The sequence below is a fragment of the Miscanthus floridulus genome, chromosome 1, assembly GCF_019320115.1.
Source record: "Miscanthus floridulus cultivar M001 chromosome 1, ASM1932011v1, whole genome shotgun sequence".
Classification (NCBI taxonomy): Eukaryota; Viridiplantae; Streptophyta; class Magnoliopsida; order Poales; family Poaceae; genus Miscanthus; species Miscanthus floridulus.
This window is the reverse complement of record NC_089580.1, coordinates 25,402,950-25,475,038: the sequence shown is the minus strand read 5'-3', so window position 1 is coordinate 25,475,038 and position 72,089 is coordinate 25,402,950. Positions and strand designations below refer to the sequence as shown.

Genomic DNA, 72,089 nt, shown 5'->3' with positions numbered 1-72,089 from the left:
ATCTTGTATGACATTTCAAATGCCACTATCTTGCCAATGACTATGGCCAGGGTCATGGTGCTCAAGTCCTCCATGTTGTGAAGGATGGTGATGATGCTTGCATATTTCTTTTGTGGTAGCATAGAGATGATCTTCCTCATGATGTCCGCATCATCTAGCTTTGTTAATCCCATTGAATGGAGCTCATTGATAATTAGATTCAAACAAGATTACATATCACGAACAAGCTCATCATCATTTATTTTAAAGGAATCATAATTTTGTTTAGCTAGACAATGTTTTTGCTCACGAACACTAATTGTGCCATCATGGAGCTCTTGGAGTTTTAACCGAATTTCATGTGCCATATTTAAAGTAAACACTTGGTTAAACACATCCATGCTAAAAGATTCAAACAAGCAATTTTTAGCTCTAGCATTGAAATGAATTTCTTTTTTTTCACTCTTTATGAGTTTATTGGGATTTTTAATGGGTTTCATCCCATCACGAGTGACCCTCCAAACACACAAATCTATCGCCTCAAGGTGACAAGCCATTCTAACTTTATAGTAGGGAAGTTAGTGCTGTTAAAGTGCGGAGGCCTAGAGGTATCCTCCCAACCACTCTAAATAGCATCGGCTCAACGGCGATGAAGCCAAAAGTCCAAATTGAGCCAACCGGCTCTGATACCACTTGTAAGGTACCGTGATGCCTAAGAGAGGGGGGGGTGAATTAGGCAAATTAAAACTCTAACTCTAACTAAGGCCTCTAATTTCACCTAGTCAAAATCTATCCAAGAAAGTAATCTAAATGTGCAACTATAGTTTTACTAGTGTGTTGCTATCTCTACCACAAAAAGGAGTTATGCAACCTAGGTTCCAAACCTATCAACTAGCCTATCACTAAGTAGGAAAGTAAAGCAAAAACCAAGATTGCAATGTAAATGCGGAAGCTAAAGAGTAAGGTAGAGATATGCAAACTCCCATCAATGACTCTGATATTTTTACTGAGGTATCGAGAAGCGTGCAAGCTTCCCCCTAGTCCTCGTTGGAGCCCCTCGCAAGGGCCAAGCTCCTAGTCGGGTAACTCTGTGGATAGCCTCGGGCCTTCCCCGCATGCAAGTGGGTCTCCGGTGTGCCTTCTGGCAAGCCTCTCCCGGACCGCTCCCCGCCGTCTTCACTATCAAGCTTCTGGCCGAACCACCACATGCCTTGTTCCCTTCTGTACACGGTGGCGGCCACACCACAAATGTGGTTGGTGTGATCTGGCAAGACTACAAGCCCCTCTGATGTACAACAATGGTGTGCGCAAGCATGGAGTGGTAAGAAGTGTGCAAACCTCATTAACACTAGGCCTAAACCTAGAGCAAGCGCATAAGCAGTGGTCTAACTAACCTAAGCACTTCACAAAGCACCTACGCTAATCACTGAATGTATCACTAAGCACCATGTAAGTGGAGATCACTAAAGTGGTGTATCAACACCCTTGGTATGTTTCCTCAGTTCTCTACCATCTCAAATGGCCGGTTGGGGGTCTATTTATATGCCCCACTGAGAAAGTAGCCGTTAGGGGTGAAACCCACCTTTCTGCTACTGACTAGATGCTGCTAACGTCCTGACCAGATGCGTCCAGTCACCCTAATCATTAGAGTGTGCGTTGATCGGACTCTGGGTCGAGTCTGGTCTCACTCAATCGGATGCGTCCGATCACGCTGGTGTTGCTCTGGAACCTCTCTGAATTCGATCGGACGCTGTACTTTGTGCGTCCAGTCGTCCAGTGCTACTGCGTTTGGTCAAGCTAAAAACAATACCGTGATGAAGAACAGTGTCATCGGTGCATCCGGTCATAGCTTCACTCAATGTCCGGTCATAGCTGCTGACGCCTGCTATTGCTGAGCAACTGATCAGACGCGTCTGGTCCTTATAAGGGCCACGTCCGGTCACATCTATCGAGCTCGTTTCTTCATGATCTTGCATCTGGCTTGGTTCCCATCTTTGTGCTTGGACTATGCTTGATATCTTAGGTCTTCTCTTGTGCTTCTAGGGTCTTGCTTATGATGTTGATCATAGGATCATCATGTCGCCTTCATCCAAGTCACGTCTTGCACCCTATTGAACTACAAAACAATTACTTACAAATTCATTAGTCAAATTTTGTTGTGTTGGTTATCAAACACCAAAATCCAAAGTAAATAGGCCTAGGGTCCATTTTCCTTACAATATGAACTAGAATAATGCCCCATGCATTGCTCCAGGAATCGTTGGTGAAATTATACTTCTTATATTTACTAATAATATTGAATAAATATCATAATACATGTTAATGATATCATAATACATGTTAGTGGCTATTTTTAGCATTCTGATGTGGACAATGTGGACAACTAAATATATGTTAGTAAAAGATATGGCTTGCTAATATGAATAGCTTGAATGAAGACATAATGGAATGTGTTAGATGGATGGTTATGTGGACACTTTGCATGGCGAGATAGTTGCATGTGCTAGTGGGATGTTCTAGTGGATGTTGATGTGGACACTTTGCATGGCAAGATAAATTGCTAGTGGGGTTTGAAAATATAAGATATATAGATATAGATATAGATATAGATATAGATATATAGATTGTTTCTTATGAATATTGCTTTTGTATATGTAGTAAAGTGTTTATCATTAGCACTTCTTATATATAAGCATTTAGTTCATATGTATATAAGGGCCCCTAAATTTAGGTTTTGCCCACATGGCCGGCCTTGAACATGCATATATTGCCATTGCAACATCCCAGATAGACTTTTACAACATTTAGATGAAACACTTGAAACATAAGTCTAAAATGCCTGAAACACTTGAAACACGGTGTCACCGATGGCCATGGCCTACCGGGGGGGGCTGCGATAGCCTGTAAGCTTTGGAGAACGAGGACAATGACCATAGCCGCAAGCATTATCACGTGTCCTCATACCACCACCACTGGTACGCAAAGCCAGAGGTGGCACCCACTACCAGGGACTAGAAGGGGACATGGGGACTGGGTAGCAGTGGCTCGATGACAAGATGGAGCACCGCCGCATCTGCATCAAGGACTGGCAATAGAAGCTACCATGAGCAGCTGGGTGCCATCAGGCCTAGGCTTGAGGCAGGCGATGGTGCTAGGGTGGGGAAGAAATGGGCCTTGGAGGGTGAGAAATCTGATAAGGAAGAGGATGGCATAGATTTGACTGAAGGGATAAGCGAAGTGGAGTTTTAGAGAGAGAGAGTGGATGAGTGGAGATGTCGTGTCTGGATGGGATAGGCGCCAGTGGCCAAGCATTATTGTTTATTTGTTCCTATAAAACAAACCGTTCCACTGGTTGCTCAAAGGAAGGTGATAAGCCCAATCCATATGGTTCTCATAGGAACTTGACAAAGCACATTCCATAGTTTTCCAATGTTCTTTTTTTTTCTAAAAATAAATCCTCACAATCAAAATCTACAGGACCATTCCTTTGTTCTAATGACCCGTTTAGAAAATTATCATAAGGATCAAATTCTTTTGAATGAGAATCCAAAAATCCAATCTAAAAGCTCTAGTTTGGTTTTGGTGAATTGATGAAACCCTAAATGCTAACCTATTGCTCTAGTGATCATGAGATAGGTGGCACTTTCCAAGTGGTGGAGCAAATGGTGAAGATCATGATGATGGTGTGATGACCATGGTGATAATCAAGTGCTTGGGCTTGAAAAAGAAGAAAGAAAAAAATAAAATGGGCTTAAGACAAAGGTGATATCTGTAGGGCCATTTTGTTTTGGTGATTAAGACACCTAGTGGCTGTGATCACATTTAGGATAGATAGCTATACTATTAAGATGAGTGAAACCTATATTGAAATGTGGTTATCAAAGTGCCACTAGATGTTTTCGAACTCATTGCATATGCATTTAGATTATAGTGAGTGCTAACACCCTTGAAAATGTGTGTGAAAATATGCTAAGACATGTGTACAAGGTGAAACACTTGGTGGTTAGCACATTTGATCAAGGGTGACGAAGTTGGTGAAGAGAAGGTGCTATTTTTCACTGACCAGACTCTGGTCACATGGTGACCGGACTCGGCGCTGGGTGCGTTCGATCAATTATAGTGAAGCTAGCATGCTTGGGCTGTATCTAGGTCATGACCGAACTCTGGAGGAGTAGAGGACCAGATGCGCAGGGCCTGCGTCTGGTCACCTATGATGTATGATGACATAGGGGCAATTGAACTTGGCGTGCAGCGATAGAAGGATCAGACGCTGGCCAGCGTCAGATCAAAGTGGAGCGGACACATCTAGTCACAGAAATGCGGCTCCAGATGCTCTCTGGAAGTGATCGGATGCCATGTTGTTGGCGCGTCTAGTCAGGTCGTCGGTGCATTAGATCGGTGGCTTGGTCACGTAGGCGAGCGCGCGAGCGAACATGATGGCACAGCGTTAGATGGACCATGGCTGCGTTCGGTCTTGACTTAAGCACTGACGGGGAGCTATTTGACCATTGGTATCGTGCGAACGATGTTGAACTAGGGGGACACTTGGATGGAGATCCACGACCGGATGCTGGGGGGCTAGTGTCCGGTCAGCGTGACCTGCATGTCCGGTCATCCCAAGTTGGGCTGCCTATTGAGCCCAACAGCTCTATTTTGAGGGGGCCTCTATTTAATCCCTATGGCCGGCTCTTGCTCACTCTCTTGGCTATTTCTATTGAGAATACATCCTAGTGAGCATAGCCATCTCTCTCTCACTCATCCTACTTGATTGATTCATCATTTGGTGAGAATTGAGAGCATCCAAGTGCATTGCTTTGAGTGATTGCATCTAGAGGGACTTGATGATTGTGTTTCATTGCGGATTTTGCTAGTTACTGTTGGTGGTTGCTGCCACCTAGATAGCTTGGTGTAGTGAGGATCGTCGAGCAGAGGAAGGTGATTGCCTCTAGCTCTGATAGTGGTGATTGTGAGGGGTTCTTGACCTTTCTCCGGTAGAAAGCCAAAAGGTACTCTAGTGGATTGCTTGTGGCTTGTAGATCCTCATCTTGTGTTGGTTGTGCAGCACCTGATTGCAGGTTAGGCATATGATGCCTATTAGCGCGTGAACCTCCAGGTGAGTGAATCACCACAACGGGGACTAGCTTGCCGGCAAGCAAGTGAACCTCGGTGAGAAAATCATTGTGTCATCTTGTGACCAGGATTTCATTAGTATTCATTGTGATTGGTTGATTATCTCTTGCCATGGTGATATAAACTTTTCATCATTGTTGTCATCTCAAAGACTTACCCTCATGAAGTTGATAAATTTTGGTAAGGGCTAGTCCATATGATTAACCAATATCTATACTTAACATATTTGGTTTAATAGTCAAACTAGACACCATGTCTAATTTGATCAAGGTAGGCTAATTAACCTAAGCACCACGCTTAAATTAAAAATCCTATAGAAGCATGATCATTACATCTAAACTTCAAACTAAGCACTATGCTTAATTTAAAAGATGTATAACCAACACTCCTAAACCAAAAACATGCCTGTACAGAGAGAGGAAGCATGAAAGGATAAACCAGAATCATCCAACAGAGGTGAAAACATTTAATGTTGAACAAGAGAACCTTAAGTTTTTATTTTTTATTTCTCTTTTGTTTTTTATGCAAGGTAATGGAAAGGTGGTGAGAGTGCAAGATACACGTTACCTTGTGGGGGTCCTCCCCAAGCTAGCTCAAAGCCTCAGGATCGAGGTTGTACCCCCATGTTTTCTGAGTTTTCCTGCATGGTTAGGATATGGTAGATCACGAGTGGACTTACCATCCCTCGTGATTACCGCTTGCCCCGAGATATTTTCAAAATCATATGTAGGAATTGTAGCGGCTATTTGAGCTAGTTGGATTTCAAATATTTTATTAAGGCTTAATTGATTTGTGAAAGAAGAGGTTAAGCCTTCTAAGTTTGAATTAATGTTTTCCAAAATTTTATTCTTAGAGGCAAGATTCTTAATTAGGTTTTCATTTATTTAAGCTTGCTCTAACACAAAATTTGTTAGGGAAGGTTGATTTGCAAAATTTGAATAAGCATGGTTACGTTCCTGATATTGTGGGTGCAACTAATTCCACCCTGGATCTCCTTGTGGATAGAACCCATTATAGTTGTTGTACTACACATTTTCATGGGATTTGAGGCAGCCATTCCTTGAGTGTCTGAAGTTTTCACACACCTTGCATGGTATATGCAAGTAGAGCGATTGGATGGTACCATAGGTTGCTCCTTTTGTGGTAGCGTGCTCGTCTAAGCGTTTTATTAGGAGATCCAATTTTATGGCCAGCATATCCACCTCCTCCATGGTATGTATGCCATTTTGTTGGGTTTGGAGTTTGTCTTCACTCTACCCCTGGTTGGAGACCATCTTCTCAATGTGAGCCATAGCTCCGCTGACTGTGAGTGAGAAGAAGGCACCTCCAGCAATAGCATCTATGTGGGCTCTGGATGTGGAAGTTAGCCCATTGTGGAAGTTTTGAAGGATCAACCAATCTTTCATCCCATGGTGTGGGCAGGCAAGGATGTATTCTTGTAGCCTCTCCCATGCTTCTGGGATGGATTCTAATGATGCCTGCTAGAAGTTAGAAATTCTTCTACAAAGGGCATTGGTTTTGTTCGTCGAGAAGAACTTTGCAAGGAAGGCCATGGAGCACTTAGCCCACGTGTTAACAACTTCCTAGTTCTTGTAGAACCACTATTTTGCGCTCCCCAGGAGGGAGAACAACAACAAGCGGAGTCTAATTATCTCTGGTGCAGCATCCTACATGACGACGGTGTCGCATAGCTCCAGGAAGTGTTGGAGATGTGTGTTGGCATCCTCGCTAGGCAATCCATAGAATGGATTTGCCTACACCATCATGATTAGGCCGGTCTTCAACTCAAAGTTTACGTCGCCCATGTTGACAGTGGGCCCAACGGTCATGTTGGCAACAGTAGGGATGGAGTACTCATGCAGCGTCTTATCGGCCATGGGTGTTTTGTACTGATGGTGCGGGGGTGATGGGTTTAGTTGTCGGCGAAGTATTGGAAGGAGGATTGACACAATGTCAGGCCTTTTTTAGGAATGACTCTGGATTCTCGATGAAGGTCGTCGGCAAGTCAAAACCGTATTACACTATCCTATTTTCATCCATAATAGGAGAAAACAAGCAAAGTTATCCTGTTATGAGCAATGGCTACTTCACATGCATATTATCATGAACATGTCCTAATAGATTCTTTTAACCAATGCCTTCCCTAGTAATGATGCCAGAAATGATTGTTGGCATTTCTTAACGTTACCACTAGGATTGGTGTTTCCTAGCAGTGGCACCAGAAATGCCATGACAATATTTCTGAACACATGCAGAAATATTTCGCAAGCGCACGGATATATCGTTATAGCATTTCACCCAGAAGTATTCGAGTATCGTTCATTTATATTTTCCCAAAGGAAGGTATGGTATAAAAGTCTCTAATAAGGATATGGAAAAGATAACATGACTGCATAGTAGACCAAAGTCCATAACAAGGGTAATCTAAGATAGATATTGGATAGTGTGACACACACACTCAAGCCAATCTCAAGGATAAAGATAAAAGAAATAATAAAGAATAAAAGAATAAACCTAAACTGGAGTAGACTTATCTTGTATAGCTATGCTAAGATGAGCAGATGATCATACAAATACATGGATTTCTAAGGTTAGAGATCCTAAGTTAAGATATCTTTGGTCACTATAAACTTACTTCGGGCACCGGCTTATACTTGGTCTGCCAAGTACCTCCGGCTTCCAACTCTACGCCGAACCCAAACATGGGGGATTATAATGGACGAACAAGGCTATCACCACCTGCCACCTACCCCTCAATTGTAGGGAACAAGGCAAACAAAGGTAATGTATAGCTTAGACACTATGCCTACGCTATCAGTTACTACTCTAGCGTTGGCCAGGAACATCCATCTTTATCAGGAGTCCTGTACTAGAGCATCTACCATGGGGACGGATGGTGAACCCGCAAGAATATAATGACCAAGACTAACTTAAAGAAGAACTCATCACCTAAACATAGGTCTTGGTCTAAACATGTATGTATGAAAGATTAAGCATAAAGTTCTATATACTAAATGAATAACATAAGAACTTTGCTCTAATTATATAACATAGCTATGTTGATAAAATGAGAACAAGAACATAAGGGAACTCTTCATGTTATTCATACCTATTGGCAGTCACTACCATCAAATTCGACCACCAAATAAAGTCCAAAATAGGAGAAATAAACAAACTTATGACACATAGCATGTACTATTAACATATTTCCACATGTATTGGCTACTTAGTATCTTACAGGACATACACATGAACTACAAGGGAAAATGTTAGAAAGGTGCAACATAGGAAAGCGTAAAGCAGAAAAGCACAAAGGAGCCAAGTAAAAGCCCAACCAAAAGCCAATTCTAGGCTGCGCACCGACATGGACTTGGTCCAGGCCCACCCAGGAACCGACCACGTGAAGGTGATCGCGAGGCGGGCCCACCAGGTGTGGGCGCACCACCACCGCCACCTCTCAGGCCCATGCTCCTTCGGCGGTTGCATGCCACCATGCATAGGCAGTTTCCGGTGGTTTCCTTATTTTGCAGCGCCAAATCGACCACCTCACTAGTATAAAGAGAGGGGTAGTGCTCTTTCTCATGACACACATCATTTGGAGCCTCTACCTCACTACCCTACTCTTGCAATGTTTTAGCTTTTAGTAGTAGTTTTGTGAGCTAGCAAAGCTATCAAGGAGGGCTTGGCTCGTTGGAAGAAGAGTGATATCTTGGTATGAATACTATAAAGAGTTCTTCCATAGTCATGCTTTCTTACTTACAATATAGCAATGCATATGAACTGGACTATAGTTCTCATGTTATAATCATGATATATGAACTAGCATAAAGTTTGTATGTTATGATCTTGACATGTAGAACTTTATGCTTAATCATTCATATAACTTATATGAGTAGAATTAGAGCTAAGTTGAGGTGGCGGTTCATCATTCCTTCGAGTGTGCCCAAGTTCTTTACCCGTTGATCCGTATGGTCGGGGCCTGTGGGAATTTGGGCAGTTTTTGTGTACGCAAGCATGGTGCTTGGGTATGGAGAAATAGGTGAATACATTTCCTACTCTCTGGTTGAGGGGTAGGCGGCAGGTGGTGACAACCCTGTCCGTCCCTTGTAATCCCCATGTTTAGGTAGGGTGTAGGAGTCTAAATTGTCACACAAGGTTGCTGGCATAATAGTACTCGGTGGCCTCCCGACCTATCTTACGCTCAGTTCTAGCTCTAACCATGTAATTTGTATGATCATCACTTGTTCTTTGCACGGCTATATTAGAACATATCGGCTCCACTTAGGAACATTCTTTTATTCTTTGTTTTCCTTTTATCCTTGAGGTTGGCTCATATGTGTGTCCACTATCCTTAAATTACCATTTTTACCCCTGTTATGAACTATGGTCCACTATGCAAGTATGTAATCTTGTTCATGCTCATGCTAGAATCTTATACCTTGCCCTCCTTTGGGAAAATATAAATAATGATACCCTAAATACTTCTTGGTGAAATGCTACAATGAAAGATCTGTGCGCTTGCGGATGTTTTCTATAATCGTTAAGAACTATCATAGTTGGTGTTTCTTGGCAGCATCGCTAAGGTTAACTCAATCTTAGTGATGGTGTTAAGAAATACTAATAGGCATTTCTGGCACCGTTGCCAAGGATGGACTTAAAACCTCCACACTTGGTGATTGTGCTAAGAAATACCAACAAGCATTTCTGGCGCCGTTGCCAAGGATAGACTTAAAATCTCCGCACTTGGTGATTGCGCTAAGAAATGCCAACAATACCGAGATTGCCCCTAGAGGTTCAAGCTCTCCAATGAAGCTTGTCTTGCTCCAAATACTACTAAAAATAGTAAAAGAATACAAGTGGAGGGAGAGAGGCTCTTGAGTTGTGTGTGAGGTGGGAGAGGCCTCCCTCATCTATTTATAGCACTAGAATGGTCGGTTTGGGTGTAGATAAATTAGGAAACCACCTTGCACTATCTTTGCATGTCGCCATGCAACTGCCAGAGAAGAGAGAGGCCAAGTGGGCTTAGGGGCGGTGCAAGCGTACCAGGGGTGCGATCGCACCCCTGCTGTCCTGCCTCGCCACCACCTTACGCATATGGGCTCCTGGCTGGTCCTAGGTCTTTGCTACGGTGGTGCTTGGCCAGGTCTTGGGCCTTCTTCTATTTTCTTTGAGCGGGTCTGCGTTATGCTTTCTCTGATGGCGCATTTTGAATATAATTTCACCATATTCTTGGACATGTTCTGCAAAACATTGATCTTCTAATACAAGTGGAACTATGTCAATAGTAAAGGTATATGTGTGTAAAAACATGTAGTTTCCTCCTTTTTGGATCATAGTTGGCGGTTACATTTTGTTGGTAAGAACCACCAACAAAATCCCCTAAGCTTACCTTTGCTCGTCCTCGAGTAAAAGCTAAGACGTTGGTTTTTGATCAGGAGTTGCTACTTTGCCGATTACATTTCAAAAGTGTCATTCCTATAACAAAGTTTTCTTCCTTGATGTGAATGAATTGGCATTCTATCCACCCTTTATTATCTAGTTACCTGTGGGGCTTTTTGGCCTTCTCCAAGTCTTAGGTGGTTGCAAGATAGAACGGTTCACAAAAATGCTTATCATTCCTTCTTTGATCGACTTTCTTTCTAGAGGTTTTGAAAGTTTTGCAAAAATAAAGTTGAGTTCCTCAAATGATTCACTCGGTCGCTCAAAAGTGTATGAATCTCACCAAAGGATTTTTATGTTTGCCTTTCTTTTCATCCTACCAACTAAATGGCTTATGTGGATCTTTGGGTAGGTATAAAAGAAGGCATACTTGCATCACATAATATTGCTAAGTCAAAAACCAGACCTCAAGGAGATGCAAGTCATACACTTTGATCAAGACGTGCAAGTGTGTGGAATTTTTATAATCTTCCTAATGCTAAAATATTTTTTTGTACTCCTTTGATCATGACTCTCTCTCTTTTTGGATGGATGCCTTTTATTTGAAAGTATATGCTATCTTATTTCTCTTTTTTTCTTTTCTCTTTTTTTTCTTCATGCACTTTGGCATGCATTCTTTCTCATGCATTTTAGCATGATATTCTTTTTTTTAATTTTTTTTTCTCTTTTTTAGCATAGCCCATACTTTCTTTTGGCATATGAAAAACTTTAGAGAGAGAGAGAGACTTATGATAAATGAATGGAGTAATTATTTGGTGGGTGGAAAAACATGTTTTTGCGTAACTCTCAGTGTAAGAGTCATCAATTTTATTTGTGGGTGTACGTGTGTCTTGACCATGGGTGCATGACAAGAATCTCAACAAGGGTCACAACAATTTGACAAAGCTCAACATGATAATAAGAAACATATGACTAAGGTTTTGTATTTATATAACATGTCATATGGCTTTGGTAGGAAATATAAATCACCGAGGAACTTTTGATTTTTAGCATTTTGAAAATAAAACTCTGGATATCAAGTCTTTCTCAGAGCAAAGTCATAGCAACCATATCTTATCTCACAACTTAGACTAGATTAAGCTTTTGCAACCCACAAGTTTCAAGTTTTTAGGATGAGACATTTTAGCCAATAAACTCATATCTTAGGGGAAGCTAAGTTATAAACTAGGCACAATCAAAACATAAGACAAAGCAACTATTCATCATTTCAACAAAAATGAACTAAACATTTTTACTACACATATGTGGAGTGGAATAAATATTATTGTTATTTTTGTCATATTTTTTAAAATGCTAGATCATAAGATAACTAAAAGAAATATGGGATACAAGTCACCTCTATTGGGGTCCTCCCCCAAGCTAGCTTCTGACTTACGGTCCGAGGTTCAACAAAGAATGCTGCTAGCTAGTGGATGTTGTGGCCTAATTTGTGATTTGTGGCCTCCTTTGATCATGCTAGGAGGCTCCCCCAAAGCTTGTCTTATAGAAATTACAAGACAGCCATACTCGAGGTTGAAAATTTTATTATTATTCTCATTTATTATTATTATTATTATTATTATTATTATTATTATTATTATTATTATTATTATTATTATAACCATTGTTAAATCAAGTTTCACCAAACAAACTTTTCATCTCTATTGTCATCTCAAAGACTTACCCTCATGAAATTGATAAATTTCTGCAGGGGTTAGTCCATATGATCAACCAATATCTATACTTAACAGATTCAGTTCAATAATCAAGCTAGACACCATGTCTAATTTGATCAAGGTAGGCTAATTAACCTAAGCACCACACTTAAATTAATGTATTGTAAGTTTGATCATGATATTGATTATTGATGCTAACATTCATATAGATAGTAGAAGATACGAAGCCTCACCCCATTGTGATTTCAATTTTAAGTAAGCTCAGCAATGTGATCCCAACATGGAGAATCATTCCAAATGAAGATATCATAGATAGGGCAATTAAAAGTGAGGAGTGACGTGAAGAGGTATGGTAAAAGATAGGATGACCACCCAATCCTAAGAGCTAATATGTTTCATGGAAAACATTTTTTGTGCTACATGTTAATGCCATTATTTATTATTAGGTAAGAAATAATCATTCTTGCTACAAAGGAAAGCCTAGGCTAAAGACTGGTTATGAAATTTTCATGGCAAGCTTGGATATTGAAAGCAATCTTGATAAGGTATAAGGAAAGTTATCATTGTGTTTGTTCTTACAATACTCTTATAATTCTTTTACTCAAGAGCCTAAATTATCAGTGTGTGAGGTGTGAGAGGCCTCCCTCATCACAACTCAAGAGCCTCTCTCCCTCCACTTGTATTCTTTTACTATTTTTAGTAGTATTTGGAGCAAGGCAAGCTTCATTGGAGACCTTGAACCTCTAGGGGCAATCTCAGTATGAATAACATGAAGAGTTCCCTTATGTTCTTGTTTTCATTTTATCAATATAGCTATGCTTATGAATTAGAGCTAAGTTCTTATGCTATTCATTTTGCATATAGAACTTTATGCTTAATCTTTCATACATACATGTTTAGACCAAGACCTAAATTGAGGTAGTAGGTTCTACTTTAAGATTAGTTTTGGTCATTATATTCTTGTGGGTGTCTATGTTAGAAGTTACCTTTGTTTGCCTCGTATCCTGATAAAGACAGAAGTTCTTGGCCACCGCTAGAGTAGTAACCAATAACGTAGACGTGGTGTCTATGTTAGAAGTTACCTTTGTTTGCCTCGTATCCTTCAGTTGAGGGGTAGGCGACAGGTGGTGACAGCCCTGTCCTTCTTTCGTAATCCCCCACATTCAGATACGGCGTAGAGCCATAGGCTGGCCTCGCCTAGCAGACCAGGTGTGATCCGATGCCCGAAGTAAGTCTATAGTGACCAAAGCTATCTTAACTTAGAATCTCTAACCTTAGAAACTCATATATTTGTATGATCATCTAATTACCATAGCTATATAAGTTAAGACTGCTCCAGTCTAGGTTTATTCTTTTATTCTTTATTCTTTCTTTTATCTTTATCCTTGAGATTCGCTTGAGTGTGTGTGTCACACTATCTAATATTTATCTCGGCTTACCCCTATTATGAACTTTAGTCTATTATACAGTTATGTTATTTTGTCCATGTCCCTACTAGAGACTTTTACACCATGCCTTCCTTTGGGAAAATATAAATGAATGATACCCCAATACTTCTAGGTGAAATGCTACAACGATATAACCATGCGCTTACAGAATATTTCTATATGCGTTTAGAAATATCGTCAAGGCATTTCTGGTGCCATTGCTAGGAAACACAAATCCTAGTGGTGACGCTAAGAAACACCAACAAGCATGGGTGTAGATAAATTAGGAAACCGTCTTGCACCATCTTTTCATGCGTGCGGGCGCACTAGGGGTGCGGCCACACCCCTGCTGGCCTGCCTCGCCACCGCCTTGCACATGTGGGCTCCTGGCTGGTCCTAGGTCTTTTCTACGATGGTGCTTAGCCTAGTGGGGTCAGTTGGATGGGCCTTCTTGTATTTCCTTTGAGCGGATCTGCGTTACGCTTTCTCTAATGGTGCATTTTGACTATAATTTCACCATATTCTTGTACATGTCCTACAAAACATTGATCTTCCAATACAAGTGGAACTATGTCAATAGTAAAGGTATATGTGTGTAAAAACATGTAGTTTCCTCCTTTTTGGATCATAGTTGGCGGTTAGATTTTGTCGGTAAGAACCGCCAACAGCATTCAAGGCCTCCACATCATCCAAGGGCAAGGCAAAGCAAGAATCATCAAGTGAAGATGAAGATTTAAGCTATGATGAGATGGATGATGAGAAGATGGCTCTCTTTGTCAAGAGATTTGGCAAGTTCATGGTAAAGAAGGGCTACCGTGCTAGAAAGAAGAAGTCATCATCCAATAACAAGGAAGAATCAAGAAGGTGCTTCAAGTGTGAAAGCAAGGATCATCTTGTTGCTTAATGCCCATACAATAGTGACAATGATGATGATGACAAGAAGAGCAAGAAGAAGGACAAGAAGGAAATGAATTAGAAGAAGGACAAGATGACCTTCAAGAAGAAGAAGGGTGGTTCATATGTGGTCACTTGGGATAGTGATGTTTCCTCAGGTGATGATGATGATAGTGATGATGACAAGACCACCAAGAAGAAGGCTCTTGTAAGCATTACCATAAATGAGAAGCCTTCTCTCTTTGACACTCTATCGACTTGCTTCGTGGCTAAGGCCACTAAGGTACAAACTTATGATGATGGATGTGATGAGGAACATGATAATCAAAGTGAAAGTGATGATGATGATGAACCCACTAAAGATGAACTATTTGACATGTTAGATGATGCTAAGAAACATTTTAACATTAAGAGAAGGGAATGCAAAGACTTGCATAAGGAACTAAAAGCCCTTAAGCAAGCCTTTGATGAGCTCAATGCATCTCATGAGAGGCTAGAGGAAGCCCATGAGAAGCTTGAAAAAGCTCATTTCTCTCTACTTAATGAGCAAAATGAGAAAGAACATGTTGTAACATGTGATGTAGGCTTAACTTGTGATATAATTGATGAATCATTCTATAAGCCTATCATTGTTGCTCCCGCTAACCCTTCTTGTAGCTCATCTAGCACATCCACTTCTTCTTCACCTATGAGTGATGGTTTCATTTATGATGCCTCACTTATGGTTGAGAATGAGACCCTCAAGAAGGAGGTAAATGAGCTCACTTGCGCCTTAGGCAAAGCCTATGGTGGTGAGGACCGCTTGCTTATGTTCTTGGGTAGCCATAGAGATTCTCTCTACAAAGAGGGATTGGGCTACACCCCTAAGAAAGGCAAGGCGGCCTTTGCTCCTCACAAAACTAGTTTTATGAAGAACAATGATCGGTTTTGCACTAGTTGTAAGCAAGTTGGTCATAAAGAGCATGATTGCTATAACAAGAAACCACATGCCAATGTATCCTCAATTAGATTTGATTCTTATTATTTGCTTACCAAGGGTGCCAATGGGGTGAAGGCTAAGTTTGTTGGTACATCCATGTTGGACCCAAAGAAGAAAGCCATTTGGGTACCAAAGAGCTTTGTTACTAACCTTCGAGGACCCAAGCAAGTTTAGGTACCTAAAAAGAATTGATCTTCTTTTGTAGGTCAATTGCAAAGTTGAAGGAAGGCATTGGGTTGTTGATAGTGGGTGCACTCAACACATGACCGGTGATGCAAGAATGTTCAACTCAATCAACACCAATGATAGCAATGGTTATGATAGTATCACATTTGGTGACAATGACAAAGGCAAGGTCAAAGGGCTTGGTAAGATTGTAATATCCAATGACATGAGCATTTCCAATGTATTGCTAGTAGAGAGCTTGAACTTCAATTTGCTATCCGTAGCTCAATTATGTGATCTTGGATTCAAATACATATTTGGAGTAGATGATGTAGAGATCATAAGTGTAGATGGCTCTAACTTGATCTTCAAAGGCTTTAGATATGAGAATCTATACTTGGTTTACTTCAATGCTAGTGAAGCTCAATTGTCAACATGCTTGTTCACTAAGTCTAGTATGGGTTGGTTATGGCATAGAAGGCTTGGTCGTATTAGAATGAAACAATTGAATAGATTATTTAAGTGTGACTTGGTTAGGGGCTTGAAAGATGTTATGTTTAAGAAGGATAAGCTTTGTAGCTCTTGTCAAGCCAACAAACATGTTGAAAACACCCATCCTAAGAAGAGCATAATGAGCACTAGCAAGGCATTTGAGTTATTGCACATAGACTTGTTTGGACCAACACAATACATTAGCATCGGTGAAAACAAATATGGCTTTGTGATAGTGGATGATGTGGCAAAACCACCTAAATTATATGGCTCACGTGCACCTGTCATTATCCTAAAGACCTCTGACTGCTGCACATGAGAGCCAGATAACTCTGGTAGTTTGTCGGGTGTCCTCGGGGAACCCTGAATCATCCACATTTTACAACTCATACATGATCAACATGGAGTTACCACAACATTACAGCATTTGGTACAAAAAATAACTTATATCAGAGTGCGGAATAATAACATTAGTTTACAAAACATATTCAAATTAGACTTAACTTAAGTTCCAAAATGTGAGTAGAATTGTGGAAGCAACTTAGGTGAAGCATCTAAGGTAGAAGAGATGTCTAGATCATGTCGAGTCCACTGACATGACCTCAACTAGCAGCACGAGTCAGAACCAGCAACAAGGGTTAACAAACCCTGAGTACTTGAGGGTACTCAACAAGTCTTACCTGACTAAAAGAAAAGACTCCATGGGTATGCAGGCTTAAAGGAAAGATTGAAGCAAGAAGTAACTTTTGCAAAAAAGCTTACTACAAGTGGATCCTTACTTTCAACATTTTAGCTATGTATTAAGTCTTTATCGGTATCTAGTTTGTACCTATTCTAAATCAATCACTTCTTTAATCAGCTCATCTTATCTTCATCTCTTATCCACAAGTAACCATGTTTCATTGATTAACTATGATGCAGATCCAGGAATTGAGTCTCCTTCTCTGAGAAGCAACGACAATTCGAATCGATTAGGCTCAGCTGTTGTTTCCTTACTACACGACATATGCAAGTCCTAGACCTACATATATCATCCCTCACTCTGATCCTCCAAAACATGATTCGGTCTATGCTACCCGAGAGCACAATACTCCACCTCCCTGTGCCACTCCTGGTGGATTCATAGGATGGGTACACGCTACTCTCACCATCTCCCATTCCTAGTGCACGGTTGTCTTTTCACAAAATGGAATAGCCGAGGCATCAGGCTTACCGAGTATGTGGCCCATACTACAAAGTCTCGACTCACACATGTCTACAATGGTACAGTCCTCAATCAACATAGGTGGAGGCACTACATGGAGACTCCATTCTTGATGCAAGCCACCCGCCTGGTTTTGATTTATAAATCATCATGATCATGGTATTCTCACGACCCAAGAACAGAGCCAAGAAAAACAAAGGTAAAACCTATTTCTCACAAATGATCAAACGATCATTCGACTTCTATTGAGTTCTAAGTATTACTAAGCATCAGATATATTGACCTATTCATACTAATATGGTAGAAATAAGGATACCTGAATATCAAGGTAATCATGCAGCAACGGTATTCGACCAACTCCTAATTACTTAATGCACATCTCACAAGACTTAAAGTGTAATAAAGATTTGTAAATATTAGAGAAGGGTGGTATGCACTGGGGCTTGCCTGTGTTCTAGAGATGGTTAGATTCCACAAAAAGGTCCAGTAGTTAGAGTTGGCACCAACACCGCTGGTGGATGAACCTCCTCCGAGACTTAATCAACTCGAACCTCCTCACTCTCGTATTCACTACACGTATTGAAATGATGCTTTATTAACATGATGGACTACATGCCATGATGCATGATGAGAGGCATACAAGTGCATGAATGAAACTTAACAAACTTAAGAAAGTTGGGTACAACTTTCCTTCACCAAAGAACTAGGGTCATTAGCATCAAAGCATTTTTAGTTAATTAACTATTAAGTTAATTAGTTATCTATTATGAAAGTAATTAACTTAGCATGGACCAACAAGTGATTAACATCTTTCCTAACTCATAACCATTATAAAGGACTTATAAAACTAAACATTTAATTAAGGCATTTTAATTATTATAAAGGCAAGGTGATTAAGGAAATAATTAAGATGCCAAGGAACAACAGGGGTTTGAGTGTTCCAAGGTCTACAAACAATGTTCAAATACACCAAAGTCATCTTAAGTAATCATATAAAACATTTTGGTATTTATTATTAAATAAATAAATAAAGAAAAGGCATATTTACACACTTAAATTAATTGACCAACTGAGAATTATCAAAATAGTACCAAACTTTTTGTGAAGGCAGATATTAGCGCATAACATTTACACAAAAAAGTTTCATGATCACATGAATAATATTTTATTTATAAAAATCATGCAAGGTCCATTTTATAATTAAAAGAGGTAATTTTTAAGCATGCCAAAATTAATGAAAATGACCAATTCATATTTTTTCGTAGTATAGCATAACATAACAAGGCTAGACATAAAATTTCATAATTTTATCAGGCACCACTAATTAGTTATGAATTTAACAAGAAACTGCACTTTTAATCATTTCTGAAAAAAGATAAAAACATTTTCTGTGCTAAATCATTTTGTCACCCACCCCTGCCTTACCCACCGCGATAGACACGCGGGACCGGGTCATCGGCATAGTGTGCCCAGGCGTGACCGCGGGTACACCACCGTTGACCGACGGGTACCCAACGCCGATGAGGTTTCTAGGGACAGCGACTACTCCGACAAGATCCCAAGCAACCCCCGCACCCGACCATGCTATCGGTTGAACGAAAAGAGCACCCCGGTGAGCATGACACCGGCCATGGCGGATGATGGTGCTCCGATGAGACAAAACGATCGACGATGAGGTTAGCAGCGATGAGGAGGTTACCAGTAGCTTCCCCATGCTCATGTGAACACATCTAGCAAGCTAGTTGAGCGGGTTAAGGCCGACAACGAGCTCGCCTGCAGCCATGGTGGTACAGCAAGGCAGAGCATGGCGGTGCGACATGTTTCGGCTACTCCAATGTGGTGGGGGTTTGGTTAAAAGCTTAGGTAGCATGAGTGGCTCACCATGATTACATCGTGCTACTAGGTGGTGCAGAGATGGAGCGGAGGTGGTTGCCGTCGAGGATGGCGGTCATGGCGGCAGAAATTGATGGCGAGGTCAGTGTTCCATGTAACGCCCTCAGTGTTACACCCTAAACAAACTACTAAATCATGTCATAAGCATCATGTTTATGTAGTAATGCTTGTGATAGAAGGTGTTGACAAATTTCTTGTAGCCTAAAATGACCAATAAAAATGTTAAATGGAAATTTATTTGATAAGTCATGTTATGTCAAGTAGGGTGGAAAACAAATTTTTATTGAGTAGAAGTATTATAGAACATGTGTGACACCTAAATAAGGTTTGAAGTACAAACTATGTAGATGATAATGCAACTCTTGCTGTAGAAAAATAATATGACTAGCTAGTATTTCTAATGGCTTGGAAATTGAACTTGAAGTCAAATTCAGCTCAAGACTTGGAAGAAATTTTAAGTTTGAAAACAGTGTGGCAATGCCATGTTGGTGAATTAATTTTGGAAAATCTAGCTAAAGGTCAATGATGTGTTTTTGCTCCTTATGGTAGATAGATGTCCCCTCGTTAGCATGGTCAAGGTAGTTTAGCTTCAACAGTGTTAGGTTAGTTTTTAGGTGTGCTTTCAAATTTGTGCATGTCGTATGCCTGGCACATGCGCACAGTTCCCTCATGCGGCCGCTCAGTGTCATGCGGCTTGCTGCATTCCACGTGCCATGGTGCCAAGCCCGGTCGGCCTGTTTGGCCATGAGTTGGCCATGGCCGGCCCTAGAGGACCGCTGTCATCGCCTTGCAGCTGCTGGCTGTCGTGCTATTGCCACACCTCGCTGCCGCACTACTGCCCCCACTACGCCATGCTGGAGGGCTACCACTACACTACACCAGTGCAACCGCTGCATGGTCACGTGGCGTGGTGTTGTCGTGATGCTGTTGTCGGGTGCCCCCGCTGTCACCATGGGTATGCACCATCTTGACTGTTGATCCACGCATGAGGTTGGGCCAAGGCTGGGGCCATTGTTGCCATGGCTTCGTGGTAATCACCCTACCCTATGATTCACCTACCGCAAGTCTATGTCGCCACTCATCGCGTCTGGGTCAACCGACCCTAACTTTAGGATGACGGTGACGCCTCCTTGCTTCGCCCTGTCCCGCTAGCCGATGCAGGTGAGCCCCGCTCGGGTTTTGACGCTCCATTCAAATGCGTCGTGCCAAGCCCCATGAACCGCCAACTATGCACACGTGTTCATGCTACCACCATCGAATGGAGCCACCCCATTTTAATCCGCTTACCCTTGCTCGGGTGCCCTCTCCACGGCATGACCACGGCTTGAGCTCTGCCTTTCCGCCCTCCAATTCACCTACCTTAGGGCTTCACAGTTTGATTCCTCACACCAGTAAGTGGCATAAGAAGGCAACTAGGCGCCCCATCTTCCCCATGCCTAGCCAAGCGCTACCGATCGCCAATTTAGCGTTTTGCTCATCGTCGGTCAAAACGCTGCCGTGCCGAGAGGTTTAGGGGTAAGGCTCATAGGGTTAATAGCAGTTCAATTGCTCATAACCTCGAACTTGCCTTGATTCCCTCCATCCAATGCTCATGCTATTTTGGCTAGGGTGCTAGACGATGGTGGGGTGACACATGGGTGTCCATCCCAGAGCACCGCTACCCCGGTGGCTCGCACGTGGCCAGACTATCGCAACGCTCCCCTGCTTCAACCGTTAGTAGGGCGTACACCATGGTGAGCTAATTATGCTTCTTCACCATCTCTACCTTTCCAAGAGGGCATCGGCTCACCGGAACAGTCGTGCCGTTGCCACGGATAGCCGCTCGCCGCTGCAGCTCATGATAGTGCGTCTCCCAGTCACTAATTGCCACCCATCCTTGCGCATTTAGCAGTAGATGGTGGTTGGCTCCTTACTTCCGTCGTAGCAAGCCTAGTTTGATCGGTGGAACCACCTTATGCCATCGGCCACCATGCCGGCTTATGCGGGGTTTTCAAGGACCTCCCCATGGTAAAGGTGAAAACATCCAAGGGTTTGGTTGCAAGATTATAGACGGTAGGAATAGTGCGCATAGTAGTCATATTATTATCTAAAAGCATGGGGGCTTTTTTGCAAAGCCACCGTCATGCATGGGCCTCTCGGCCATGGGCCTTGTTGGGCCATCACAACCCACGCAAGGCCACGCCCGCGCTGGGCCGCTGAGCTACCGGGTCAGAGTGGGTTGCTGCCGGCCCTTTTCTTTTTCTAATGCATTTTAAATTTAGTTTCTAAGGTAAATTTGTAAATTTAGTTTAAAATTGTATAGTTAACCAAAAATTGTGAAACTAATCTTGTTTAGTTTTTAAAATCATGATCTATCTGCTAATATATTTTGTTCACATAGTTTTATAATATTTTTAGGAGTTATCTAATTAAATTGAGATGCTTAATATTGTAAGGTACAAAATTAGGAAATTTTGTGATAAATTGATAATAGTGTTGGCTCTAAAACTTTCACAGCAAATTCTTCACATTATTAGGTGCTCATTGTAATTTTTGTAGCTCGATAATAATTAGTTTGCTAAGGTAGCTAAATGAGCCCTTGTTTAAAAATATATATTTAATCCATAAAATGCCGAAACACCTTTGGGATTGTAGGACTAAAACATTTTTCTAGAGACAAAGGCTTACTTGACAACATAGATAAGTAGACTAGTATGTTAGTCATTAAAGCTAGCTCGTTAGCTTGCGGAGCGTAATCATATTTTAGAGTTGCAGTTGCCGTTGATTATTTACGTCTCTACGTTGCATCCACATATATCATAATAGGAACAATGATGGATCATGGAGTCGACCGAAGTAGCAGAAAAGATGGTGCCTTGATGATCTTCTCACTATGATGGAATGCTAACTTTTGGTTATATCTTACCCAGGCAAGCCCTGGTGCATAACCCCTATTATTCTATACTTTATTTTATACTTGTGCATTAAGTTTTAAGGAGTTAAATGAAACCACTTGCATATATATATCCTTATCCTATGAGTCCTACTAGAATGTCAGGATTGTGTAGATTGCTATGCTATAGGATCCGGTAGAAGTCGAGTGATTACCTATCACTCGCGAGAGAAAGGAAAGATATTATTGTTGTTATTATATTACTATCACATGGAATATATATGGAGGATAATTGAAGACCGAGCGTAATGGTACTTTGGATCTAGACTTGGTTAGGCATTCGAGCGAGGCTCGGATTGCACTTGTTTCACTTGTATCGATTGAGGACCGTCCGTTGCTATGGATGGTAGTCAGGTCACAAACTTATTATCCTGAACACATACTTTCTTATAGGAGCAGGAAGGCTCATTACGCTCTTGTTGTGGGTTTTGGCTCTTTCTGGACTGATTGATTGGAGGAGGGGAAATGTGGAGGTCTAAGCACTATATTGAGATTGGATCTCAAGTGTGGGGCCTTAGAGTCCAAGTTTGGATGGGGACATAGACCGATTGATAATAGTGGAATGGGTTGGTCTTGTTTATGCCTAGGGTACAAACGGGGCGTGTGTTTCAAGGTACCCAGCTGGGATACATTGGTTCATGAATCACTGTTTCTGTGAGACGGTACGACTTGGCTATGGTCTAGCATCGTAGTAAGAACTAGAACTTGAAAGGTGATAAAATGGTTCTGATTGCTTACCACCTGCTTGAAAGTAGCATAGGTGCTTACATAGAATGGTTAGTTAATGAACTAATGATGACTGCTAATAAAATTGAATATAAGGACACACGTTTAGTAATGCTTCCACATATGCAATAACCCACAAGCCAAATAAGCCTTGCATATCCTTGGAGTCTTTTATTTTCCTCATGTCGGGTAAGTCTTGCTGAGTATAATCGAGTACTCAGGGTTTTATTTCCCCTATTGTAGGTGATCGGAGGATACTTAGAACAGACTCTTGTGTGTGGAAACCTCCTAGTGGGCTCAGAGAGGATTTTTTCATGCTACGACCGTAGTGTTTATTTATAACCCTCACTAAAGGTTTTTATAAGAAAAGATGTAAAATCTACTAGCAACTCTTGTATAAAAATGTCCACTATGTAAATTCTCCACCATGTCATTAAATTAATCTTTGCTTCCACTATAACTCTGATAACATTGTTATATTTCGCTATTATAATCAATTGAGGTAATATGCTACTACTGTAATAAAGTGATGTAAGAAATGACTTAAGAATTTTGTAAGCTTTATTCTCTCATTTATGATCCTGATGGAAAAATGTAGATTTTCGAGTTCTTCCTTGGGGTGTGCTCGATGGAACTGTGTAGTTTAGTGTCCTCTCTTGAGTACTTAGTGTCTAATAGAAGACAAGTACTCCTAGGAGGCATTAGATTAGGTGGTTCTGCCATATTCCAGTGCATCCTACATGGTAGAGGTAAAAGCAAAGGGCTGTTGAGCATCAGTGCAGCACAACGAAGGTATAACAAGTGTTGAGATGAAGAGAGGAGCTCCAAGATAATCTGGCCACAGTGAGGTGCCCATGGCGGCCATAGTGAGCTGCCGCAGTGAGAACGGTGCACGCGGCTAACTCTGACGATGCAAGGTAGGGAAAGCAAGCTCAGGTGGTGTGCAAGAGCGATGCGAAGCCGTGGCTAGGAAGAATTTGGTGAAAGGCAATCAGACACGACGAATTGCATCGGCGGCCGAGGGGCATGGCGGTAGAGCTGAGAGAGGGAAGGAGAGGGAGGCAGATTGGCTCAGGCTAAAATGGTGAGGCAAAGCGCGAGTGAAACATCCAGACACGCCAACAGCTGCTTTAGCTGCCACTGCGAAGCAGCTGCATGCCACGCGCGCGTGAAGCAGCAAGCGAGGGCGGCGACGAGGAGGCAGGTAGGTAGGCTACTGCCGGTGATGTCACTATTCCCCATCTAACAGAGCATCTTCTCCCTCTGTTTTCTCCCAATTTTACAAAGCAACTTGATGAAAAGCCTTAAACAAAGTTGTTCATGGATCAGAGATGTCCAACTTTGGTTAAAGCACCCACATCAAATGATCAATAGATTTGAACATTTTGAATTTTGAATAAGGGTGCAGTGAAACTAAAAAACTGAGTTTAGTTTTAGGTTTTCAAACAATTTTGATTAGGCTTCTTTGACATTTAATTAAAGAACAACCATCTAACAAACATCTCAACTAATTATACCATAACATAGCTCAAGCATAGCATCAAGCGGTGGAACAAAGTTTGGACCAATTTTATTTATGAAAATTGATTTAGTAATTTACTAAAGTTTCAACTTAAACACTGAATTCTAGGGACTTACGTAGAAATTGTTGTATGAAATTCAGCACCAAATCCAATAGAAATTGTTGTATGAAATTCAGCACCAAATCCAAACTTTGAGCTCAAATTAAACTTGTTTGATTTAGAAATATCATTAATTCTTGATTCCATAACATAAAGCACACTTTGAACTATAAAGTTTATATTTACCAAATTTTATTTGTTTAAGCAAATTCTCATATATAAAATCACAAAGATCCCTAATTACTAATATTGATATCATTTCATGCAACATGGGAAACATATTATAAGAAACATATGAAACACCACAATGCAATATATGAAACATCACATATGCAACAATTGAAAGCTATTAATGCAACATGAAATGCATTTATGGCATGACACTTGATGCTTATGCTTGATGATGCTCATGATCAGAATTTTAGTTAGGTTCCTCGAGGACACCCGATAGATTATTAGGATTATTTGGCTCCCATGTGCAGTAGTAAGAGGTTTTTAGAACAATGACATGTGCATGTGGGTCATATAATTTGGGTGGTTCTACCACAGATGACTACACTAGATACACTTGGGCATTCATTCTAGTGGACAAGAGTGATGTGTTTGCAACTTTCAAATCATTTGTCAAAGGACAATGAGTTTGAAACAACCATCAAGAGAGTTAGAAGTGACAATGGTAGTGAGTTCAAGAACACTAGAATTAATGAGTTGTGTGATGAATTTAGAATTAGACATCAATTCTCAGTTAAGTATACTCCACAATCAAATGGCCTTGTTGAGAGGAAGAATAGGACTTTGATTGATATGGCAAGATCAATGTTGAGTGAGTACAATGTAAGTCAATCCTTTTGGGCCAAAGCTATCAACATGGCTTGCTATTGTAGCAACCGACTATATTGTCACCCACTGAAGGAGAAGACACCTTATGAGCTCTTGAATGGTAGAAAGCCCAACATTGTATATTTTTGGATCTTTGGTTGCAAATGCTATATCTTGAAGAAGGGCACTAGATTGAGCAAGTTTGACAAGAAGTGTGATGAAGGATTCTTGCTTGGATACTCAACCACTAGCAAAGCATATAGAGTTTGAAATTTGACAAGTGGTACTCTTGAGGAAGTTTATGATGGGGAATTTGATAAAACCAATGGTTCCCAAGAAGAGAATAAGAACTTGGAAGATGTTAGAGGCATTCAACTTTTAAATGCCATGAAGAACATGGATGTTGGTGACTTGAGGCCTAGGAAAGTGATTGATGAAGAAGATTATCAAGTATAAGTGCTCTCTAACTCAAATGTGCAAGTTGACACAAATCAAGTAGGTTCAAGTGGCTCTCATGACAATGTGCAAGATGAAGTGGCTAGTTCATCATCTCAACCCAATGAGCAAGCAAGTGCAAGTAATTAAGTTCCAATACTCCAACCAACTCATATGCAAGAGATCATCCATTGGATACTATAATTGAAGATATTTCTAGAGGTGTATAAACTAGATCAAGATTGGCTTCATTTTGTGAGCATTTCTCATTTGTATCATCCATAGAACCAAAGAAGATAGAAGAAGCATTGATGGATGTTGATTGGGTGAATAAAATGCATGAAGAATTGAACAACTTCATGAGAAATCAAGTATGTGACTTAGTTAAGAGGCCAAAGGGACACAATGTGATTAGAACCAAATAGGTCTTTAGAAACAAGCAATATCAAGATGGGATAGTAATAAGGAACAAAACAAGATTGGTAGCACAAGATTACACTCAAGTAGAAGGTCTTGACTTTGGAGAAACATATGTCCTAGTTGCTAGATTGGAAGCAATTAGAATCTTATTAGCCTATGCTTGTGCCCACAACATCAAGCTCTATCAAATGGATGTCAAGAGTGCATTTCTCAATGGCTACATCAGTGAAGAAGTATATGTAGAGCAACCTCCTAGTTTTGAAGATGACAAGAAGCCCAACCATGTATACAAGTTAAAGAAGGCATTGTATGGTTTGAAACAAGCACCTAGAGCATGGTATGAGAGATCGAGGGACTTTCTACTCCCTAAAGGGTTCATTATGGGAAAGGTTGACACCACTATTTTCACCAAGAAGATTAGCAAGGACTTGTTTGTGTTATAAATCTATGTTGATGACATCATATTTGGATCAACCAATCAAGACTTTTGTGAAGAGTTTAAAAAGATGATGGCTAAAGAGTTTGAGATGTCCATGATTGGAGAGTTGAGTTACTTTCTTGGTCTTCAAATCAAGCAAATGAAGAATGGTACATTTGTGAGTCAAGGCAAGTACATCAAAGACATGCTTAAGAAGTTTGGAATGGATGATGCCAAGGCAATTAGTACACCAATGGAAACAAATGATAATTTAGATAGTGATGCAAGTGGCAACATGATGGATCAAAAGTTGTATCGGTCTATGATTGGAAGCCTACTCTATGTGACCGCATCAACGATGGATGTCATGTTTAGTGTGTGCATGTGTGCAAGATTTCAAACCTCACCAAGAGAAAGTCATTTGAAGGCAACAAAGAGAATTTTGAGGTACTTGAAGCATACACAAAATATTGGTTTGGGGTATCCTAAAGGAGCAAAGTCTAAGCTTGTTGGATATTCAAACTCCGACTATGTGGGATACAAAGTTGAAAGGAAAAGCACTTCAGGCACTTGTCAATTGTTGGGAAGATCACTTATTTTATGGTCATCAAAAAAGCAAAATAGTGTTGCATTATCAACCGCCGAAGCTGAATACATATCCATCGGTACTTGTTGTGCACAAATACTTTGGATGAAGGCCACCTTGAATGACTTTGGAATCAAGTTCAAGAAAGTGCCATTGCTATGTGACAATGAGAGTGCAATCATGCTAACCAACAATCCGGTTTAACATGCAAGAACAAAGCACATTGATGTCTGCCACCATTTCATAAGAGATCATTAATAAAAAGGGGACATTTGCATTGAGAGTGTGGGCACCGAAGATCAACTAGCTGACATATTCACTAAGCCACTTGATGAGAAGAGGTTTTGTAAGCTAAGAAATGAGTTGAACATATTGGATTTCTCAAATATGTGTTGATGCACCCCTCACTTATATGACATGCCTCTCCTTTGAGCAATCCAAGGTAAAAGTTGATTGGCATGCATACATACTTTGCTAAGGACTTGCTTAGTGCATCTAGTCATTCCTCACATGTAATAGGCTCATTCATGAAAATCAAATGAATTTGATGCTTATATGGTACCACTATTGCTTCTATGCTTGACTTGATCTAGTGGTAGTATATGACATGTTTGTGGGCTTGTGAACCTAGTGTTTGATCTAGAAAATGAGTTATAAATGTTCAACTCAACATGGTCAAGATAACCCTTGAAATGAGGTGTGAAGAAGCTTATCCTTGGATCAAACTAAGTTAAATATCTTTGGCAAGTGTTCTAGATTGGACCAAATTTAGAAAAATAATCCTCACCACATTGATTGACATTGATAATCTTAACCTATCTAAAATAGAACCTTTGTGGTCATTGATGACAAAGGGGGAGAGAAATAATGATAAAAGTGATAGTGGGAGAAATTTGATAAAGGGGGAGAAATATGAAAGGAAAGAGATAAATTAAAATTTGAGCACACAAGTAGGGGGAGCAAGCTCATAAACTTGTATGATGCATTTGAATGTGCATTACATATGTATGCTTGCATGGCATAAGTTTAAAATTAAATATCCATGCTTGTGTGGTGTATGCTTGCTTGTGTTTTCAAGTGGTTCTAGAGCCTTGCTTATAATGTTGATCTCATGAGGTATCTAGTTTTTTGTCTTTGCAAGTGCTATCTAACTAATAATGGTGCTAAGGATGGTATTATTGGTGCACTCCAATTGGTATCACGCTTCAAAGGTCCATCTCTTACACCTTAGCATCATTTGGTAGACATTACTCTCCCACAACTCCATTCCATACATATGTGTAAGCTTCGATCCAAACTCTTAGCACATATGTAGGGGGAGCTAATGCTACCAATTCGGGTTTATGAAACTTGTCCATATCCTTTACACATGGTAAAAAGCTTGGGCAAGCAACATGGATTCAAAATTAATTTTAATTCATATCTTTGTGAAAGGGTTGTCATCAATTACCAAAAAATAGGAGATTGAAAGCTCTAGTTTGGTTTTGGTGAATTTATGAAACCCTAAATGCTAACCTATTGCTCTAGTGATCATGAGATAGGTAGCACTTTTCAAGTGGTGGAGCAAATGGTGAAGATCATGATGATGGTGTGATGGCCATGGTGATGATCAAGTGCTCGGGCTTGGAAAAGAAGAAAGAGAAAAACAAAATGGGCTCAAGGCAAAGGTGATATCCATAGGGCCATTTTGTTTTGGTGATCAAGACACCTAGTGGGTGTGATCACATTTAGGATAAATAGCTATACTATTAAGAGGGGTGAAACTTGTATTGAAATGCGGTTATCAAAGTGCCACTAGATATTCTAACTCATTACATATGGATTTAGATTATAGTGAGTGCTAACACCCTTGAAAATATGTGTAAAAATATGCTAACACACGTGCACAAGGTGAAACAATTGGTGGTCGGTGCGTCAGATCGGTCAGGTCTTCGGTGCGTCAGATCGGTGGCTTGGTTGTGTGGGCGAGCGCGCGAGCGAACACGATGGCATAGCTTCAGGTCGACCGTGACTGCGTCTGGTCTTGACTTAAGTGCTGGCGGGGAGCTATTTGACCATTGGAATTGTGCGAATGATGTTAAACTAGGGGGACACATGGATAGAGATCCACGATCGGATGCTGGGGGGGCCTACGTCCGGTCAGCATGACCTGCGCGTCCTATCACCCTGAGTTGGGCTGCCTGTTGAGCCCAATGGCTATTTCAAGGGGGGCTCTATTTAAGCCCCATGGATGGCTCTTGCTCATTCTCTTGGTTATTTCTATTGAGAATACATCCTAGTGAGCATAGCCATCTCTGTCTCACTCATCCTATTTGATTGATTCATCATTTGGTGAGAATTGAGAGCATCCAAGTGCATTGCTTTGAGTGATTCCATCTAGAGGCACTTGGTGATTGTGTTTCGCTGTGGATTTTGCTTGTTACTCTTGGTGGTTGCCACCACCTAGATGGCTTGGTGCAGCGAGGATCGTCGAGCGAAGGAAGTTGATGGTCTCTACTCCGATCATGGTGATTGTGAGGGGTTTTTGACCTTTTTCTGAAGGAGAGCCAAAAGGTACTGTTGATGCAAAAGTGGATCTGCAAACACAAAGGGCTAATACCCGAATCGATATCCAAAGCGTGCCAGTCGATTTGACCTGCTAATCGACAAGGATGAAGGTACGAACACTTTGGTCCTGACAACAGCGATGCGCCCGGAAGTCACGGCCAAGAGGTGCTCACGCGGAACTCAAGAATCGCCGAAGGTCGCACTGAAACGATGCAGCTCGCCGAATCAATGAGAACTCGTAAAAAAGGAAAAATATGCAAATTGACGAAGTCGCCGAAAAGTAAGTAGATGCGAATAGGAGTAAAAATTAGTTTTTGATATTGATTGATATTATTTCTATTACATTGCCCCTTACTCCATATTTATACCCTGATCTAAAGAGACACAACCAAACACAACTAGGACACCAATCTCATATCTAAGGAACACGTGACTCTTACATGAATTATACCCTAACAAATATAGAAAAGGAAATCAACTCCTATCTATTTCCCTGTCCGCCTCAATTACGATGGAAACCTCACCGTCCTCTTTCCCATCGGCATACTCCCTATTTCATCGGCAGTAGTCTTCAAGTCTTCCTTCATCGGCATACTCCCTGTTTCATCGGCAGTAGTCTTCAACCTCATCGGCAACGCCCGAGTCCAAATCAACCTTTCCATCGACCATCACCAGCTATCGGCAACCATCTTTTCAAACTGGCTTTCATCAGCTATCAAAGTATTCAATAACTTTCCCCTTGCCGATTAGTCCACTCCGATTATTTTGACACGTGCAAAAAACGGTGTCAACACATGCCCCCCAATTTCGGAGTATAAAACCATTAATGCTCCGAAATTTACTCCAGATAACGCTTGCCTTTGCCCGATTACCGTAACTCATTCTCCAAGCCAAAACTTGATTTGTTATCAAATCCAATCAAATCTAATCTTGATTCACGCACTTCAGTAAATATCGCACAATCGCCAACCACTCTTGCCTTGATTATGGTTAAGATACCAAAACAATAACCCATCGGCAAGATCTTAACATGATAATGCTGCCATTTTCAGAATTAAAATATCATGTATCGATATCCCTTCCAAGTCATGATTACTTGTTATCAACTCATCTGTACAATCCCCTGATTATCGCGCGAACAGTTACCATATCCCTCTGAACCGCCTTGACCTATATGCGCGCGACATAGAGATAAGTCCAAAATACCCTTATTCTGGGCGGCTTATAAATAGATTTCTCCGGAACCCTCATTTCCTATCTTCAGCCTCCAATCCTTGGCATTCTCTCTCTCCGGCGGCGACTCCGACGAACAACCGCGCGACCTCAACCAACAAGAACCCTTCTCCGGCGCTAACTTCAAGTTTCCGGCTCGTACCTCCACCTTCCTCAAGACAATGGCCATCAACTTCGACGTCCCCGCGGTTCGCTCCACTTCCATTACCTTTTACTTTGATCTTTTTGCAAATTCATTCAGTTGGTGATTTCTCCTTTCTTCTGTCTTCTGGATTCCATAACCTTAGGAACTGCGCAACAAATTAATTATCCCAACCAATCAGCCGCACGTCCAATGCCTTGGACCAATGGGCAACCCAGATCCAACCGATCTGATCAATGCAGAGGTTAACAGAATCCCCTTTAGAGCCCAAAATTTCTCCCTGAATTTGTGGAAAGACACATTCCGATCTTGGCCCAAAACCACCAAAGGGTGGAAAGATTGGTACTTGAGGGTTAATAGATCGATGCAAGTATACTGGGCAGAACGAAGGTTAGACCAATGCATCAGGCTCTCTATTGCCGATATGCAGAAAAATGAATCAATGATAATTGCAGCTGCTTATTTCTGGTCAGACACGACCAATACTTTTATGTTTGGACATGGCCCAGCTACTCCTACTCTTGCCGATGTCCACATGCTCACTGGCTTGGACATCTCAACTGCCGATGAAGGCTCCATCTATGGTAGAAAGTCTGAATATAGGGTAAATACCCGCAACATCGGCGGTTGGACAGGATATATTCAAGAATACCAGAAAACTGGGACACTTAGCCAGAGGGAACATGCCACATTCCTGAATATGTGGTTAGAAAAATTTATCTTCTGTGGTCGATCAGTAGGACCAACCAACGCCTTCCTCCCTGCAGCTGAACTTTTGGCTAATGGCGTAAGGTTTCCTCTTGGCCGATACCTTCTGAGCTCCACTTATCATCTTCTTCATCAAGTGTCTCAGAAACTTTTGCTTGGCGAACCCATCGGCAACCTAGGAGGCCCGTGGTGGTTTATCAACATGTGGCTGAATGCCCATATGCACAAACGTTTGCAATGGGACTTTTTCGCTCAACAATTCCCACGAGAAATTGCTGAAGACTATGTGCTCGGGGATGATGAATCGGCAACACGCTCACCCCTCAATTTTGGTGAAGCCATAATTGTCCTCCCTGGAACAGAAGCCAACGAAGACCAAATCGGCAGATTCTTTCAAAGCTTCTACAATGGTCTTTCTCGTGATCATAGGGCCTGGGTGCCTTATATCGACGAAGAAAACAGATTCCCCCTTCTTTTCAACTTTGCCGATGACACTCTGAATCAAGATAATGAGCTCATGATGGCTATCATCACTCCCAGGGCAATTCCAGTAAACACATTCGGCAGCGGGAAAAACACCAACATTACATATGAATTTTACAACCCATCGGCAGTATCCCGCCAATTGGCTTTTGGGCAACTGCCAATCAAACTCTGCTTTGCCGATGTGATCAAACCCAGGGAAACAATCACCTGCGGAACAGACTGGAACAAGGTAGTACAACTCTCCCCCGATGCCGATACTACAGATGTTGATATATCCACCTGGACACCAATATCTTTCATCACCGAGTCATATAAGCAATGGTGGCGAGAGTGGAAAGAACAACTGTTCGCAACTTCTGTTCACACATATCGGCACATGATCGACCCTGAATATGCCATCCCTGACGACGCGGTAAGTTTCCTTTAACTCCCTTCTGCTTTTCCTTTCATATATCAGTAACTGACTCTCTTGTAATAGGTTAACAACCCAGCACCATCGGTGAGTAAAAGTGGGAAACCCTTCAATCTCTGGCCTGTTTCCCCAACATCGCCGATCGGCTACAACGCTCCCACCTTAGCTGCTTTGACCCACCAGAAGATTCGTACCAAGACCATCACTTCTAAGTCCAAATTGGCTACATCCAGGGCTACTCCATCGGCCGCTGCTACAACCTTGGTCAAAGCATTTAAGGTAACAACCTTGATTATTTTCACTTATGCCGATCACACACTGTATTAACCTTAATCATCAGGGGGTAAGAGCTGCTACTGGATCGTCATCGGCAATTCCGCCAATATCAAGCACCACTCCTTCAGAGGTAGCTTCTTGACTTTACATTTTATCTGTTAAATATCATATCTTACACTTGTTTTGCAGCAACAATTGGGTACATCGGCAAACGTACCAGATGTCCAAGCTTCACAACCAACAAGCGTCGATGCCCCCCAGCCAATCATTGCCGATGCTCAAGCAAAGCGCAAAGCTTCAACAGATACTGAAGCACAGCCAAAACGACAAAGATCTATGCCGATCCCTACATCTGCCCCAATGTCATCGGTCATCATACCTCAAGAGCCCACCACCGATGAAGTCACAGAGGATATCCCATCGGCAAGCTCAGCCGATCCCCCACACGACATACTCCAGGTTGCTTCCTCCAGTCAAGCACAGGAAATTGCCTTGAAACAGGTAAACCAATCAGCCCGTCTGATTTTACAATACTCATACTTACCCCTAACTGATCTCCTTTTCTCTCTCTCAGGAACAAGATTCCCCGAACAGCTTATTTTCCTTTGCCATTGACATTTCTGACGACGATGGAGAGGAGACAAGTTCTTCTCTTGCACTGGGAACAATATCGGCAGAGACTAAATCCAAGTTGGAAACCCTCCTGAACTTGCTACAGCAAGGAACCGCCCAACTGGTAGATGATTCGGACCCCGCAAAGGCAATTTTCAAAACAATTCGTGGCCAGGTCCCTGCCGATGTTGAAGAAATACTCTTCCCAGCAGCTCACTTAGAAAGCCGCCAACTGCAATATCAACGGGCTGCTCAGCGCATTGCCGATAGAGCAGCTCAAGCTCAACTTAAAGAAGAGATGCTACAACTGAAACAAATCGCTGATGAGAAGCACAAGGGCATCGTCAACTTGCAGACTTCGGGTGCTGCACTTAAGCAGAAAATCTTGGATCTATCAGCAAGGAAGGTAGCTCTATTGGCTGAATTGAAAGAAATCGACGCAGCCTTAACTCATGCTCAACAAGAAGAAAGCCAGCTACCCAATGCCGTCAAAGCCCTTCAGCAAGAAAGAGATATCCAAGCTCGCAAAGCTTTAGCCATGAAGAAAAAACTCAAGCCTGTGGAGGGTGCTGCCGATGACGATATCAAAGAAATGGAGGAAGCCGACCAGATTCGCCTGCGTGCGATATTAGCTATCCAATCCTTGTTGAACGTGTAATCTTATTTATTGTATCGGCACTTTATGAGACATTGACACCCTTGCATAATTCTTAGCCGATAGTACTGTTATTGGCACTTATACTTTTATGCATCTGTCCAGATACTAGGGTAATATTTCTTTAAATATTTTCCATTTAACGCTCTGGGAAACACAACCCCTTCGAGGGTTTCTAAAATATATGCATTACCAGGAATAGACTGATTTATCCGATATGGACCTTCCCAATTAGGAGACCACTTTCCAAACTTTGAACTTTTAGTCCCAATCGGTAAAATCAACTTCCAGACCAGATCTCCATCGGCAAACTCTTTTACTTTTACCTTCTTGTCATACCATCTAGCTACTCTTTTCTTATTTTCTTCGATACTAACTAAAGCCCTTAACCGATGACCCGCCACATCTTCCAACTCATCCTTCATAAGAGTATTATAATCATCGGCTGTCAGCTGATTTTGAGAACGTATTTGTCTAGAGCCAACCTTAATTTCCCAAGGCAATACTGCATCGTGTCCATATACTAACTGATAAGGCGTTACTTTGGTTGCACCATGACATGACATCCGATATGACCACAAGGCTTCATTTAATACTGTATGCCACCTCCTAGGATTTTCTTCAATTTTGCGCTTAATGAGTTTGATGATCCCTTTGTTAGAAGCCTCAGCTTGACCATTAGCTTGAGCATAATATGGAGAAGAATTTAAAATTTTAATTCCCATACCTACAGCAAACTCATCAAATTCTCCTGATGTAAACATAGTACCCTGATCGGTAGTGATAGTCTGAGGAATACCAAATCGGTAAACAATATGCTCTTTCACAAAATCAATCATATTGACCGATGTCACCTTTTTTAAAGGAATTGCCTCAACCCACTTTGTGAAATAATCGGTAGCAACCAGAATAAATTTATGTCCCTTACTCGATGGCGGATAAATCTGACCAATGAGATCAATAGCCCATCCTCGGAACGGCCATGGTTTGATTATAGGATTCATAGCCGATGCAGGCGCTCTTTGAATATTACCAAACTTTTGACACTCCTGGCATCCCTTAAAATATTTAAAACAATCTTCAAGAATAGTCGGCCAATAGTACCCATTCCTTCTGATCATCCATTTCATCTTGAAAGCCGATTGATGTGCCCCACATACTCCTTCATGAATTTCGCCCATCAAGCTTTTCGATTCATCATTGCTAACACATCTGAGTAAAACTCCATCTATAGTTCGATAATATAATTCATCGTCGAGGAGCACATATTTGGTAGCTTGGAACCTTATACGTCTCTCAACCTTTCTATATGGATCCTTTAAATAATCGACAATCTCCTTCCTCCAGTCATCGGTATCAACTGCCGATGTTAGCACTTCCTGAATAGGCTGATACCCTGAAGCATGCTGAGCTAGTCGATTAGCTTCCTCATTATGCAATCGAGAGATATGTTCAAGACGAAAATCTCTAAATCCTTTCAATAATTGCAAACACCTTTCATAACACGAAATCAAAGCTTCACTTCGGCATTCATAAATTCCAGCCAATTGATTTATAACTAGCATAGAATCACCAAAGATTTCAACAACATCGGCACGTATCTCCTTCAGCAATTCTAACCCCTTTATCAAGGCTTGGTATTCAGCTTGATTGTTTGTCGCTGTAGCAACAATCGGCAATGAAAACTCATACTTCTTTTCTTGAGGTGAAATTAACACAATGCCGATACCTGCTCCTTCACCACATGTGGACCCATCGAAGAAAAGTGTCCAGGGAGCAATCCCCAGAGAATCCACCGTATTACAATGCTGAGTGACAAAATCAGCCATCACTTGCCCTTTAACTGCCTTAGTTGATTTGTAGCGTAGTTCAAATTCTGATAATGCTAAAATCCATTTGCCGATTCTACCACTTAATATCGGCATCGACAGCATATACTTGACCACATCGTCTTTGCATATGACCGTACATTCGGCAGATAACAAATAATGCCTTAATTTGACACAAGAAAAGTATAAGCACAGACACAATTTCTCGATAGCCGAATACCTCGTCTCAGCATCCACTAATCTTCTGCTCAAATAATAAATAACACGTTCTTTCCCTTCAAATTCTTGAATAAGAGCTGAACCGATAACCGTATCATCAGCTGACAAATATAACCTGAAAGGCTTCCCATGTTGAGGTGGAACTAGCACTGGAGGATTTGATAAATATTTCTTAATTTCATCAAGGGCTAATTGCTGTTCAACTCCCCATACAAACTCCTGATCAGCTTTCAATTTAAGTAGTGGGCTGAAAGCCTTGATCTTACCCGACAGATTAGATATGAATCTTCTAATGAAATTAATCTTACCGATCAAAGATTGCAATTCAGTCTTATTGGCAGGAGCAATTACCTTGTTAATTGCATCAATAGACTTCCTACTGATTTCAATGCCCCGCTGATGCACCATAAAACCCAAGAATTGTCCTGCCGATACACCGAATGCACATTTATTAGGATTCATCTTCAATCCATGCTTCCTTGTGCACTCCAGTATTTTTCGCAGATCGGCTAAATGTGCTGTGATATCTCCAGACTTAATCACTACATCATCAATGTAGATCTCCACTAATGTGCCGATGTACTCATGAAAAATAAAGTTCATAGCCCTTTGATAAGTAGCACCGGCATTTTTCAAACCAAACGTCATGACTATCCACTCGAACAACCCCACATGCCCTGGACATCTGAAAGCAGTCTTGGGAATATCTTCCTCGGCCATGAATATTTGATTGTAACCTGCATTACCATCCATGAAGCTGATAATTTGGTGTCCAGCCGCAGCATCAATCAACAAATCAGCAATCGGCATTGGATAGCCATCCATCGGTGTGGCTTTGTTGAGATTCCTGAAATCAATACAGACACGAAGTTTTCCATTTTTCTTATAAACAGGAACCACATTAGAGATCCACTCTGCGTATCGACATTGCCGAATAAACTTTGCTTCAATTAATTTAGTTATTTCGGCCTTAATGTCAGGAAGCACATTAGGGTTGCACCGGCGCACTGGCTGCTGATGTGGCCGAAATTCAGATTTGATAGGTAACCGATGTTCAACTATCGATCGGTCTAATCCAGGCATCTCAGTATAATCCCAAGCAAAACAATCTTTATATTCTTTTAACAAATCTGTTATTCGCTGCTTACACTTGGAATCTAACTTAGCACTAATAAAGTAGGTCTTGACCTATCACCATCACCGATATCTACTTCTACTAAATCATCTGCCGATGTGAACCCTTGACCTAATTTTCCATCATCGGCAAACCTATCCATTAAAACTCCTCTTCAGAACCGACTGCTTGGATCGGTGGAATTTCATAATCAGCAACTCTAAGGAACTCTTTTTCCCAAGCTTCTCCTGATATGCATTTAGTTCACTCATAAGTATCTGATTCTGCCGATGCGATGATATAAGAAGAATCACCAGGGACGACCTCAATCTTATCCCCAATCCATTGTACGAGGCATTGATGCATTGTAGAAGGAACACAACAATTAGCATGAATCCAATCCCTCCCTAGAAGCAGATTATATGCACCCTTGCCGTTGATAACAAAGAACGTTGTTGGCAAGGTTTTGCTGCCGATGGTCAATTCAACGCACACTGCCCCTTTAGCCGGTGACACATTGCCTTCAAAATCTTTCAACATCATATCGGTTTTGGTCAAGTCTTGATCTCCCTTACCAAGTTTCCGATACATCACGTAAGGCATAATATTAATCGCAGCCCCTCCATCAATAAGTACCTTAGACACAGGCTGCCCATCAACTCTGCCCTTCACAAATAAAGCCTTAAGATGCTGTCTCTCGTCATCGGTAGGTTTCTCAAAAACAGCCATCATTGGATCTAGTGTTAGCTGAGCTACTTGATCAGAGAGAACAACTTCTTCCTCATTATCAGATAGTGCCAGAAACTCCATCGGCAACATGAATACCATATTAACATCTGTCGATGGACCCTTATTTTTGTGTTTTACCTGCCACTGCTGATGACCAGGCCTTTCATTGGAGGATTTTTCCTCTTGGTATAAATCCTCCTGACGCTCACATTGCATCCTCCTTCTCTGCGTCTTTGTCAGACCCCCTGGGCACCACCGAGGAAACTTGGTTTTCCAAACCGGCTGATAACAAGTCCTAGTTGGTTCTACACGATGTATATTAGGGTCCCTGTAGAATATTTCCTCATCGGGAACTCTTGCGTTTGCCATCTCCTCAAGCTCCTCTTGATTCCTTGGAAAATATCCAGCGCGTTTACCAAGCCTCTCATGTACACTAAGTCTGCCCCCCAGCCGATCATGCACTGATGTTCTGCCTCTGATCGGCTCGTTGATAGACAAACCCTGACTACCACGTTGAAACCTCCCTTCTGAACGATTGACTCCGTAATAACCATTACACTCAGGGCAATTTTCAACAGTTGGCAATTTAATACCTTCTTCCCAGCAATGGATAAAAAACGGACATCTCCAATGATCTTTATGTCGATTCCATTCTTCCTGACGTTTCATTTCTTGCTGTTGTCGGTATCGGTCATTACGTTGACGCCAACCCTCCTGTTGCCTTCGATGAGTAATCACAATGCCAGGTCAAGGAGGATTTTTGGAACCACTGCTTTCTCCTAGCAAACCCTTACTTTTTGCATCATCGGTAGTTATCCGATGTTGGGGGTCCACTGACGCGTTTTTCTCAGCAGCCTCTGACGTCAATACCTTGGTCTTTCCTTTGGCATCCAACATATTTGCTGGAAAAGGGTGTTGATCAATTTTCATCGGCTTCTGGGTCTTGGAAGTACCAAACTTAATTCTCCCAGATTCAATAGCCGATTGTAACTGTTGCCTGAATACCTTGCACTCATTTGTACTGTGTGAAGTTGCATTGTGCCATTTGCAGTACAAAATCTTCTTCAACTCTTCTGCCGATGGGATCACATGATTAGGTGACAGCTTAATTTGGCCCTCTTGAAGCAGAAGATCAAATATTTTATCGGCCTTGGTGATATCAAAGGTAAACTTTTCTAGCTCTTTTTGACCAAAGGGACATGATATCGGCTTTTTATTCTTAACCCACTCAGCTAAGCCGATAACTGGTTCTTCATCAGAGTCAGAATCTCCTACTTCTTCAACAAATGATACCTTTTTACTCCAGTTCTTTTTAGGTTCAAAAACCCTAGTATCTTGATCAGAGATCCTTTGCACAAGATGACTGAGGCTTTCAAACTCCTGAGAAGCATATCTATCTTTAAGATGTGGCAATAACCCTTGGAAAGCCAGATCGGCAAGCTGCCGATCATCCAGCACCAGGCTGTAGCACTTATTTTTTACATCTCGTAGCCTTTGTACAAAGCTCTCTACCGATTCATCATTACGCTGTCTCAATTTTACTAAATCGGTAAGCTTCTTTTCATGGATTCTAGCAAAGAAATACTTATGGAATTGTTTTTCTAGATCAACCCAAGTAATAATAGAATTTGGTGGTAATGAAATGAACCATGTAAATGCTGATCCAGGCAAAGATGATGAAAATAATCGAACTCTTAATTCATCTCTGTTAGCTGCCTCTCCGCATTGAATAATGAAGCGATTGACATGTTCCATTGTTGATGTATCATCTTGCCCAGAGAATTTAGTGAAATCCGGTACCTTGTACCGATTTGGGAGAGGAATTAAATCGTATGCAGGAGGGTATGGAGTCCGATAAGAATAAGTATTGACCTTGGGCTTTATCCCAAACTGATCCTTCATGATTTCTGCTATCTTATCGGCCCAAAAAGCATCAGCCTCCTGCTGATGAACTGGTTGAATTTCTACAGGAGGTGCCTGCTGACATCCCTCCACATATCTTTGTAGCCCACGATCTCCAGCAATCGGCATATTTGCCGTTACTTGTGGCCCATTAGCCTGTTGGAAAGGATTCATCGGCTGGGCTGCCGATGCTTGATTCTGGAAACCAGCTTGCATATGACCTTGTTGAATCCCTGCAACCTGCTGATTTCGCTGAACTGTATGTTGAACAGGTAACTGTCCTGACCAATCATTATTAGAACTCATCGGTACAAAACTTACCGATGGCTGGTAATGTGCTGATATTGTTGGATAATTATAACTGGTTTGAGGCATGAACTGAACCCCAGTTTGACTCATAGCAGGGGCTTTCTGCTGCATCGGCAGTAAGCTCGCCGATGGACTTGAATTGAATGTTTGAACCATAGGCATCTGGAAACCTCCTGGAGTTGGTTGCACAGAAGTAGTTGCGGCATATTGAGGCACTTGAGCCATCGGCGAAACGTCCGATGGTATAGGCGCTCTTCCTACTGCATCAATCACTGGAGGTAATCTAGGATTGAAAGCAGATGACTCTGGAGGCATGCCATATCCCCACCAATTAGTAGGAATCTGGCTATTCTGAGATACAGGGCCTGACATAGCTGATGCCGACAGATCTGTATTAAGCTGAACTCGCCCTTCTGGTAGTATCTGATCTGATTGTATCGGTGTAGATTGAATATTAGGTGAGCCTACCAATACTGGAGGGGAAGTAACTTCTGTACCCACAACGGCCGAAGGAGCCAATGGAGTTTTGACAGATGCCGGCTCTGGTTGATGATAGGCAAGCCCAACGTAATGTGGTGCCGCTTGTCCTTCTTTGAGAGTTCGAACCACAGCATTATGAACAGTATTGGACAGCACATTGGAATGATTAATCAAAGCATGATTTACTGCAGAATTAACCATCTCTTGAAGTTTACCAGGATTGGAGTCAAAGGTAACCTGCCGAGGCAACGGCAAATCTTGCTTCTGGATGACTTGTCCACTCTTGTTCAAGCTAAACGATCTCAGACAAAGCTGCTTGTATTCTTCTACAGCCTTTTCCATAGCCTGCCTCTGTTCTTCCTTGAGATCTTCTTCTGATACTGCGATAATGTTCCCTGAATCGATCTTGGAATTGAACATATTGATTGATCTGTCCCATCGGGCGTGCCAAAAGATGTGTTGATGCAAAAGTGGATCTGCAAACACAAAGGGCTAATACCCGAATCGATATCCAAAGCGTGCCAGTCGATTTGACCTGCTAATCGACAAGGATGAAGGTACGAACACTTTGGTCCCGACAACAGCGATGCGCCCGGAAGTCACGGCCAAGAGGTGCTCACGCGGAACTCAAGAATCGCCGAAGGTCGCACTGAAACGATGCAGCTCGCCGAATCAATGAGAACTCGTAAAAAAGGAAAAATATGCAAATTGATGAAGTCGCCGAAAAGTAAGTAGATGCGAATAGGAGTAAAAATTAGTTTTTGATATTGATTGATATTATTTCTATTACATTGCCCCTTACTCCATATTTATACCCTGATCTAAAGAGACACAACCAAACACAACTAGGACACCAATCCCATATCTAAGGAACACGTGACTCTTACATGAATTATACCCTAACAAATATAGAAAAGGAAATCAACTCCTATCTATTTCCCTGTCCGCCTCAATTACGATGGAAACCTCACCGTCCTCTTTCCCATCGGCATACTCCCTATTTCATCGGCAATAGTCTTCAAGTCTTCCTTCATCGGCATACTCCCTGTTTCATCGGCAGTAGTCTTCAACCTCATCGGCAACGCCCGAGTCCAAATCAACCTTTCCATCGACCATCACCAGCTATCGGCAACCATCTTTTCAAACTGGCTTTCATCAGCTATCAAAGTATTCAATAACTTTCCCCTTGCCAATTAGTCCACTCCGATTATTTTGACACGTGCAAAAAACGGTGTCAACAGGTACTCTAGTGGATTGCTTGTGGCCTATGGATCCTCATCTTGTGTTGGTTGTGCAGTACCCAATTATGGGTTAGGCGTGTGATGCCTATTAGTGCATGAACCTCCAAGTGAGTGAATCACCACAACGGAGGCTAGCTTGCCGGCAAGCAAGTGAACCTCGATGAAAAAATCATTGTGTCATCTTATCATCAGGATTTTATTGGTATTCATTGTCATTGGTTGATCGTCTCTTGCCACGGTGGTATAAACATCACATCCCCTCTCTTGTATTTACTTTCTTAGTGTAGCTAAGCTATTTAGTGTAATTAGTTTTGAGAGCTAGCTTCTGTCTTGTCAAGTGGTTAGTGAGGCTCTTTAGTTAGTCTTTGAGAGCTCACTAACTTAGTGGTAGTGACTTAGCCTTTGTGTGTTTAGAGACTATAGTAACTAGAATTGTTGTAGGTGGCTTGCATTTTTAGTAGGCTAGCGCAAGAATTATTTCACCTCATATTTGTCTAACCACTTTGCTTAGTGTTATTGTAGAAAATTTTATAGGCTATTCACCCCCCTCTAGCCATTAGGACCTTACACAATCCTAGTTTCATTGTTTGTTTTTTCAAAAGGCCACGAGCAAAAAAATGCCTAGGATATATTAATAGAGAAGGAACAACTTACAACAACACTCAATAGGAAAAAGACCACCCTCACAATGAAAGTAACAACAAGAACCACCACAATTAAACATGGCCAGCAAACCATCACCGGCAAACAAATGCCCTTGCAAGACACAAAAAACAAGCAAAGAGATTTGGGGATGTGGGGCGCTCACCGAGACAATGCTTCTATGGAGTAAAATAACATCCATAGATACCGCCAACGCCGACTAAGGGACCCAAGAGGTTTTCAATCAAAACCCCAGGAGGTAGGAGACCTCAAAGCGATGCCTCTAACGAGGAGTGAGACACCAAAGATGTCTCCATTGTTGGCCTCAACGTGCCTAAGGCTGGTAGCGGATCGGGTTTGGTGCAAATATCCATGGGTTTCGGGTCCGCAGGTTTTGGTTTTGGGGCCTGATTTTTGCCCACGGTTTTGCGGGTTTCGATACCCGAAATACTACGAGTTTGGTGTGCATCTTTATTTCCACCCCAGATATCCATCGGGCCCCAAAAAATTCAGTCCCTTATCAGCCCAACTAGCAACCCTCGGTATATAACCTGAGATCCTCGATCGTCCCTCAACAGCCCTCCTTGCTCGGTCATCCCCTAGGCGCCGCACGCTCGCATCCCGGCAGCGCTGCACGCTGCAATCAGGGGCTTAGAGCGATGCTCAGGCACGGAGACACCGCAGGCGCTGCACGCTCACACCCACCGACCTGACGGGCAACACTATGACGGTGGCTCGGGCGCTCCAAGCTCGTGGCTTGTCCGAGTCATGTCCTCCGCGCTCCTCCCCATTGACACAGCAATGCTTCTAGCCCTCTCTCTCGGTCCCTCAAGGCATTCGGCGCTCGGCCTCGGGCGGTGGGTGGCCTCCTCGGCCTTGCCCCCCCCCCCACGTCCACACGTGCACCTCACCGACGCACGTAGCCTGTACGGCGGCACATCCAGTAGGTTCGGTGCCGCATCCCTTCTAGCCTTCCCTAGATCTCAAGCTGCTGTCGCATCTCAATCTGTATGTGTTTGCTTTTTTGCATTTGTCAAGAAGCGAGCAATGTGGGCTCCTGGTGCGGATCTCAAGCTGCTACTGCATCTCAAGGGTCGTGTACTCTCGAATCATGTTCTGGACTATCGACTATGTTCTATACATGGCTATTGGCTAGCTGCTAGTAGCGTGTTTTGTATCATCTATCATATTCAGTATGACAGTATTATCATGTTTTGTATTGCTGTCTTTGCTGATTAATCGTAATATATTGTCGGGTTTTGGTTAATCCGTTGGGTTTTGAGGATCCGCGGGTTTCGGTTTCGCGGATAGATTTTCACCCGAATCGGTGTTCGGAGCGGATTTGGATTTTAAGTTTGGGTTTAGGTTTTGGGTGCCCAGCGACTTCACCCGATCCGAACCTGCCTTGTTTCCATCCTTAAATGTGCTAGGCAGGGCTTTCTCCCAAAAGCCTCACACCTCCAAAGCTGGATGTGGACTGTTGTAAAACATTCGGACTCTATCCTAGAATAAAAGGATGAGGAATCCTAATACTATTCCATTTGTTAATGGGTTCTTACCAAACTCTTAGACCTTGGTAGGACTATATATATGTGGGAGCTCTATGTCGTAATCATCAATTTTCAGAGGAACAAAGAACAGTCTCCCCATCTTGTGTCTACTTGTTCTACTATTTTCATCTACTATGTTAATCATAAGAGACGGAGAGGGAAGGTCCTAACCGTTGGCAACACGTTTTATAACACATTATCAGCATGGCAAGCTCTTCGTCGACATCGCCGTTGAAGCCATCGTCGATCTTTGATGCCGGCGCTTGTACCATCGACATCCCACCGCGACTACTTCGACGACGTTGTTAGCAGAACAGGTCTGCTACCTATGCAACTAATCTACGCTGCGTCAATATGCACAGTCGCTGTCAAGCAAACGGTTCTACAACAATACCAAATGCCCCTACGTGGTATGTATCTGCTAATCGCTACCCTACGCGTTATGTGAGGTATGAAAGAATCACATCTTGCAGATTGCATTGGTCCCGACCATTGGATTATTTTCTTATTTGCATTTTTCTACATGAAGTAGATACACGTACAAGAAGTACATGCATAAGTATATACAGTTTTTGCATCTACATGAGTTGCATCTAGGGTCTAAATAAGAAGAAAAAACTATAACATTATCTAGTTACTGGCTTGGAAACCATTAATCGAAGAGCAATGGCATGAACAAATAGAAGCCATGGAAACGCCAGCCTTCCTGCAGGAAAGATAAAGCAGCAGCTCATCAATGATCCACCACGCCACCGTCAGATTTGCACATCACTGTTGGCCTCATCGCTGCCGAATTTGTGAGAATCGGCAGTGATGTATTTTCACTGCTGGATTTGTGAGAACCGGCAGTGATGTTCACGGTTACACTACCAGGTAGTCTCATGAATCGGTAATGTTAGTGGACCTGAATTCTACCGGTTTTAGTAAAGAACCGGCAGTGAAGTTGAAGAACACTATCGGTTTGTAGGAATCGACAGTAATAGCTAATCCTCATCACTGTCGATATGGTTGGTGTCGATTCAAAATTTGACAGTGACAGGGTGTTTATTGTCATGATGTCGGATAGTGCACAGTAGTTGTTCGGCCTGCGTGCCCATGTTCCACGTATTGGCATGCATGCCGTCATTGAGCGTGGCCACGGCCTCCCCACCATGTGGCCTGCACGCCACGAATCTATCCAGCACTCGACTCTTCCTCAGATTGATGCGTTATCTATTACTGCACGCCGTTGGCCGCTCACCTCGGACTAAATCCTGTTGATGAGGACATAGCCCGCAAGCTATAGGCAGCATCATGCGTCTGCTTGCCAACCAGTCTGCACGACTCACAATAGCCATCCATGGTTGGTACGCCGTACACCATCGGAGCCCACGTCTCCGCACTTGCCACTGTAAGATGGACCTGTACGTCTAGGCTTCGGTGCCCCGCTGCCGCCGCCGTGGTTAGCAAGAAGCCAAGAAAGGCTACGGGCGGCCGTCAGGACTTAGAATTGAGGAAGAGAAAAGCTACGGATGAAGAAGAATTTCTAGTTTGAGATCCCTAAAGGATTTCGGACCGTGTACGAGAATATGAGTCAAATTAAAAGGAATTGGGCCACGGAAAAATTTCATAAAACCCAGCAATATTAAAAAAGAGTTCATTAAATCTATAATTTATGAACAAGACCCCGATTCTTGCAGAATTGATCATTGGTCAAGTATTCTGGCAGAATAGTGTCTATTTTCTGGTAACTGTAAACTGATGGTGTTTTTGAATATAAACCCTTGGAAATTTCAGTTTTAAAGCAATTTTCTGATTAATTAACCTAGACCCTCATTTTATGCATATTTACTATATTTTCTTATACCTGCATGTATACGACATTAAATTTGCAGTTTAATTGTTGTTTTGCCTAGCTTTAATTTTTCTGAATCAAATAGTAGATTAATTATGAAAATTGCTATGTTTTGAATTTAATTCTGAAAAATGCTAGTGCAATCCCATTATGAATTATATACCATGTAATTGCAAGAATAAAATCTTGAATGATTACATTAGAAACATGGTATAAGGTGTATAGGCTCTCTAAATCCTGCAGACCTTAGACTTATCACCTTGGAGAGACTCATATTTATTTTTTCTAGCATAATGAATTTTTGGAATGAATGAATGGTTGGTATTAATTCTAAAAATTTGCATATACCATAATCCTGAAGAATGCTAGGATGCTTCTAAGAGTATTTTGTATAACTATCCGTTATCTTTTTGCACTTTGCCACTTGTTTACATGTAGTAAACTCACACGCACATGATGATTCCGATAATAATAATATATGCATACCTTCATGAAGAAGGAATATCCTAAACTTGTCCTGAATGACAGAATTATATAGCACATGATCATTTATTAAATTCTAGTAGGATATTCTACTACCACTGAAGTGGAGTGGACCTTAAGCTTTGTAGTTCCTGATATTACTCTCAAAAAATGAGTATGTGACCAAGCTAAATCCTAAAGGTCTTATGGGACTTACTACATAAGAAATTCTAGAAGATATCCTATATTATGATGATTGCATAATGTTAGAAATATTGAAAATTGAATTTTCAAGCTTATAAGACCATATGGGATATAAATGCTACTCTATAAACAAATACAATTAGCTTGAAGCTTTGTGTTAAAAGTCATAGAAGACGAGATGATAAAGACGAATTTGTCTAATTCCAGAAGAAATATTTCTTGAAATAGAAGATCAAGAGCATTGAAATACTAGAAGTATCCAATATCATCCAGAATTACTCAATATCAAGTAGAAATTAAGCCAGCATTTTTAGATAGCTCTATAAATCAGGATATGTGACTTGCATATATTATACTCCTAGAAGGATCGAGCAAGCATGAAGCTGCTAAATGTCAAGCATTGAAGTTAAGACATGTAAGAATAGATAAAAAATAGAACATTTAAAGTTTCCCTTGAAGAACTTAAATCATGTGCTTATAGATTTGTTGCTTTTGAAATTCATATCCTGAAGTATTGATAGTAGTGGTGGTGGTGCTTTAAGTTTTAATTTTCGTTGAATTGAGTGGATTATGTAAACTCGTAGAAGAGTTAATGGTTACTTTATTAGTTTGAAGACTAATATGAAGTTCTTAGTTGCAATTTTTACTTGAAGTAATATATGTTAATTTTGCATAGAATGAATTAGATTTACATGTTTTTATATAAACAATTGCCTATTGCCTATCTAAACAAATTTTGCATTAATTTTATCCATAAAGAAGCCTCAATTAATCATGAAGGTTATAGTTCTTTATGTACTACCACCATGTAGGTAGAAAGGAAACTGAATTTTCTAGAAGCACATGAATAATTGGACTATACTAGCATATGAACTGATTTTAGAAGGATCTATTTAGCTAATAAATTGTATAATCCTAAAACTAAGTATATAATACTTTAGCCTAGAAACTAGAAGTTTATGTCCTACCCTAAATCCATTGTTGTACACTAAATAGTATACTGGATATGTGAATTTCATGCCACAATCATTGAATACTAGAAGTATGATTGAATTCTATGAAACATTTGAAATGATTATTTATAGATGCATGAAGCTTATTACTACTTGAAGTAATTATGCATGAAAAGGGGGAGGAATTTTGGGTAAAGGCATAAGAAAATGTGGGTAATATATATTTAATAGGCATTGCCTTCCTAAATATATGTTTAAGTGCGTGTATCAGGACTTGAAGTTCTGCCGCTCCCTTCCGGCCGAGTTAATTTTCTCTACATTGCACTAATTGCAAGTAAGCTTGTAGCTTTGTATTTTGTTGTTATCTATTACGTTGGATTGAATATCAACATTCCATGTTACACATGAATGTGTATCACTATATTATGCTCTCGTTGAGCTGCAACTATCTCCACTCCTACATAATATTAGCATAGAAACTATATTTGTAGCTTGTAGGTACTATATTTTCTCTCATAATTAAATTGGCTAGCTAGCACGCTAGTAGTTCTCGTTGAACTAAGGAATATTTTGCTTTCAATGTGTTGCATGCATAAGCATTATATTGGTCTATGGCCAGGTAGCCTAAGCTCAGGGGGAGTTGGTTAGTATGAAATTGACTAAATAGGGAAGTGACCCAATTGATGGGATGAATGATTGTGTAATTAAGATGGTGGATAACACACTTAGATGATTTGAGATTTTTGAAGAAAAGGCATTTGGGAAATTTTGTATTAATGGCAATTACAAATTTCTAGAAGATATTTCATGTGATTTTGAATGTTGCGTATTTTATTCATTTGAAGTGTATGGTTCATTTTTTTAATATATGAGTACTTGGATCAAATTTTTTGGCTAAACAATAAAGAAGCTAGACAATAAAATAGTTTTCTAAACTATGATATGTGCAAATCAGGAGGAGAACATCCCTGAGTTTGTAGGAATGTTGAACATTCTTAAGTGCACTATATGTATTCTAGCTCGCTGTATTTAATGAATAATAACCCCTGCTTAAATTGTGTGTGAATATTTCCTATAAAACTTCATCATAGCATACATGAATGGGCCTCCACTTGTAGATGGAGATACATGACTTTGAATTATTTTAGGCCCATGATAGGGAATATCTTTTGAAGTATGCTATTAAAGATCTAATATTGGCGTTAGGGATGAGAGAGAAAGCCTATTTTGAATGCCAAATATTATTTCTATTGAAGAAAATGATTTAAAGAAAATATTCCTCGAAGCTTGAAGTAGGAATAATATCATGCACTAAATCAAACAATAGTTTGACTAATGCTCTTATGAAGCATAAAGCAGAGCATATGCCAGATATTTTAGAAAAATGAGAGGAGTAACTTGAAGTTATAAACCAGAAGTTGTGTTTACTAGTAGTAAACTAAATATTGTATACTATCAAGCTAAAATCTATGGAGACGTCTATGGATTCTAGTTTAGTGCATACTTGTGAAGTAAAATAAGAACAAACTCCTCCATTCTCATGAAGAGAACACCTCATGAAAAAGGTTAGGCACCTCATGAAAAGGATCATCATGAAGATGAAATCCAACACACTAAGTGCGCACATGATTAGTGTTGGATGTGCAGAACAATAAATCATCTCTTGTTTGGGAAACAACAAAGAGATATAATAATCTCACATTATGAGAATATCAGGAGAAAATAATAGTTGTCGACAACGCAACCTCTATAATTGCAAATGTTTCTCTTATAAGAAAAAAGATCCAGAAAATAAAGTCCATGGCAAAGTCGCCTGTAGCGACTATATCGGATCAATGAAGAAAGCAATTGAGGTTGAATCTCCTACTAAGAAGAAATAAATGTTCTGCTATATCTCTGGCAAATAAAATGAATGAATATGAAATACACAGTTACTAAGTGGATTCTGAAAATCCATATAGTTCCTAAAGAATAGAAATCGTGGGACGCACGACTTCGACGACACGGCATCTACGCTTCATTCCGAGCAAACTCTCTGCTCAAACCCCGCTGTGAGTAATGTACATGTTGTTATTTACTTACTATTCTCTATCTTCCACCGATTACCCAGAGGAACCCTATTGTCCCTGATGTGACCACCATACGATCGGTTCCCCTATGGCCTTGCATCTTCCGCGGATGCATACGCCTGGGAGCTCCGAAGGATGCCACCGCCGCCCCCTCTCGCATCCGAATTTGTGGGAATGGCGAGCTATGCTCCCACCTGTTTCCTCAACCTCATGGATGACGATGGAGAGAGTGACGGCTCCAGCATCGGCGACATGGCACCTAGCCACCGTCCATCCCGAAAGTGCGCCATGGCGGACGCTCTGGGACACCCACTAGCAGAAGTAGAGTCCTCACAGACTCACACCTTACCGGACTCTCTTGTGGAGACCCCCGAGCTCACATAGAAGCACGGCGAGGCACTACAACAACAGTGGCTGCATCAGCCACCAACTACGCTAGCGCGCTTGGCGCACCACACTACGCCCCGTGCACATAGACCGGCGAGCGGCGCTCAGGGTCGCGCCTGTCAGGTCCAGCGCAACACCATGGACAGGGGGACCGATCCCCCATAGTTTGCTTGGGCCAGTCAGAATATCACCGCCGTGGCAATGCTTCTGCGCGGCCTATCCAAGCCGAATGACCCTCATGAACAGGCAATCCACCAGAACCTCCGGGCACTAGTAGAGACGGTAGCCGTGCAACAAGCGGAGACCTCCGTATCGCGACGCCAACTCGCGACCTCACTCCCTACTAGAGGAATAGGGACGCAGCAGATGGGTTGTTCCACCTGATCACCACGACGGTCGTCGAGCACGGCACAGGAGGCCGCATTGGCACCTTGCCTTGACTTGACGACCGCTCCGTACTGATCGCCTATCTATGCGTGGCTCAGGCCAAACTGAGACACAAGCAGCAGCAACTGGAGTCCTAGCTTTGATGGCCTGGGACCACGGACCTTTGTCCAAAACCTCTAGCGAGCACCGCTCCTGCCATGCTCCAATGGAGGCCGGGGCAAAGGAAAGGCCAAGCACCAAGACCAAGACGAGGGCCCCTCCACACAGAGGGAAAAAAAGAATTGAAAGGATCGCCGCTGACCGGCCAACTCTGCGTTGGATGCCATGGCTAATCATGTGGGCACGTAGCCCCAATAGGACCCTCCAGGCCACTTCCACGAGCTCATGGAGAGCCCATGCACCAACCATGACTACCTTGTCAAATACCTCTATAAGGACTACCAGCTCCTCAAGCGCCTTCTGCAGTAGGCTGGCAGGCCAAAGGAAGAGAAAGGCGAAGAAGCAGCGACCGAGAAAGGGGGCATAGCAGGTAAGGATCCGGACGACTGAAGGTTGAAGTGATCCGACCGGACGCCTACCAACTGAAGGATAACAACGACGGCATTCTCTCTGAACGCTTAGAACAGCTATGTCATTTTTCTTCCCCTAAGTTTCAGTCTTACCACTATTTACTTAGCATATGCTCCTATAAAAGCACCCCGACCCGAACACTTTTTGGCCCGAGGCGCTCGGGGGCTCCACTAGGGTACACTACTACCTCTTTGTTTTGTTTACTATCGTATGGTGAAATTCCTTCCTACTCGACCAAAAGGGTAGTTCATTCCTTTAATTTGCCTTACATAGCTTTGTTTTAAAACATTCCGACCGATCGCACCCTGCCTTTCCCTATGGTTATGAGCAGCTGAGCCTCACAGGCCACGCCTCGGGCTCCCAAGGTTGCAGCCTATGGGACAAACGGGTAGGTACGAGAAAGAAAGAATAAAAAACAAAATTATGCTAAGGAAAAACTAAGGAACAAAAGGGAACAAGCTTCCTCGAACGGAGTGACTCCATCATAGAAAACAAAACCAACTATAATCATTAAGTACATAGGAACATTTACACGGGGGCTCCCCCATGAATTTAAACTTTTTACGCTTACTAAACTACTCATACTTTACAAGCTATTAGGCCGAATCGGTGGCATCTGCTGTTGGTATGGCCGGCGAAGGCACAGGCTGCTCACTCCTAGGTGGGACCACATTCGGCTCGGTCGAAGTCAGGGCGATGTCCACCTCCGACCCAGGCTTCTAGCCATGTCTTCACGGCGAACGTCCATCACCCACTGAGTAGAGACTTGCTCTGCCACTGACCTTGCATGCGGCAGCAAGCTCTCCCTGATCGATTAGATGTCCTCCGTGCTCAAGCCATCAGCGTATCCACTATAGATAGTGGTGAAGTCTAGGTTCGGATGGTGCGTCGCCACCGAAGTCAACACCCCCGACACTCCATAGAACAGCCCACTTGTGATGAGGTCCCGAACCGCATCTGGGACCTCTGCTAGCTGGACGGTGGGCGCGCTAGTGCTTGGCGCTGACCCAAAGATCTTTGAGACAACTAGCAGGGCAACGTTGCGGATCTAGTCAAGTTCCCCCTCAAGCGCACATCGCTCTTCACGGGACTTGGCCAACTCCTCTACATTTTGGCTGAAAGTCACCTTGACCATCTCTAGGTTCTGCTCTAGCAACCTCACCTTTTTGTCTAGCTCTAAAAGAAGGGCAACAAGCTCAGAAACAGGCTGAAGGAAGAAACCAACACAACAAAAAATAGAAAAGGTACGGATTGACATGGAAGTTCTCAAGGGTGGAGAGATCCTCTGCTTGCTGAGCCACCTCCTCATGCAGTTGGGCGCTTGCCTCCTCTGTCCCTATCACCCGGCCCCAAAACGCGAGCACTTCACGGTCTGCTTCTGACCGGGCCTTCCGCTCCAACTCCAGGGCTTTCTATGCCAACTCCAAGGTGTTTTGCTTTGATGCTAAGGCGCTTCGCTCCAACTCAAGGGTCTCCAAGGACTTCTGGAGCACCACCTCGGTGTCCACCAGGGATGTCCGCAACCCTGCCTTGGTCTCCGCCTAGTTGGCCTTTGCCACCATGAGCCCTTGCTCAGTGGCAGTCGCTCGCTCTACTGCACACTGCCCCTTCGCCCGCGTTGCGGTCGCCTTGTCCGCCCGGTCCTGTGACTCGTGGCGAGCGGACTCTAGCTGACGCTCAAGCTCAGCCATCTGGGCGTGCTCCATTTGGAGGAAGCGGGACTTGCGGGACAACATCCCCTTTAGACTCTACAAAAAGCAAGCATGCTAAAACAACCAACAAAAGATTCAGAGGTCAAGGACAAGTACAGGAAACTCACCTCCGCGGCAAGCTATAGGTCGACCTTGATTAACTACTGAGCGGACTTAACCCGCTCTTGGACGTCTCTAAGCTTCGTAGATAGGTTGGTGAGTTTGGACACCGCGGCGTGCCCTTGCTCCCCAAGGATGTCCTAGAGCTGACACTCCTGGGAATCTCGAAGGACGAACCACACCTTCGTCGGGTCCTTAGGGCAGGGCCACTCTAGGACACCCTCCGGCAGCCCACCGGAGGGCCTAGCCTCCGACTGGACCACCGCCAGCTCCCACGATGACATCGACAGCTCCACCATGTCATCCGCCTCATCATTAGATGGGATGTCCACCACGTCAATTGTGTGGACTGCCACTGGGCGTTCTGACTCTATCCTGGCCACGTTTTCCCCTAGCGCCTTCGGCTCCGACCATGAGGGTGAGCCATGCAGCCCTCCAACTGGTGAAGCAGGGAGCTCAGTCTCCCTCTCCTCTTCTGCCAAAGCCGGTGGAGGAGGGGCCATGAGGGTTACTTCCGATGCAACCCCCTCGTCAGCACCGGGATCGCCACCAACACCGATGCCACCGCTGCCACCGTACAAGCAGCCGACCTAGGGGGCACCACCCCCAGAAGGGAAGGATTCACCGCCACCACCCTGTTCCCCCATCGCTCGTTGTGACACGCTACAAGGTGGGCCTCCAAGTCTCCCGCATGGGAGTTGGGGCGATGCTCAACCCCGACATCTCCCAGCCACTGACAAAAAGTGCGGGTAAGTCACACTCTAAAAAGGCTCGATAGTGAAAGATCGAAAAGAAACAAAGAAAACATACTAGGAGGTGAGCAATAGGACTCTGAAGGTGAGACCAACATCGATGGGCCTGTAGGGCAAGGACCGCTCCTAGGCTACAACCCGTGCCCCTCACTTCAACTGGGGGCGGAGTCATCCCAACCGACTCCTGCTCGGCCTGTGGGTCACCATGACCCTTGGCTCGGGACTCCCCAACTAGAGCAGTGGGTGGGGCATCCTCTGGCTATGAGTCACGCAACACGCGGGTGCCAGTCTGCTCCTTAGACCGCCCGGCTTGCTCGACCGCATCTGCTACAGGCGGGGCCTACCTTGGCTATGAGTCACGCGTTGGCACCGGTCCCTATGATGCATAAGTGCCAGTCCGCCCCTCGGACCGCCCGGCTTGCTCGGCCACATCCACCACAAGCGACGATAGGACTGGTGATGCCGCCAAAGCACGTGGTGACCGTGTCCGCTTTGCCTCTTGTTCTTCGACGGCGTCCGCGCTCACCGCATGCTTCCTCAGTGTGGGAACCACCGTGTGCCATGCGGCCTCCTGCTCATCACCAACAGACATCGCCGCATGGTCATGACACTCCGCCGAGGTCACAATGACCTCCCAACATTCCTCCTCCTCGGAGAAAACCATGTCATCCACATCTGTGGGATCCTCTGACTCAAGCTCAGACTCGACGTTGCTTTTTTTCTCCCCGGCCTTCAGGTGTCGGGCGACCTCCTTCTCCTTCTTGTACTTTCGATGAGCCACCTCAACTCTCTTTTTCTTCCTGACGACCGCCGCTTCCTTCTAGGTGGCCTACCGGGCTACACCCTTTGGCCCTTTCAAAAGGTGCGGTCGGGACCTATAAGCATCAAGCCCCTACGCAATAGGCGACTCAAGATCAAAAAAGCAGGAAAGCAAAGGGGGAAAAGAGCATGAAGTAAAGAAAGAGGAACATACCAGTCTAGAGAGGTATGGGCTTCCCCTCAACCTTCTCTCTGGGCTTCAGCTGCAGCACCCGTCCAAGGTGACCCCTGAGCTCGTCATCCGGTAGCTCCTCCAGCGACACACAATCAGGGTCCGATGCGCCGCTGTACTTCCACATTGGCCGCACCCTCTCCGCCAACAGAGTGACCCGACAATGGTAGAGGGTGTGGAACACCCGCACCCCATCAAGACCACACCGCACAAGCTTCTAGAGCTCCTCCTGGATGACCTTGACCTTCTTCCTCTCCTTACGGGCGTAACCCCACGACCAACTTTCCTGCTTCTCCGGCCTCTCACCGGTGAACATCGGGAACGGCGCCTCCACCGGATTCCTGATGTAAAACCACTCCCCATGCCACCCTCGGTTGGAGTCGTAGGGGAGGTATGCAGGATATGAGTGTCCCACGCTCGGTTTCCTCTATAGGACAAAACCCCCCACCGGCATGATCTCGGTCGGATTCCCCACCATCAAGGCTCTCCCAGAGAACAGCCACTGGAAGAAATCTGTGTGCGGCTCCATCTCAAGGAAAGCCTCACAGATGGTGATGAAGCCGGTGATGTGCAGCAACCCCATTGGATTAAGGTGTTGTAGCTCCAAAATCCACTCATTGAGGAGCTCACATAGGAACCAGTGCACGGGGTACCCTAACCCATGCTCATGGAAGGTGAGAAAGGACACCACCTCGCCAAGCTGAGGTTGCGGGAACTCCTCCCTCCCAGGAGCCCTCCAGTGCACCACCTCCTTCGGTGGCAGGAACCCCTTTGCAATGAAGGCCTTCAACACCGACTCCCTCATGGTGGATGACCTCCAGTCCGACATTTCACTCCGGGATCGTAAAAGGATCAGTGAGCTTTTCTCTTCTCCCTCGCTCTCTCCCCTTTCTTTCTTAGAAACCACCGTGGCTCTCAGGAACGTTCATGACAAGAAGGAAAAGGAAAGGAGGCAGTGGATGTTCTGGCTTGCCCAATGATCCTCGGGCGTTGTGGCCTCTGGAAGCCCATGGAGTAAGGCCGTTGTGGTGGCGATGTTCTGGCTTTCCTGAGCAAAGTGAGGAAGGGTTTCATCGTCGGCGAAGATCCTTCAGTTTACATCATGGGCCACGGCACGTGCGCGCCCACCGTCTCCACGGCATTCGATCTCCCGATCGACCTCCGCATATTCCCACATGAGCTATTGTCCGGCTTCATCGATCTCCCACTTTCATGGTTTCAGCTGCTCCACCCCTACATGAGGTGGGGCCACTATCTCCCCTTTGGTTTCGCCACTGAGGTTGCCTGCTAGGGTAGCCTACTCCACGGAGATGCTTTCGACGTGTCCCTCGGGGGTACCCACCATGAAACATTCTTGGGAGAGGTGATGGTTCCCCCTATTGGAGTCAAAGCCAAAGTCTGACCCTGACCCCTCTGCAAGGAGACCATGGAGGGATTCCATGACGCTTTCGATCATCCCCACGAATTCATTGTTCGTGGGGGACGGGATCGTACTCTGTGCCACAAGGTGGCTAACGGTCGCCGTAGTGTTGTAGAGACCGAATGGAAGCACCGTTAGGGTGCTCCATGTGGAGTGTTTGGGAGAAAGGGTGAGATGGCATGGGTCCTCTCTGGATGGCTAGGGTCCAAGGGAGACACCGAGCTGGCGCTCGAGCCTCCCATAGTTGAAGCCAATGGAGGGGAGAGATTGGATGGCGGCATGGGCCAACGCTAACTCTCCTCCCACCATGACGATGAAGTCCAGGTCACTAAAACACATGTGTGTGCCTGGGACCTAGCTGATTGCGTGGCTAGCCATCCAAGGACTAATTTGAAACACGCAAAGGCCCCTACCTAGAGAGCCAACTGTCGGTGTTTTGAACAAACACCAACTAGTAAATTTATATTGTTGTGCCTTAGGCTCAGATGGTGTACTAAAGGACACAAGGTTTATACTGGTTTAGGCAGAATGTTCGTATGTCTAGTTTGCTGCTGCTCATGTTATTAGTACCAAAAAAAGGTTCGTAGTAGGGGGTACAAACGGTCGAGAGAGGGATAGGTCCTAAGTCTCTTATGGAAAGGTCGAAAGGACGCCAAGAGCTTAGTTGCTGCTTGGCTGCGTGTTATATCTGGAATTAATCTATCCCCTTAGTGGGGTTCCCTACCCTCCCTTTTATAGACCAAGGGGGAGCAGGGGTTACAGATGGGAGAAAGAGAAAAAAACCAAAGGTAGAGAAGGTCCTTCAAAGGTGTTGGGTCTTCCTTTTCCCTTGAGCCTGCCTTGCTGTCATGGCAGACCACACTAGGGATAGCATGCTTCGCTGATCCTGATAGGGCCAGGCTCTAGCTTTGTTTTAGCAAGTGGTCACATCCCATCCTCCCCCGGTAGACGGTACGGTGTGTCAGGGTGCCGAGCCATGACTCTGTGAGGAGTAGACGGGGAAGTGACTATATGCCTATTACTGTTGATGACATGAGTTCTCTATTGGACTATAGTGGTTGTCGTATGCCTATGTTAGTATCTGTGCCCGAGGGCTGATGGCGGCGCCTACAACACTATAGGACAAAATTCGGCGCCTACAACACTGTTCGGGCTCTGTCAGGTCGAAAAGGGCTTAAAGCACCCGTCCCATCATATCCTAACGGTACCTTCCTACTGGCATGTAGGACATGGTCCTCCATACTGCGGTTGACTCAAATGTCCTGTTGTACCCTATGCTCGTCATTATGAAGGAGTAGGGTGCAGCCGTCGGTCGAGGCGAAGCCTGCCCTTAGCCATCGGGAGAGGTAGAGTCAGCCCTCAGCCGTCGGGCGAGGCGGACCCAGCCTTCAGCCATCGGGTGAGGTAGAGCCAGCCCTCAGCCATTGGGTGAGGCAGAGCCTACCCTCAGCCATCGAGCGAGGCAAAGCTTGCCCTCAGCCATCAGCCGAGGTGAAGCCTGCCCTCAGTCATCTGGGCAAGAAGTGTAGCTGCGTTCTTGCCTATTTGGGAGCATCAACGTTTGATGGTTATTAGTTCCACCTCATTGGGTACCCAGTATTAGGTCCTCGATAGGTGGAGAAGTTGGTGAAGTGAAGGAGATGATTTTCACTGAGAAACAGTGACCGAACGTAGGTCACGTGGTGACCGGACTCAGAGGTGCTATGTTCGATCAATTATAAAATGAAGTTTGGCGCGCTCGGCCTCTGTCTGGTGCATGACCAGATGCTAGGGTAAAAGGTGACTTGACTCGACGCTGGTGCGTCCGGTCAGGCTAACGTATGCTGATGTATGAGGTTTGAGTGAGTGTGGAGAAGACCTAACTCTGGGTGAGTTCGGTCCGTGGAGATCGGACATGTCAGGTTGGCGTTTAGGCGCTTGGGGAGCTCTCTAGAAATGACCTGACGCTCGGGCACCATGGTTGATAGGAGCATGCGGTCGTGTGTTGCCACGCGTGGGCAAGGCTAGCACCGTAGCATCTGATCCCATGTTGGGCGCATTCAGTCATCACTTAACCATGAGGGCACTAAGAATCGACCATTGGAATCAGGTGGCTAACGTTGGGGGCCTATGTCCGGTCAGCGTGACCTGTGCGTCTGGTCACCGCACAAAAGCTGAGGGCAAAGAGCCAACAGCTCTATTTTGAGGGGGGCTCTATTTAAGCCCCATGGCTGGCTCAAGCTCACTCTCTTGGCCATTTGTATTGACATAGCAACCTTGTGAGCTTAGCCAAAGCCCTCCCACTCATCTCCATCATTGATTCATCATCTTTGTGAGATTGGGAGAGAATCCAAGTGCATTGCTTGGGTGATTGCATCTAGAGGCACTTGGTGTTCGTGTTTCGCTGCGGGGATTCGCTTGTTACTCTTGGTGGTTGCCGCCACCTAGATAGCATGGAGCAATGAGGATCATCGAGCGGAGGTTGGTGATTGTCTCTGGCTCCGATCGTGGTGATTGTGAGAGGTTCTTGACCTTTCCCCGGTGGAGAGCCAAAAGGTACTCTAGTGGATTGCTCGTGGCTTGTGTGATCCTCATCTTGTGTTGGTTGTGTGGCACCCTATTGAAGTTTTGGCATGTGATGACAATTAGCGCGTGAACCTCCAAGTGAGTGAATCACCACAACGAGGACTAGCTTGCTGGCAAGCAAGTGAACCTTGGTAAAAAAATCATTGTGTCATCATTTGATTTTGAGGTGATTGGTCTTCATTCTTGTGATTGATTGGTTCATTCCTCGACTCAGCGGTATAACCATCTTGCTCTCTCTCTTTACATTACCACAAACTAGTTATCAAGCTCTTTAGTGTAGCTAGTCGTGAGAGCTTATTAGTTTGGTTAGTGTGGCTCTTTAGTTAGCCTTTCAGAGCACGCTAACTTTGTGTAGTGACATAGCCATTGTGTGGATAGAGACTATAGAAACTAGAATTGTAGAAGGTGGCTTGCATTTTTAGTAGGCTAGCGCAACACTCGCTTCGCCTCATATTTGTCGAACCGGTTTGCTAAGTATTGTTGTAGAAAATTTTAATAGGCTATTCACCCCCCCTCTAGCCATTAGGACCTTTCAACACCAGAGTGGGCTCACGCGGGGCTAGAACAACTGAAAGTGGACCATGACGCCTAAGAGGGGGGTGAATTAGGCAACTTAAAAGTCTAACTCTAAACTATGGCCTCTTTTTCTAACCTTAGCAAAACCTATGCAAAAAGATAAATTATCTAAATGTGCAACTAAGGTTTTGCTAGTGTATTGCTATCTCTACCGCAAAAAGGAGTTATGCAAACAATGTAAATGTGGAAGCTAAAGAGTAAGGTAGAGATATGCAAACTCCCATCGACGACTCCGGTATTTTTACTAAGGTATTGAGAAGCGCGCAAGCTTCTCCCTAGTCCTCGTTGGAGCTCCTTGCAAGGAATCCCTCGCAAGGGCCAAGCTCCTAGTCGGGTAACTCCGTGGATAGCCCTGGGCCTTCCCCATGCACAACTGGGTCTCCGGCGTGCCTTTCGGTAAGCCTCTTCCGGACCGCTCCCGTCATCTTCACTATCAAGCTTTCGGCCGAACCGCCGCAAGATTTGTTCCCTCCGGTACACGGTGGCGGCCACACCACAAACATGGTTGGTATGATCTCGCAAGATTACAAGCCCCTCCGATGTACAATAATGGTGCACGCAAGCACCGAGTGGTAAGAGGTATGCAAACCTCACTAAACACTAGGCCTCAACCTAGAGCAAGCGCATAAGCGGTGGTCTAATCAACCTAAGCACTTTGCAAAGCACCTACGCTAATCACCTAATGAATCACTAAGCATTATGCAAGTGGAGATCACTAAAATGGTGTATCAACACCCTTGATATGTTTCCTTAGCTCCACTCTCTCCAAATGGCCGGTTGGGGGGTCTATTTATAAGCCCCACTGAGAAAGTAGCCATTGGGGATGAAAACCAGCTTCCTGCTACTAACCGGACGCTGATCACGTCCTGACCAGATGCGTCTGGTTGTCCCGATCATTGGAGCATGCGTGTTGATCGGACTCTGCTCAGAGTTCGGTCATCATTGATCGAACGCGTCCGATCACGCTGGCGCCACTCTGGAACCTCTCTAGACTCGATTGGACGCTGCACTTCGTGCGTCCGGTCGTCCAGTCTGCTGCGTCTAGTCACACTAAAAACACTATCGAGCAACTGATCGGACACGTCCGGTCACTCATAGGGACGCGTCTGGTCACCTCTGTCGGGCTCGTTTCTTTGCGATCTTGCGTCCGGCTTGGTTTCAATCTTCATGCCTGAACTTTGCTTGACCTTGTATGTCTTCTATGCATCGTCACATGTCTTTCTTGAGGTGTTGATCATCGGATCATCACGTTGCCTTCATCCAAGTCACGTTTTGCATCCTATCGGGTTCATAAACCTGGGGTCCCTCGGGGACCGGCTTCCACGCCAAGGCTCAAACCAAGAGTCTAAAAACAACAGGGCAAAGGGATGGCCCAACAGCCAACCGAAAGGTCTGGCCCAAGAAGAGTGACACCCGCTCGTCAACTTCTTCAGCCCACCTATCCGACCGGAGAACTCGCTCTAGGCTCCAACCACCTCCGAACGGCCTCTCCGATCGGAAGGCCTCCCCCGAGCCCTACTTCTGACTCCGACCCCGTGTCTCTCCGACCGGGGTATGTAAGAACACTGCTTCCTACTCTGACCCCGTGTCTCCGACCGGGGACCCCGTAGGAAGCCTGTTTACCGCTCTTCTCCGACCGGCACGGCCAGGGCCGGCTGGGGCCATCCGACCGGGGACGCCCGCTCGGAAGGAACCAGGGGCGAACGGAGAAAGCAGTGCACAAAGTCAAACCACAATACCAGGACCATACCCTGTACGCCTACGGGAACAGTGCTCCACAACCGCCCTGACACAAACAGTATTATAGGCACCGACATTTATGTCTACAGTATTGTAGGCGCCTTTGAGCTCCCATACGGCAAAAAGCCCCCCATGCCTCTGGGCATCGATAGTGGGCGCCAGGGTTCACCATACCTGGTGCACGTGGTAAGGGCTCCTCACATAACAATAGTATTTTGCAGGTACCAACATCCACTCTTCCTGAAGAAGCCAACGCAACCTCCCATGTGCACCTGATATTCTACAGTGACATCAACAGTATTGTGGGTGCCTACCATCATCGCTATTCTCGTCGGCGTGGGCAACAAGACATAGGAACATCCGTATTCTCTCCCTCTCACCTGTAAAGCCATCCCCTTTATCTATAAAAGGGGATGCGCTCCCTCCAACAAAAGAGGTCGACTTCTTCAAGTTCAGACTCACTAGATCGATAGCTCACAACCCCTCAAGCACACGCTTGGACTTCTAGCTCATAGCGGAGTTCCGGTCGCCCTCGGCCCTTCCGGCCGGACCCGACCGGGCCTCTTGAACACCCCTCCTTTCTCCTTCTCGTTTGTAACCCCACTACAGACTTCGAGCACCTGGGCTCAGGATTAAAGTCACCGACCGACCCAAACTGGACGTAGGGCACGTTGCATGAACCAGTATAAATCCTGTGTCATTGAGTGCTAGGCCACCTCCGATCACAACGTACAGCAAAACTACAAATATTTACTAGTTGGTCACTTTCTGTACCGACACATCCTATTGAACTACAAAACAATTACTTATAAATCCATTAGTCCAATTTAGTTGTGTTGATCATCAAACACTAAAATCCAAAGTAAATGGGCGTAGGATCTATTTTTCTTACCGCGGCGTGCGGATGGATGGTGCCAGCAGCCACGATCGCGGCCACTGCATACGCCTATTAGGGACTAGTCCTTCCCGTCGGTCAATGCAACGAGAACCACCCATCACGACTTGGACGGCTAGCATTCCATTTGCTATCATGAACATCCTCAGCTCGCGTGCTGGCCACAACAAATGTAAACTTTAAATGGGCCAGAACAGGGGTGCCGGTTTAGGGGACCAGGGTTTCAAGGGCCTCTGCATATTTCACCACCACGGTGGCAACGCCATATATCAGATAAAATGGCTGTTTTAAACAAGACATAATTCACAACTTACCACATGACCTGCTTAAACACACAAACCAAAGATATCTTCTCCTGTAACATTAGCATCCGTGATAGAGCAACGTATTTTAAGAGTTCAAAGCACGACGCAGTGACTTGAATACTTGAAGGTAGTTCCGCGCCAATTTTAAGACATTCTCCTCCGAGAACAGAAACCGAGAACGCTGAACGCTGTATAGTGTACGTGAACACAAAATGGATGAAGAACAAGACATAATTATACAAAATATGGGGATAAAATGGCTTAAACCTAGAGTCCTTTTGTTTTATTACTCTCCACAGTACCGCAACACGCAAAAAACTACCTTAATGTTGTCCAAAGTATAGGAAATCAGCTGCTTCGCTAACAATAATAGAGCTAAAACAGAAGGGCAAAAAAGCAAGGTTACAACAAACCCGGTGTCACAGGGTATGTAAGAAGCCTAACACGGGTAAGACACCAAAAACCAGTCACACAACTAATAATAAACAGACAAAATAAGTAAAATCTGGTTCATTCCCATGATGAGCGCCAGCTCACGAACTCCAGTACCAAACGAAGTCTATAATTCAGGCAGAATCAAGAGGTTTTGATTTGCAGATACCACAAAACCTGCAGCATATGCACCGATAAGGCGACCAGTATACATGATGCTTAGTTGCCATTTGATATGCCACTTTCAGCTACAGGTTTGGAGGCATTCGCCGCCGCCTCAGCAGGAGTGCCTTCCTTGCTCAATGCCTGTTTCTGTGCTCCTGGTTTGCCATTAGTCGCATCCTTGTCCTTCTCTTGAGAAACATCGCCCCCCTGGACAATGCGAAGAAACAAGGCATCAGAGACTATCATTTAAGCCATACAGAACCACAGAACACTGTAATAAGAACAGATACCTACCTGGCCTTGAAGCAGTTGCTGCTTTGCCCTCTTTTCCTGCATCAACTTTTGGCGATTCTCGTAAAAAGCAAAATCATCCAAAATTGATGTTTTAGTAACAAGTTCTTTGAAAATCTTCAACATTTCAAGCCCTTGTTCCAGCTTAACCTGCAGCATTATAGACAGCACAGGGTCACTATCATAAGTTTCTCAGAAGACCAACAATATTTATTATCAACAATTCATAGTGATACATAAATTTTCAACCACCCTCTTCAACAGAAACCAACAAGTGAATGGCCAGACAACATCATGAGTTGTCATGCAGACTCGCTAAGGCCCCTCGGGTCATGGCATAGTCATACATGACTGTAAACAACGAAATAGACAGATCATATTTTGCAGTTCCCACTAGCTAAAAGTCCCCCCTGATAAACCAGTAAATTTTTTAAATATCCTGAAAAGAAAGTAACCAAAACATTGTCTTTACAGTACCCCTAGCCCATTGCATCATGATGCAATTAATCACTTAATAAGCATCTAAGCCAGGTAACTTTCAGGAAATATACCTCTTGTGTGTCACGGCTGTTTGTCACAGGCTTATTATCATTGTTATCCAGTGTAATATGCTTCAAGATGTTGTTGGGCACATCCTTGACTATGTGCCACTTGAGTGGAAAACAACCATTCCACTTGTCTTGTTGCCAATACTCCACAGTCTTATCAAAATCGACAGGACCAACCATTTCAGCAACACCAACAAACTGACCACTTGTGTTCACCTAAGGGACAAGCTCAAGGTCAAAAAGGGACTGCCAAAGAAAACAGGTAATAATAGGGAAAGATGCTACAGACTTACAGAGAAAAACAAGAACACTGGGCAGTCGCTGGATTTCTCCTGAGCCTCTTGGTACCCAGCATCCAGCTTCTTATTTCCATTAGGTGTGCTAGCCCACACATTGTATTTTATACTCTTGTGCACATCATCCTCACTATATGATTTGATAACAAAGAACTTTGCATCCTTGTAGGCTAAAGGAAATCCTTCCTGGTTAAATTGGCCTTTGTCTGGAAGAGCACTGTTCTGTTTCCCCACAGAAGGGAGGGCCTGGCCCTTCACAGCAATAGTGACAGTAGGCCCGAATTGTTTTTGGTGCTTGAAACCACCAGACCTTGGTCCTCTGTTCAGCTCGGTAAATCCATCTTGATTCTCACCACTAAAACCAAAAGATGCACGCCCTCTAGGCTTGTATTTGGTATCCACGACTCCCCACCTCCCATTGCTTCTCGAGTTATACATGTTTGATCCAAAACCAAGGCCACCTTTCAGTGTGTTCCCGTACTGACCATACTGTCCATATAATCTGTTGTCCGGGTACATCCTAGAAGGATAGCTAGGTGAGGTCAGACCCATTCCAGAAGAAGGCATCTGTGCATGTATACCCTGGAAATAAATGAAACCAACAGCTAAGCTTTATTCAAGAACACTGCATACTTCTCATAATAATCCAAATATGCAAACACATCACATTTGTATGTGCAGTCTTAAGAAAGGCAGTACAATTCATTATCAATGGTATGTGAGAGCAAGCTTTAGATGCCATTGATTGCCAGACATAATTAAAAAGAAACTCTGCAACACAATATTATGAAAATTGATTTGTTTGGAGAACACACCATGAGGTTTGTTGTTGGACGCTGGCTCTGACTTTTCATAGAAGATGAATTGGAATGGTAAGATGTGGAACTAGCAGTTGGTATCTGATGCCCATTCGAGTAAACTGGACCATCATACCATTGAGTTGGAGAACGAACACCGCTGTGACCATAATTGCTTGCAGAAGGTCCACCACCTTGCATAGGTCCTCTTCCATATGAACCATTGTTTGCTACTGACACATTCAGGTGGGTTTGCTTACGCGGCAGCGAACTGTTGTGAGCAGTTGTCATACCATTAGCACCCACGTTTGGAGTTGCTTTTGTTGCATCTACCAAAACTCTTGCCTGCTGACTGGCAACGGAGGGCGGTTCAGGTTGAGAACTGGCACCATTTACACCATATTTTGCGCTTGTTGGGGTTGGTTGCTGATAATATTGAGTCGGGTACTGATATTGCTGAGAGCCATATGACTGGCCATCATGCCCAACAGTTGGTACAGGAGAACCCGAAGGATATGGGCCATATGGAGCATAGCCATATCCATGGTACATGTCTCCGTACACACTCTGCTACATTAGTTCAACAGAAAAGAAAGTATCAGCTTCATCCCTTATGTTATCCACAAGAGTAAATAAGTGAATTCACCAAAATTCATAGTTCACAATCTGAATGTGTACACATGCCACTATATTTGTTCTCAGATTTCTAGAGGAAGTGGAAGCGCATATAATCCAAATGTATCTTAAACCCAAAAATACACCTAGTTGAGATAATTGCACAGTCAACACAAATGTTAACTTACAGGGGGCATCTCCATTCCTTCATGACCAGAATACCTTGAGCTCCATTCATTGGATGAGCCATCATAACCTGAGAAGCAGCATACAAGAATCAAACATTGCAATTATTGAGCTTAGCCACCTACAAAGGTCTGCGGCAACAAGGAGCACAGGTTTATGTACCACTAGGAAAGTAATAGGCTGGAGAGGCATATGCATTGGGCTGGTAGAAGAAGTTAGGATCCATGGCCTCTTGTAGTAGAGGTGTTATCGACCTATCCACCTGCGAAGCAACGCTCTGTGCATCTCCAGCGTGGGCAGATCCATATGGCATCCCAGAAGGCTACAGTTATACAATTCCGGAAATCATTAATTTTTATCCTCGGTGAATTTCTCCTTCCACTAAGAATAATTCTGCAAAACGAAACGGTGACCTAAAACAGCTCAGAAAGTTATACCTTCTTGGCAGCGTCGGAGCCATCCTTGCTCTCCAGGGACAGCTTCTGCAGGAGATTGGTGGTTTCTGCAACTCACGAATCAAGGAAAAAGCACATGGAATTCAAGCAAGCACCTCATAGTTCAATCAATACTACCTACTGAAAACAAATATATATTTTTTTCCATATAAGCGTGACCAAAAAAGAAATATCTCTTAAAACCGCCTCCTAAAACACTGCTCCAAGGCCCTGAGCACGGATCAAACCCGCCAAAAAAACGAACAGGAAGAAAGGATACGGTCAGCAGCGGTAGGGGCAGGAGCAACTGTCGCCATGGCTTCTTCCCTCCGAGTCAATTCGATCTAGGACAGACGCCTGCCGCAGCTACCACCACCACACGGCTGCTCCTGAATCGGATCCAAGGCCGATGTAGTAATTCGATAAGATAATTCTTGTATATGGCGGGGAGAGGCGGTGGGTAGGTGGTGGTGGAGGATAAACCCTAGGGAAGGGGAGGGGGAGACGAGGCGAGGAGAGTGAAGGGATAGCCGCCACAGACGCGAGGGGAGGGAGGAGGCCGCCAGCCAAGAGGTAGAGGGGTTTTAGCGATTCGAAGGCGGTGATTCAAATACCGACCCGGCCCATCCCCGCCGCTCGTTTATCTTCCCAACTTCTGCTCTAGGTACACAGAACTTGTGAACATGTTGGAAAAGGGTGTAAGGGCGCGTTTGGATGACGGCCGCACCGCGCCACAGCTCGCCACAACTATCGCGCCCAAGCTTCGGCAGCCGTTTCGTTCATCGCCGGACTTACGGCGTGCCGTAACGCAGCCACAGCTCGCCAGGTCATTTGCACGCCACAAGCTGCCAAAAGTCTGGTGCCCGAAACAGCGGCCGTGTTTTTGGCGCAGACGCAACTTAGGCGTGATTCAAACGCGCCCTAAGTCTCCAAGAGAACAGGGTGACACAACTATATTAATAAAACTCCATAGCTCAGTGTACGGTGAAGACATAGGTGCCTTGGCACCCTCCATCCACCGGCTAGCCACAATCAATGAAAAACTTATTTAGGTGGGTCTCTCACCCCTCCGGTGACGTCTTAAAAAAATATTCGAAAAATTACTAGAGAAAACTAAAATGTAAAAGAGGACAAGATGATGAAAAAAAACAAGGTATGACAGAGACCTACCTAGCCATACTCATTCCTCCGACGGGATGGGAAGTAAGGAATAACCTTTATTAGCGCGCGATTTTACTGGACCCGTCGCATTTTCTTTCTCTCATACTGTTTATCTTCTTCAATAACCGAACCTCATGTTCTCCTTGTTCAATGAACCGCGCAAGCCTGTTGTCGCCTCTGGCCTCTACTGCCGCCCCTAGCTTGCAACTCACCCATCGACTGCTCTGCCAGCCTGCCACCTCTGCTGCTCCACCCCCGCACTCCCCTAAATCCAATCGTAGAAGAAAGCTTGCCACCTTGCTACCACCTTGAAAGGTCCTAATGGTTAGAGGGGGGTGAATAGCCTAATAAAAATTTCTACAACAACACTTAGCAAACCGATTAGACAATTATGAGGCAAAGCAAGTGTTGCGCTAGCCTACTAAAAATGCAAGCCACCTACCACAATTCTAGTTGATATAGTTTCTATCCACACAATAACTATGTTACTACACTAAGTTAGTGTACTCTCAAAGACTAACTAAAGAGCCACACTAACCAAACTAACAAGCTCTCACAACTAGCTACACTAAAGAGCTTGACAACTAGTTTACGATAATATAAAGAGAGTGAGCAAGAAAGTTATACCGCCGTGTCGAGAAAGGAGCCAATCAATCACAAGAATAAATAACAATAAAGACAAATCATCTCGGAATCAAATAATAACACAATGATTTTTTACCGAGGTTCACTTGCTTACCGGCAAACTAGTCCTCCTTGTGGCGATTCACTCACTTGGAGGTTCACACGCTAATTGGCATCACACGCCAAACCCTCAATAGGGTGCCGCACAACCAACACAAGATGAGGATCACAACAAGCCACGAGCAATCCACTAGAGTAACTTTTGGCTCTCCATCGAGAAAAGGTCAAGAACCCCTTACAATCACCACAATCGAAGCTGGAGACAATCACCACTCTCCGCTCAACGATCCTCGCTGCTCCAAACCATCTAGGTGGCGGCAACCACCAAGAGTAACAAGCGAATCCCACAGCGAAACACGAATACCAAGTGCCTCTAGATGCAAACACTCAAGCAATGCACTTGGATTCTCTCCCAATCTCACAAAGATGATGAATCAATGATGGAGATGAGTGGGAGGGCTTTGGCTAAGCTCACAAGGTTGCTTGTCAATGCAAATGGCCAAGAGAGTGAGCTTGAGCCAGCCATGGGGCTTAAATAGAAGCCCTCACGAAATAGAGTCATTGTACCTTTTCACTGGGCACAACACGGGGTGATCGGACGCTCCGATCATATCGACCGGACGCTGGACCTCAGCGTTCGGTCACACGATGCGTGCCACGTGTCCCCTCTCTTCAAATGTTGATCGCCCGATCTCAACAGTCAAGTGACGACCGGACATAGCGGCTCAAAGTGACCGGACGCTGAACCCCAGCGTCCGGTCGTTTCCAGTAAGCATCCAGAGATGACTTTTCACGATCGAATGCGTCTGGTCATGCTCGACCGGACACACCCAGCGTCCGGTCACTCGGTGACTCCTCTATGCATGACCATGTTAGTGTGACCGGACACAGCCAGCCAGCGTCTGGTCATTTCAGTGCCAGCGTCCGGTCGACGATCGACGCTGCGCTTCTTCTGCTGCTACTGACTGGACACGCCGGTCCTTTAGAGACCATTATTCGGTCACTTACAGTGACCTCCGTCTTTTCTGTCTAGGGTGTCGGTGGCACCGTCGGACTGTCCGCACTCTACGGGCGGACACTCCCCCGATGAAGTTCCTAACCCTTGCTCAAATGTACTAACCACCAAGTGTATCACCTTGTGCATATGTGTTAGCATATTTTTACAAACATTTTCAAGGGTGTTAGCACTCTATTAGATCCTAAATGCATATGCAATGAGTTAGAGCATCTAGTGGCACTTTGATAACCGCATTCTGATACGAGTTTTACCCCTCTTAATAGTACGGCTATCGAACCTAAATGTGATCACACTCTCTAAGTGTCTTGATCACTAAAACAAAATAGCTCCTACTATTTATACCTTTGTCTTGAGCCTTTTGTTTTTCTCTTTTTTCTTTTCAAGTCCAAGCACTTGATCATCACCATGGCATCACCATCATCATGTCATGATCTTCATTTGCTTCACCACTTAGAATGTGCTACCTATCTCATGATCACTTGATAAACTAGATTAGCACTTAGGGTTTTATCAATTCACCAAAAACAAACTAGAGCTTTCACACCCCCAACAGGTCTTCCACCGCCTGCTCAATGACGCACCCTGCCGCCCAACTCACCACCACCGCCAAACCAATCATTGTCGCTGGCCCCTCCCTTTCTAAGCCCAACCATGCATGTAGGGCTCCCCAAAAATCTCTAAATCCTAACCCTAGTGCTCCTCTGGAAATCCAAAATCTAAAACCCTAACCCCAAATCCCATCGCTACTGCCTCCACCACCCGACTTGCGACAACCCCGCCGTCAACCGCCCCGCCATGCATGGCCCATGAAGCATTATGCATACAATTGTTTCAGATTTGGAAATATGTCCATGCAATACTATGATTTATAGATCAACTCTTATACAAGTTATTATTGTGTTCTCTTTCTTCCTTTTCTTGATGTAAGTGAATTGATCAAAACAATGCCTTTCATGGAGTTTAGCCAAATAGCAAAGCCAGCTCCATTAGTGATAGTGTTGTGTGTGGTGGTTCAAAAGTTTTCTATAAAGTTGGTGTCTTGGTGAATATTAATCTAGCTTGGCATGGTTTGAATCGATGGATATGCATGTTCAAAGATGATGTTCCACATGCATGCACATATAGTGTCGGGTTCATAAACCAGGAGTCCCTTATGGACCGGCTTCCCAGCAAAGGCTTGCCCCAGTAGACGACGCCGCGAACAACATGCAACTACTGGGCTGGCCCAAAAACCTAACGACGAGCTAGACTTTGACCGGAGGGCTAGGCCAAGGACAAACGACGCTCACCTATCTTCAACTCCGGTCCGCCTCTTCGACCAAAAGGCTTGGACAGGGAGGAACGACGCCTGCTTCCAGCTTCGACCCACGTCTCCAACCGAGGATACACCGAACCTCTGCTTACAGCTCTTCTCTGACTGGCGTAGTCGGAGTTGACTGGGACCAACCGACCAGGGAGCCCGCTCGGTGAGGACCAGGAAACGAGCGGAGCAAGTGAGACAGGACGCTCAAGTCAACCATAATACCAAGGACTGTACCATGTACACCTGCAGGACATTACCAACATGACATGTGAGAAGGGTGCCCTGCAACCTTCTAGGCATGTCCGAACCGAAGCAGTGTTGTGGGCATCGACATTTACCCTATAGTGTTGTGGGCGCCATCAACTCCCATACCAGACAAACGCGGTAAGGCTCCCCCACATGCCTCTTAGCATCAACAGTGTTGTGGGCGTCGTCATTTACCATACATGGTGAATGTGGTAAAACCTCCCACATGCGTCTGACAACAACAGTGTTATGGACGCCTACCATCATCTTGTACCCGACGGTGTGAGCAACAAGACTTAGTAACATACGTACTCTTTCTCTCTCGCTTGTAAGGTCGTCCCCTTCATCTATAAAAGGGGATGCACTCTCTCCCAACAAGGGGATTGAAAACTCTAGGGAAGGCCCTAAGTTCACTCACACACAACAACAGAACCACTAGGTTCAAACCTCGAGCACACATTCAAACACTTAGCGTACGTAGGAGCTCCCGTCACTCTTGGCCCTTTAGACCAAAGTCCAACCAGCCTTCTTGCACCCCCCCCATCTTTCTCCCTTCTGTTTGTAACCCCACAGTAAACTTTAAGCACCTAGGCTCAGGAATAAAGTCACCGACCAACTCAAACTGGATGTAGGGCATGTTGCCTGAACTAGTATAAATCCTGTGTTATTGAGTGCTAGGCCACATCCGATCACAACGTACAGCAAAACTACAAATATTTATGTGTTGGTCACTTTCTGCACCGACATATAGTGACATGCATGCTACTTCTTCTTGCCATGCTTCATGTAATGCTTCTTTGGGAAACATGTAGGGTACTTCTTCTTGACAAGTTAAGCTTCATGCAAGGCTTCTTTTGTGGGGGTGAAGGTTAACCAAACTCTTGGTTGTGTAGCTTAGTTTATTGTCTGAAACATCATATAGAATTAACTGGACATTTCATTAGGACTTGTATAGGTACATTAAATAGCCAAATATTATTCGTTTATCGGTTTGTTTATTACATGCCAAAAAACCCTCAAATGTACCTCATGTCCCTTTGTACATTTTACATTTCCATTATGCACTGAAGTATTCCATTCGCTACATATTTGCAAATGCTCTAGCATTGTATTGTGCATGATGGTGACCCAGATATAGACAAGATTACATCATGCCATATGAATGTTAATTGGTACATCACTCAAGTCTATTGATTAAGAGTATGTCTCTAGGACTACGTGAGTAGGCTGACGACGAGGTCATATGAACACAATTAAGTTATTTTAACTTAGTAATTCAGCATTATTGTAGGATCTCTGGTTGGCCTAGACGAGGGGGTGAATAGGCCTATCAAAACAAACACTCAAACTTTTATCAAATTCACCCTGTGGCACTACCGCTATAGAGGGCAGCACTACCGGGCTAGAACAGCGGCACTGCCGCACCTACAGACAACTTCGAATCACAGATCAAAATCTATGAATAAAAACTTAGATCGGAGAAATTTCTTAGCTTACTACAGATATGACAATCACATATCAGAGCTAGAAGTGGTAGGAACACCATACACAAGTAGGTCGACTAGAAACCCTAGAAATCACCTCAACCATAATATGTCATGCAAGTAATGTAAATCAAGCACAAGTGATATAATGATTTATCTCGTGGTTCGCCTCACCACCAAGGCTTGCCTACCTCCACATTGTTGAGG

The 72,089-nt window shown here is 43.9% G+C and overlaps 1 protein-coding gene and 1 non-coding gene across 3 annotated transcripts; one reads left to right on the top strand and one right to left on the bottom strand.

Annotated features, from left to right (window-relative positions):
• Window positions 1-6,513: 6,513 nt before the first annotated feature.
• On the top strand, window positions 6,514-6,620 carry LOC136511593 (small nucleolar RNA R71). Its single transcript, XR_010772769.1, has one exon. It is a non-coding gene; the product is annotated as a small nucleolar RNA R71 (small nucleolar RNA).
• Window positions 6,621-62,457: 55,837 nt separating this feature from the next.
• Window positions 62,458-66,548, bottom strand: LOC136476466 (YTH domain-containing protein ECT4-like). Of its 2 annotated transcripts, none has more exons than XM_066474323.1 (9): window positions 66,267-66,548; window positions 65,990-66,054; window positions 65,715-65,874; window positions 65,555-65,622; window positions 64,770-65,321; window positions 63,952-64,536; window positions 63,662-63,874; window positions 63,114-63,260; window positions 62,458-63,026 (listed from the first exon to the last, which is right to left on the bottom strand). In XM_066474323.1, the coding sequence occupies exons 1-9, from the start codon at window positions 66,301-66,303 to the stop codon at window positions 62,874-62,876; spliced, it is 1,980 nt and encodes a 659-aa protein (XP_066330420.1). In that variant the 5' UTR covers window positions 66,304-66,548; the 3' UTR covers window positions 62,458-62,873. The 2 variants fall into 2 exon arrangements, with proteins under 2 accessions (XP_066330420.1, XP_066330430.1); XM_066474333.1 differs by having other exon boundaries at window positions 64,770-65,318.
• Window positions 66,549-72,089: the final 5,541 nt, after the last annotated feature.

Excerpts from the sequence above, each read along its gene's own strand:
- LOC136476466 (XM_066474323.1), bottom strand. The coding sequence starts at position 66,303 with ATGGCGACAGTTGCTCCTGCCCCTACCGCTGCTGACC. Across the intron at positions 66,055-66,266 it reads TGCCCCTACCGCTGCTGACC|AAACCACCAATCTCCTGCAG; the intron begins GTATCCTTTCTT and ends CGTGAGTTGCAG. Across the intron at positions 64,537-64,769 it reads GTCCAACAACAAACCTCATG|GGTATACATGCACAGATGCC; the intron begins GTGTGTTCTCCA and ends ATTTATTTCCAG.